The sequence below is a fragment of the Zootoca vivipara genome, chromosome 6 (assembly GCF_965207765.1).
Source record: "Zootoca vivipara chromosome 6, rZooViv2.hap1.1, whole genome shotgun sequence".
Classification (NCBI taxonomy): domain Eukaryota; kingdom Metazoa; phylum Chordata; class Lepidosauria; order Squamata; family Lacertidae; genus Zootoca; species Zootoca vivipara.
The window spans coordinates 29,208,710-29,280,798 of NC_142589.1; the positions used below are offsets into that span (position 1 = coordinate 29,208,710).

Consider the following 72,089-nt stretch of genomic DNA (forward strand, 5'->3'; position numbering starts at 1 on the left):
CCAACCCTGCTGTAGATGCCCTATTTTTACAGTGAGGGCCCATTCTAAGGTGGAAGGTGACTTTCTTTCCAGCCGTGAGGTCACAGATATATTCTCTCAGGTCAAGCCAAAGATGTGGTTGCATATTGTACCCCAAACACACTAAATCAGTGTTCAAATAGTACCATGTGAACCCAAGCATTGAAGCACCTTGTAGCTTCTCACAAAGGAAGGAGCAGCACTTGGCTTGAGCAGAGCCACCTTCAAAAGCTTCCTACAGGTACAAATGCTCTACAACAACTCCATTGATATCAAGTGGTAATGCCATAAAACAATTTGTTTTTATTGCCCACTGTAAGAAGTTGGGAAGAAATGTTTCCCTCCAATGTTTTTTTTTCCAAACTGAGAAACAACACATACTGTAATAAAAGCTAGCAAACTAAATTGGACTACAATGGTTTTCAGGAAGTGGCAAAATTCTAACATGTTCTTCCTGAGCATTCTCCAAAAGCTCCATTGGCACAGCTACCCCCATTAGCCTGTATTTGGACTGTGTGATATTGTAAAAGCTCAGCCAATAGCAAGCCAAGGGCTTGCATGCAGTAGTCAGGAAAGTATTTTGCCTTAAGATGGAGACCTCCAGCACTTGCATGACCAGGATATACGAAATGGCCATAATTTGCTCACTGAAAATTCACCTCTGCCTATTAAATCAGGCAATGAGAGAAGAAATAATGCCCATTAAGAAACCTGCAAACATTAATTCAATTTTAAGCAGAACTTAGATCTGCTGTCAGATCTACTTATTTCCCAAATAACTTGGAAGTTTTGTAAACAATTTTCAAGCCAGTCAGAAATAAAGACATTTCTTTTTTTAAAAAAATATGCATCAATACAATTTCGTAAAAGCAACATAACTTAGATGAATAAAAAAGGGGTATCAGTGAATCATCCAAATATTAACAATTTTTTTTATACAAAAGGATTAAGTTTTGACTATTCACAGATGGCGTAACACCAGCTCGTATGCATCTTTATCTTTACAATCCAAGCTGCAGAATCCAAAGCGTTGCGGTTATGTGTATCAGCCCAAATCAAGCACCATCGCAGACAAGGCATTCATGTCCCTCATGTGGGGATGCTGGGCAAGTATCTCCTCTATCTTCTCCCTCTGCTCGGATGTAGGGAAGATTTTTCTCAAGGCTTCTCTTAAGTGGATTGTTTCTGCAGTAGATCTTGGATGCGGGGGGAGGGCTGGGTTAGCATGAGGTGCAGGTGGAAACATAGTCAAGGCAGGTACGGCACCAGGTAACGGGCTCTTTGGCAACTGTCCACTACCATTAGTTTGCATCAGGAAATGCGATGTCCCAAAAGGAGGTGGGCCTCCACTTGCATGGCCATATTGGGGTGGAACTCCTCTGGAGAACAAAAATAACATTTGGTGTCAGAGCCTTCAAACTAGGAAGGCAAGAGAACAACATCTCCCATGTTTCCATGGGGTCTAAAAAGAAAGATGCTCTAAAACACTCTGCAAAGAGGGGCACCACATCCAGCCTTTAAAAATAGCTGGCTAGGCTTTATAGTCTTGCCAGCCTTTTGACATTCACTTGTATAGTTTCATATATTTACAATTTAGCACCTTTGCATTTTCTCTTTCATTTGATAAAAGTTCATAGTATCTAATAAATAGACCCTCTCGGCCCTCATGATGTGCATTCTAGCCCTGGGCTTGAGATCCCCTCCTCCTGTTCTACCGTTACGTAACAAACCTTGGAACCTACAAGCTTCTTTTTCATTGGTGAAGTCACCATAACCATATTATTCTGAGTCTCATGAGATGCATTTGGAAAGGGTTGTCTCCTCTGCGGCAGGATCATAAATAGACCCTCTCGGGTGCTGAGATCAGCAGAGGAGGCCCTTTCGGTAGTTCTTCAGAGGGTGTGCGGCCAAGGCGAGGGCATCCTTTGGGGTGGTCCCTAATCTGTGGAACTCTTTCTGCACACAAGTGCAGAAGAAAGCACAGAGGCATTTATTATATAGCTTCCAGAGAATGCTGCAGGTGCACCTCTATAACCTGGGCTTTTGAAACTTTTAATTGTTTATTTATAGGGCCCACCTTATTTTTGTGATTGTAAGTTTTTAAAAACTGTTTTGAATGTTTTAACCCATCCTGGGAGCTTTGGGGGAATAGCAGTCAATTAATTATTATTATTACCCAGCCCATCTGGCTGGGTTTCCTCAGCCACTGTGTGGCTTCCAACATATCTAAAATAAAAAATTAAAAACTCAATACAATTTTAAATTAAAAGAATTAAAACTCAATACAGGGCTTAATAATAATTTTATTAATCTTATATTAAATAAATAATACTTTGTGAAATTTCTTTATTATGACACAACAGAAATTGTTTCACCTTGTTCATATAAGGAACAGGGTCTCAAATTGGGGGTAATACACACACCCAATTACATTCTATTGATTTGGCTGACTGGGTACAGGATATGTTTGGTTGGTGGGCTGCAAGAAAAGACCTTGCATTAAAGTCCCAGCAACTCGGAGATGAAATAAAGAGCATGAATCTTTCTATCCTGCCTTTCTCCATATCTTTACATCCCAAGCTAAATCTCCTCATCTTTCTCTTCCATATGGGAAAACAGTATGAAATATGAGTATTTTAACCAATTAGTTGAATTACAACCACATGTGAAGAATCTTTGAACACTCACAGGAAAGTGAAATGCTACAGTTGTCCATTTAAGGCAGGCTTCCTCAACCTCTGCCCTCCAGATGTTTTGGTCTACAACTCCCGTGATCCCTAGCTAGCAGGACCAGTGGTCAGGGATGATGGGAATTGTAGTCTCAAAACATCTGGAGAGCCGAGGTTGAGGAAGCCTGATTTAAGGTTTAAATTTGTTAAAGAACTCTGGACGACACAGTAATTTATTTTGCTTTCAATAGAAAGTAACACTGATTTGACACTTCAAGTTGTCTCTTTCAACATTTGTCTTTTTTTTTTTAAAAAAAATGACAAATCTTGATATGGTTGGTGATAAGGCAAGATGCACACATTAATCATAATAAAATATTCCTCTGCATTTGATGGACTTTTACAAGTCACCAATACAATTACAGTGATGCCTCACTAGACGAATTTAATTCGTTCCACGGGTCTTTTCTTATAACGAAAAATTCGTCTAGCTAATCCCATAGGAATGCATTGATTTCTTTTGGATTTTTTTTGGCCCATAGGAATGCATTAATTGAATTTCAATGCATTCCTATGGGAAACCGCGATTCACTAGACGAATTTTTCGTAAAACGAATTCGTCTAGCGAGGCAACCTCCGCTAGAAAAAACCTTTCGTTAAGCGGAAATTTAGTTAAGCAGGGCATTCATTAAGCAAGGCACCACTGTACAGAACTTTCTAACCTTTGAAGTGCCATAGCATAGAAACAGCAGTTCTGATTAGACCTTGCTTTGCTGATATATTCAACATTTTATGCAAGTCATTTTTACCTGACCTTTAAGCAAACAAAGCTTTACATGATAAAGGACAAAGAACTGAGCCCCTCCCAGATGCAGACCGGACGCAGGTAACAAAGCACTTTCCATGTGCCCACCACAACCAAGCAGCAGATCTTCTAACAGCTGACACAGCAGACCAGCTATTCATGAAAGTGCTTCACAGCTCCAACTGCAGTGTGTCCAATGTCGTCATGTGACCCACCACAATCTAACATCAAAGGATGTTACCAGAACACTTGCCTTCCTTTTCTCGGTGTTACAATCCAATGCTATACAAGCGTACTTGGCGTCACCACACAGAGATAGCTGTGGTAACTGACGACAAGCAATTCCCCCTGCAAAACCACTGCTTCTTCTGATCTAAGGTCTCATGTGGTGTGATTTACATCTCATGACCTTCTCAGTCGCACGAAGGACTTTGCTTCAATGGTGGCATCTGTTTTCCCTTAAGCCCCACAAGGTACTCTACCTGAAACGGGTTTCCTCCTGAAGGAAACGTTCTATTCCTGGTCCATTTCGTCCCAGAGGATCATCGGGAACCATGAAGAAGTCTCCAACGAAAGTGTACGGCAGCAGCCTGCAACACCAAAATAGGCAGTGAGGAGTAGTAGTAGGAAGGAAAGTAACATTCAGAGTTATAGACAGAAGTAATCTCATCATTCACACACTATACAAACTTACAGCTGGTGTTCTTTGGGGGGGAGGGCTCTCTGGCAGGACACTATCAAATCATGAAACAGTCCTAAACCTGATAAGACCATAGGTTTACCTAGTCCTCCATTCTTTACCCTTCCCTAATCTGATGCTCTCCAGACAACTGGAATCCAAGCACATAAGCCCTAGCCACCATGGCTGATAGGGATGATGGAAGTTGTAGCCTAACAACATCTGGAGGGCACCAAGTTGGGGAAGGCTGCTATACTCTAACTGGCAGCAATTCTCCAGGATCTTGAGCAGAGGTCTTCCCCTCACAGAAATCCACTGCAGTTCTAATCCTAGGAGAGCTTTAGTTCAAACCCTGCTTTATTGAATTGGGTCCTTTCCCAATCACCTGTTCCACATTGTATTGCAAAGATATATGGTAATAGTGCAATTCACAGTCTCAGAGTGATTTCAGGAGTTTGCCTGTGAGACGCTGGCCAAGCTTCCCTCTGCTCTATCTGGAAGTGGCTCACTAAGTATGAGCTCTCTCAGGTTATAAAGATGGTTAATGTGTGCTGATAGTACTTTTGCCACCAGGGAATTTATGTTCCAGCCATGGTAGAGAGATGATTGGAAATTCAATTGCCCTGTGCCCCAAAACCAAAACCAAAGCTGAGAAAGAAAGATGCAGAATTGGATAGGGAACACCAACCACCTCAACATAAAACAGGAGCAGGGCTTCTCAGGGTGTTGCCACACTACAACTCCCATCGTGCTTGCTGGGGATAATGGGTGTTGGAAGTCTAGAGCCCAATAACAACTATAGGGCTACAAGGTTCCCCATCTCTGGCAAAATCAAAAGACTATCTAAATTAAGTGATTAAGCCAAAGCAACCTTATCAGTCCCCCCCCCAAAAAAATATTGTAACCTGTCAGGGTTGTTGTGACTACTCTTGAGTAACAACCTTCCACATGCTTGTCTTTCATAAGCTTTTATTAGTGCACATTATTTACAGTGTAACGAACTGCTGGTTTCATGTCTACTCGCTCGAGTCAGATTCCTGCACTGCCCCCCTCCGCGTTCTAGACCAACATAAAAGCCTCGGAACTGAGAAGCGCCTCCCTTTCCTCCTCCTCAATTCCGGCGTCGGGGGGAAGGGTCTCCGGTCTGACTGATTCCTGTCCTCTCTTTCCCCCTCCCTCTCTCCCTGCCTATGGAGCAGGGGCTCTTGGATGTTGCCAGAGCCCTGGCACTCCCTTTCCATTTCCTGACTCCCTCCATCAGACCCTTCGCTCTCATGACTGCTGGGAGACGAGCTACTTCGGATGAGGGGGGGGCTGTTCTCTGTAAGCCCTCCCCCTTACATAACCGATCACTTGTCCACCTGCCCGCTGCACATTTTTGTAACTAAACAAAATTAACACATTACCTCTTTTGAATAATCTCCCTCCAGGATGTGGACTCATCCACAAATTCTCTGAGATTATCATTGGTGACAATAACTCCTCCAGTCTTTTCAGCGAGATGTAGCAAAAACCTACAACAAGATTTGTTGGGAGAATCAGCATCCTAGCACTGAATAAGTTTCTGGGCAACAAAGCAGCCATGTGCTACTGTGGATTGAGTAATCCTGGTTTTGTGACTGGCTGGAAGTCGCACAGGAAAGCAGCTGCTGTGCTTCCTATGCGGCTGATTTGGCCACCTTACTAAAGCTAAACAGGTCTGGGTATTGCCAGGGCCTGGATGGGAAATGAGGATGATGGTATTACTACTACTACTACTACTACTACTACTACTACTACTATTAGAGTGCTGCAGACCATATATTGTTCTGGGGTTGCCTAAACCTAATCTGGCCAGCATACAAAATAACCACGCGTCTGTTGTTTCACAGAAGTCTTGGGACTAAATGATATGCAAAGTAGGTCTTTGGATCCTGCTCCAGGCGTTATATCCATTAGGAAACTTGGGCTATAGGTTTATAATTAAATTCATTATTAATTCTTGAATTAAGGCAAGATAACAATGAATGTGTTCCAGAAAAGGTTTCTAAATAATGCAAATGCATCATGTATGAAATAACTCAAACATTTAAAAAAATAATAAAGAGGGTGATCAGCAACATTTTGCACCAACTTAGAACTGGACACACACAGGGACAATGCTTAGTCTGCAGAACAACAGGGCAAGTCTACACTACACAGTTTTCCTTGACGGTGAGCTGAATCGGATGTACATGAATGACGTGTGGCTGTTCAACACTTCAGCTTGATCTGCATATGAAGGAAAAAGAGGTAACAAAACTGAGATGGTCAAGTGGATTGGTGAAGGCCCGCAGCTCAGTGGCAGAACCCACTCTTAGTATGAAGAAGTCCCTAGAATAGCTTCTTCATACATTCACATTCAGAACCTGGAGACTTGTATTAAGTGGAACACATCTCACAAAGGTATGCTATCTTAAAAGCAACACAGAATAATATGTTAACAGGACAAAACAGATGTGTATCCCATTTCCCAACTCAATAAATGGCTCCTCTTGAGAAGAACTAGGAGCCGCATAACTGTCCATCAGGTACACAAACTCTTTTTACCTGTCATCATGAGATGCAATCCTGGCTCCAAATACAACCCTTGCAGGGGTGAGTGCCAAAATACCAACATCCTGGAGCTGGGTTAAGAAATGCTGTTCTATTAAAACAAAAACAAAAAAGAACACATTGAAAAAAACTTTAGAAAGAACAGATGTTTTGTGCAGGATTTCATTTTGGCAGAAAAGTAACTATTGCAATGTACTATTATATCAAGTGAATCAGAGCATTCAAAGAGTGCCCATTATATTAACTTTTACAAAGGTCTGTTTTGTTATCCCTGAGCTGGGGATGGGGGGGAGGGGAGGGATAAATAAATAAATGATAAATAAATAAATGAGGGGGGGGGGCCTGAAAGAACAGCAAGCCCTTGGGGCTCCTCACTAAAATGGTACAGCCCCATTCATTCATTTGTACAACCTACCCAGAATCCAGTTTCTTAGTCATGCTCATATAGGACAGAATGTTAGGAAGATGTGCCATCTTATATATAAAATTAAACAAATCCAAATTTGTTTACTAGGTACCAGCTTACTCCCAGTAGTGTCATTTTGTACAGTACATAAAAATCCAACACAGGAGATGGGAATTTCGAAACTCCAAAGCAAGCACAATCCCATTAGATCTTTTACCTGTGATGTTAGAATCTCTCCTTGTTCGCCACTGTGGGACAAACACAGTGATCTTTCTGTGGCCACGTTTCCAAAAGTGATCAACAGCAATTGCAATTCCTCGACATGAGAAGATCTTCTGTAGACCATGGCTGCAGAAAGGAAAGGAAAGAGCAGAGTAATGTTTGATAATCATCAGAGTCTGCTTTACAAGAAATCAACAGCTAAACATACAAGATGAAAAAGCATGTAAAGATAAGAAGTGAACTGTTTGTACAAATCAAATGATGCAATCCACCAACGGTACTCCTCACATATTTTTTTTTTTTTTGGGGGGTAGCCAATCTAAAGGTTTATAGAATTTGGATGCTGGAAGGACGATATAGCAAAGTCATTTATATCAAAGTTGGGAAACATAAGTAGAAAAATCCTGTGGGCCTGCCCCTCCACCGATCACCACGTCTTGCTTCTGCATTTTCATGAAGGCTTCCCATGCGATTAAGGAGAACCATCTTCCAAGGTCCTTGATCACGCAAGAAACCTCCATGAGTAGAAAAGGCTCCCTGCTGCAGAAGCTACATGGGAAAGCTCAAAAGAGCCATAGAAAACTGCCCCCTTTTCTACTTGTCTTGTCCCTTAATATTTTTTCTCCTCCCCTTGTTTGTCCTGCTGCCACTAACCTGTGACAGAGAAACATTTAGGCTTATGTAACCAGTCATGTTTGTGCTCCCTAGGCAAAGCTAATACTCCCTAGGCAAAGCTAATACTATGTTATGCTGCTCTGTGCTACATAAAAACAGAGTTGTTTTCTCCTGTATTATCTTACTTCAAGGTTTTTAAAGCAGGGTTCCCACAGGCCCGTTGGTGTCTCATTCCCACCATCTTATTTACTTCCTTGTGGACAAAACTGAACAACTTACTTGCAACAGCAACCCCCTTCCCTCCTGCACTGCTCCTTCTGGCCCCATAGAGAAAAGATTTCCCCTCCCATGGGGCCAAACAGCAGCCAGAGAAATTGCTCTGGAGGTGGAAAACTGTCCAAAACCACCCCCTACACACACCAACCTTGCATTAGAGATTGCAGCCTGAGCAGCAGTTTTTTTTTAAAAAAAGGAAGTTTTACAAGAAAAAAAAAACCCCACGTGACTATTATCTTGTAGTTTTAGCCTTATAAGTCAATCACAACATTTCAAGATCTCTAAGAGGGTTGTCATAACTCTTCGTTAAAATGTTTATTGCACACTCATGTCCTTGCAACAGAAGAGGGACTGCAAGCTTAGGAACTGGGAGGAACAAAATAAACCAGCTGTACGTGCTTCACTCTTGGTAGTTCTGTTTATTTAGACTTCCTTCCTGGTATGCTTCAAGGCTAGTTACAATCTCGAGGCTCAGTCAGCACACAACAAGGGGGCAGATTAGGTGAGAGAAAGAGAAGCTTGCCCAAGGCCAGGTCAAGATATAGAGAAAGAAACGGCAAAACAGGCCCCATGTTGTACTTTGGGATTAAATGTGGGCTTTGGAACTGGGAAGGCTGAAGGTCATTATGCCAAACTAAGGTTGCATACACTCCATCCATTGAAAGCACATGCCCACTTCCTAGGTCTCATTGGGCGAAGTCATGTGCTGGAAATGTCCAGTGTGGATGCAGTCTAAGAAAAGAGTGCACTGAAACTTCAAAGTCGCTGTCATGTGCACTTTGCAGCAATATATGAAGCGTCTTGCTAGACAGCCCAAAGAAGAGCACCTGCCACCACCTACGTATTTCTTTTATTTCCTCTTTCCCCCTTGGGAAAAAACCCTGGAAGATTCACTCAGGTATAATTTCCAAACCATGCACCAGGGCACACTCATGCAATGGGAGAAATTATGTGAGCCCAAATGATCAATCCACAGAGGAGGCTGCCTTCAGAAATTCTGTAAGAGACAGTACTTCAGGCCTGACCCCTTACAAATCAACATGCCACTGCAAAGGAGCACTTAACTATATCTCTGTCCTGGATGTAGCAAAATGAGCCCAATCAATGCAGAGTTGCAACAGAAAATATCTGTCTTCAGACAGGGCTGCCTGTTGCTTCTCAGCAGGAGTTGCAACTCATGCTAGGTGGGTTGGAGGATTGGTAAGGTATGACGGGAAAGGAGGACTGGATGAAGGGTCATGACTGACATACCAACACCCAACATTTTAATCATAACTTTTTGGAACAGAATTTTCTACACTTTACCAGCCTCAAGCCTACCCCTCCACATTCAAAGACCATAAGGGCAAGCAAGTCCAATCTAGTTCAGCTTTCCGGGACATGCAGTGGCCAATCAGATGCCCCATGAAGTCCACAGGAGAATGAGGCAATGTTGCTCCCCAGCAAGTGATAATCAGTGGCCCTTTTAACCTGGAAGTAACTTCTAGCCATAATTATCTCAAGGATTAATACCAAGCTCATTCACCAAGCGTGGGTCCATATGTAGCCAAAATAGCATGACTCCCTGCAAAGAGATTCAGCAGACGTGGGGGAGCACCAAGGTCTGCAGAAATACAGCCAAATAAAGTTTTTATTATTATATTTCTAAAGCAGGAATCTGAAGAACAGTCCACCAAGAACCAAGCATGATCGGGGACATGGAATGTGGACTCGGTGTTGAGAGGTGAAAAGGAAAAATAAGGGAGATAGCATGGCATGCTGACACCCTGACACTACACTGCAACATTTTGTTGCAGATCCTAATTGTCTGGCTACCAGCCACTGACTTCTCTATATCCTGAATTACAGGAGGGGTCCACTAGATGGGTGTTTATTCTATTTATGTGCATATGGGAGAAGGATAAATAAACAGAAATTTAGGGTGCAAATAATCACCTCACTATATATAGATAGATATATAATTCTGGAAAAAATAAATCATGAGCTAATGGCAGAGGCAAAACCACACCATAACTTTGCTTGGTTTACACTTTGCATGATATCCACCTTTCAGTGATCATTGCAAAAGTCTCAAAATACCCAATGAAGGCCACACACTTCCTTTAATAAGTTCACAGTTAAAACATGATGCAAAGAATTATTACACAGTGTCAACTATTTGCATACCCTTCCCCATTAGTCCCAGTCTGGTCAAAAACTGGAATTTAAGATGAATCATAGTTGTGACTTTCATTTCACGTCACTATTTTCTGAGCTTTCTGAAGAACTGATAAATTGTTCACATCAGCGGATTTTTAATACACCCCTCCCCCCCCCAAGTAATAACAGTTTATTCTGGAGTCCAGTGATTTCACAATGGTGCATTTTCCACACCTCCATATTATAGACTGCCCCCTCCCTGCAGTATCACAACTGAAAATTGCTTCCCATGTTCAGCTTAAAAAGCAGTATGGTGAGGCACTACAGCCTTGGCAACATGTGCAGGCAGCACACAGGCTACCTAATTTAGTCCAAGAGTGGCCAGCCGACTCTAACTCCCATCAGCCCTAGCCAGCATGCCCAAGGATTGTGGGAGCTGGAATCCAACAACACTGGGAGACCCCCATATTGACTACCCTAACTTGGCCCTTTAGTTTTTTGGATAGTGAACTTGGTGGTGTTAATATCTCATCAACTATTCCACACCACCCTGACAAATTTACACTTATCAGTATGCTCCTGTGCACAATTCAGGGAGATGGTCTTGATCTTTGTAGGGAATGAAGGAGAGCACCATGGATGTAACCCCTGAGAAACCTGGCCCTTCAGGGTTAACCCAGGCCCTGCCTGAATACTTGTCTTTCAACTATGGGTGTACTATTTCCATTGATCTCAATGAATCTACTCAATCACGATGAACTTAGGTCAACTAATTTCATTTGAGTCTTGTCCCTGCAATACAAACCATGGCCACTACTACCCAGCAGGGTTTTGTGGAGGGGCAGGGCCATGGCCCCATTTGCAGCCCTGCACAGCAGCAAGCGGGGCGGGGGGGGGGGGTGCGGGAGGAGGCGAGGTAGAGGGGGAGAAGAAAAGGATGTCTGCCACTTTGGTGGGCTGAAAGGGAAGCTCCACATCATTGGCAGTGGACAGTTTGATTGACTGGACAGAAGGACATGTCCATCCAAGCCACTGGCCTTGCCCCCAGATATAGCCCTATGGCTCCAACCTCTTTTCTAGTCCAGAAAACATGGAGGCAAAAGTCTACCCAATTACACACTAACAAGTAAATTTGTTCTAGCCGATTACTACAGGGACCTTGGAATAACAGACAAGTATTGATTCCTTCCTTTTCGTTTCCTTTTACAAACTCTAGTCCAGGCATCCCCAAACTTCAGCCCTCCAGATGTTTTGGACTACAATTCCCATCCTCCCCGACCACTAGTCCTGTTAGCTAGGGATCATGGGAGTTGTAGGCCAAAACATCTGGAGGGCCGCAGTTTGGGGATGCCTGCTCTAGTCTATATTGGTATTTATTATAGATTTAAACATATTGGGCTACCTGTATTTAGGTTTCGTCTGTTCTACAATACCTCCACTATCCGGCTTCCTCAGCACGTTTCTAACTACAGACCTGAGGAATACTATGGTCCTCTTCCTAAGGTGGAGATCATCCAGAGAGGCCCTGATCTAAAGGCCTAACAACAGATGATACGTGTAACAAAATCCGAACCATTGCTTCTCCTATACAGCAGGATAAATCCACAGCATCATCTTCATTACAAAAGCAGAGCAGCAGAGACAAGTGTGCAAGCTTTGCTCTCCCCATTGCGGTTCCAGGTGCTTTCCATGAGGTGGAGGGTGATCCTCTGAAATGCAAAGCCTACTCTTCTCAACGAGAGGCCAGAGAACTCCCAACTTCTGAACTTCATCCTCCACCTTGTGAAGGGCAATCTGACTAGCCATGGCGAGGCCGAGCCCGCACACTAGTCCCCAATGTGTATTTATTCTACTTAGATGTGGAATGCCAGAAAAGGGCTTTTGCCACTTGAAAATTCATTTAGAAGAATATGATTTATATTTCTTCTCAGAGAGGAAGAAAACTCCCAGAAAATGTTTTTCTTTCAATGGGAGAGGGATTTGTAAAAGGGGAAAAAAATAACTGGGGGAGGAATAGGGTACTTAATTTCTCCTCTCTCTCATGTTCCAAGTATTTGCTTGGTTCTTTCCAAATGAATCCCTGGAATGAAGAAACAAGCCTCTGGAAGTTCTCTGGAATGAGGAAAGGCAGCTTGGGTTGGGAAAACAATTTGGAGTTGAAGGTATAGACAGGATTAAGCATGTACACCCAGAATTTCTCTACTCAAAACTTCCTTCCCCCAAGGAAATTCAACAATCAGAGGGGTTATTTTTTTTGGGGGGGTTTACACATATATTCATGCAATGGGTAGCTTTGTCAGTGCTTCAGCGGGGCCCGCAGTGCGCGCCGCATGGAGCCCCGAGCCAGCGGGACCCAGCAGCGCGCCCCGCTGAAGCGCCGAGAAAGCACCCAGTAGCGCCACGCGGAGCGCCCCGAGCCAGCGGGACCCAGCAATGCTCTGTAGCACTTTGAATCCTCCTCCTTCTGCTGCGGCTCGGGGCGCTCTGCGTGGCGCTGCTGGGTGCTTTGTTGGCGCTTCAGCTGGGTCCCGCTGGCTCGGGGCTCCACGCGGTGCACGCTGCTGGGTGTTTTGGCGGGGCAGCAGCAGTTCCGGGCCCCAACCCAACAGGCCTCTTCCTCTTCCTTGGCGCCCTCCAGAACTGCGCCTAGCACTGCGGCTTATTTTCGGGGTACGTCTTATATTTTTCCAACGCATGAAAATCCTGCCATGGCTTATTTTATAGGTACGTCTTATTTTATGAGAAAAACGGTACCTGCCTGTTAGTCTGGATGTAAAAGGTCTGGTGAGGTTTTCTGGAGAAGGAGTCAATACCTCTCTTTCTTTCAGGAAGCTTTTGGGCTGCAAGTTAGCAGCTAGATCTGATCTCTGTTAAGCTGCTCATAGGTTCTTAATTTTGGAGTTACTGCATGGCTTAGTTTTAATTTTAACTCTGTAATTAAACTGAAAGGGATCCTATTGTTAAAAAGGAGCCCCTTGGGGGAGGTAGGGCGGGATATAAATACAACACAGTAAATGATAATAATTCTGCAGTATCGTTTCCTTGTGCCAGCACAATCAAAAGAAATAGGTTTGCCCAACAGTGTAAGTGTGGTGTTGTGTAACTTCTATTTGTTTCAATAGCCAATGATTTGGGTCCAAATTTGGAGCAACTGTTATAGTGAACCTAAAAGAGGCTCTCTCCAGTGTTAACTAAAGATTATTTACATTCTGTGTTTTGGTAGGCAAGCAAATCCCCACTGCTATGATTTACAAACAAAACAAAACTGTCCTGCAATAACCTGTTCTAAAGTCAGTTATAGAAAGAGGGATACAGTAGAAGAGGAAATTAGATCTTACGAGTGTTTTAAGTCAGTGCTGCAATATTTTGATTAAATTAGACCAGGAATGTGTCCTAATTTGTTAAGCAGCAGCTTCTGCATGTATCTATATAACTCAGGATAATATGGAAGCTTATGCCACCATCAATTTGCTAGTCTTTAGGGCGCTACAAGACTCTTTAAAAAAATGACAACATATATTATTGAATGCAAGTACTTATAAAAACTGCCAACCATAAACAAAAGAAGTATTCCCAAATTTCCATTGAACAAAATGGAATGCCTCTAAGGCGGTGTCCATGACACATGCATGCATCATCTATACATGCATTGTTTTTAGAATTATTATTATTTTTACTAGCCGAACGGAAATTGAATCCACCTATCAACTAAAACCCATCTAATTAATATGTCTTTAACTGGGTAACAACCCTAGTTTTAAGAGCATGGGGCAAGTGTGTACATGATCTTGATTTTATTATTATAGACTATTGTTGGCATTTCTTGGAGTGCTTAGTTTTAGTTCATGCCTTTAGTTCATTACTACTCTAGCACCTGTGTAGGCTCTATACTACGGGTAAGAGGAAGAAGGCTCCATACTACAAAAGAAGCTGCTATAGGATGGCATGCGTTGAGGTGGAGACAGTATATTCTTCCTCTCCTGTAAGACTAGAACTCAAGGTCATGAAAGGCAAGCGAATGACAGTAGACTCAGCAATTCAAGGTCGAAGATCCCTAAGAGCAGCAGAGGGTATCTGTCAAGCCCCAAGACCAATAGTGCCCACTCTTTCATTCACACAGCAATCCTCACTTTGCACAGGACAGCTAGAAAGGTGAGAACACTGAGGGGGAATTTTCTGCCTCGTCTTGTTTAACAGTTGGCAACTGAAGGTGTCTTGCTCAAAATCCCCCCAAAATCTTGAAGCAAGCAATGTGGAGAAGGGCTCTCAATTGTAAGACAGCCCTTATCATATGGGGCCTTAAATAAATGTAACATGTAAAAAAAAAAACCCAAAAGAAATCCAGCTCTAAAACGCTGGCCACAAACATTTCAGGTTTTCCCAGCCTTGTCTAAAATGCCACCGATAACCCTTCCTCTTCACACTTTTTACAAAAGACAAATAGTCTGACAATTTATATTTACCCTGCTACTGGATTCCACCCCTCCTACAAGGAAGTCTTTATGTAGGTAAGGCTGAGAGATGGTGACTTTTCAGAGGTTAATCAGAAAGCTTCAGAAATACGAACACGTATCACAAATATGACAGAGCCCATGAAGCATAGCAACAATGAATGTAAGCTGTTTGCTTGGAAGTCCCCAGTGCAAATCTTGTTTCAAAGGTGAACTTACTGGGTGGCCTCAGCAACCTACTCACACCCTCACCTGAGCTGTGACTAATAAAATTATGACCTTCCTCATAGTGCTGTTGTAAGGATGACTAAGCTAACATATATGAAGCACAAGGAACAATCTCAATCATTATGTAGCTTTCATTCACACAAGTGGGATGATTTGAACCTGCAGTATGTTCCCCAGTGAAGCTTAAGCATGCCTGATGGTTGTGAAAAGAGGCAACTCCAAAACAGGGTACCATAAAGAAACCATAAAGAAAGCACGAGTGACAGCTGAAGTGCTACAGCTGGCTTGCTCAGAAATCAAACAGGATAATCCAGACTGGCACACGCTGAGGGAACTTTTGGTTATATTGCCAATGCTTTTCTAGTTAATAAATTAATGTCTGGCCATCTCATTGGCCAAGCTTCATGTAACTATTGGCATACAAAACAAGAGGTTTTCTTTAGATATCTGGATATTATTCATTGGTACAGAACATTTAAATGGTCCAACATGTCAAAAGGAGAGAATAGAGACTGATCTAAATTGCACACACCTCTCACCAGGAAAAGCTATGCTATTCCTGGTGAAATCTCCTTTCCCACCCCACCCTCGCTCTAAACCAGGCATCCCCAAACTGCAGCCCTCCAGATGTTTTGACCTACAACCCCCATGATCCCTAGCTAACAGGACCAGTTTGGTCGGAGAAGATGGGAATTGTAGCCCAAAACATCTGGAGGGCCGAAGTTTGGGGATGCATGCTCTAAACACACACACCTTTTGTAATTCCGCCCCCCTCCCACATCTGGTTTCACTCTGAAATGCTACTGAAACCCAACAGTCATCAATACTCACGCAATTGCAACATTGCTGCCATCTATTACTATGTACTTTAAGTGGTCTCTCCCTGGCTCATTTTTCAATTCCAGCTTGTATGGTGTTTTCAAAGATTCTTTAAACCTCTGAACCCCAGTGACTGGAGGGTCAGCATGATGACTGTATGACCCTCCTTTTCTCCTTTCTGAGGAAGGGGCAGTCATTGGCAGAGGCTCTAGGAGATGATTTGGTTTTGGGGGTGGGAACTGCCTGGCTCCAAGCTGCAAAGGATTACACCGTCCATGCTGATCATGCTTCGCAGATGAGGGGTCTGGACATGCCTGAAGAACCATAGTTTCTTTCTCAACTGGTGGGTGTGGAGTCTCCAAGCCACCCCTTGCTACCAAGCTGGGCTCTTTCGGTTTCCTGCCTTTCACTACCCTTTGCATACTATCACAAGCATTCACATGACCGTCACTTTCTATATCATTTGTTTGGGAAATACGAGACTGTTCATAATAATAGTTTGAGACTGCTTTACTGCAGCCTTTGTATTGTGGATTTTGGCTTCCAGAAAGAGGAGTCTGGTTTTCACTGTTTGATATATGCGGTTTGCCTTCAACCTTGCACTGTGCTCGTGGAGCAGAGGTCATGTTTTGTTCTGCATTCTTTGGCAGCTGTAATTTCAGACCTCGGTCCCGCTGGCCTTTGCTGCTAGAGCTACCTTTATCTTTCTCTGCCCAAGTCCCAGCAGTCCAATGTAGGTGATCAACCTGGTCTTTCTCTTCAGGGACCTTTCTGCTCTCTCTTTCAATTTCTTCCAAAAGCAGTAGAGGCTCAGCCAACTGTCCGAGGTCTCCAATCACCTTCTCCACAATCTGTTGTGAGTAGCCCATGCTTTTGAAGAAGTTCACCAAAATGTTGTATTCCATTTCCTCACTTATCTCATCGCCTTCTTTAGTGTTCAAACCCGGACCATCCATCTCGCTGCTTTCATCAGTGACCAGATCAACCACTACTACATTGTTTTCTAAAGAAAACTGTTTCTTTGGTAGCCTTTCCTCAGCATCTGATGACCTCCTTTTACATGACTGCCTCTCTTTGCATGCAGATGTCTCTAAGGAATTCAGTCCATTTATAGGTAAGAAATGTCTTTCTGGAGCATCAGGGAAGAGAGTGTCCATTTGCTTTGCTAACTCAGTGACTGGGGTACCTGCATTGTTTCTTGCTTCCTCGTGACCTGTTCTGCAGTCGCTGTTCACTGCGGACAGTTTCTGTATTTCATTGGGAAGAAGTTCTGGAGTCCCATCAAAATTGGCAGGGTCTACACTTTTACCTTCTGCTTTCTGGCTTTCGCTCTGTGCAAGGCTAAGTAGTTCTCTCTTCAGTGAGCTTGGTAAGATCAACAAGTCCATTGTATATTTATCCGCATGGGCTTCAACAAGTTGTTTGAACTGTTTTTTCACTTCTGGCTCTCTGCTGTTCAGCAGACTTGTGTTGTTTCTGAAGAGACTCACAAACTGTTGAACGTGGCTTCTGGCCATGACCACAGGTTCAGCAGCACCCTTAATGTTCAGGGTCCCTATTTCCACAACAGTAATATCAGCACAGGTCCCCTGAATAAGGCAGTTCAAGAAGAGGCTCTGGGCTCCTACAAAAATACAGTGCATGTCTTTGGGATAATGCTCCCTCTCTTCTAGTTCAGGTTCACAAATTCCTTTAATATATTCCTACAACAAAAAGGAAAGAAAAATTAGAGAAACTGGCATCTTTTAATTCAGATATCCAGTTGCAACACAATTCACTTCCCTCACTCCATGAAACGAACACCACTCAAAAGCAAATCTGTCAATCAAGGATCTGAAGGGTCACCTAATATACTGGAATCACTGGCAGCCACCTCCTGGTTATATACGCGTATGCAGCATCACCATTTTATTTTATTTGTTATTTAAAGATCAGAAAGGGAGAAAAAGAAAGTAGGCAAGCAGATATTCAGAAACTGAATCTGCGTCCTGGATCTAAAAGGTTAACAGCTCCTGTTCTAAGATTAACTTCACCACATTGGTTAGAACAAGCCTGTCAGAGATGAGGATTGAACTCAAAGGATGGACTTCCTCCAAACCTAATTATAACCACCCACCAACAGGTGATTTTCAGGGTCCCAATGTGTACACATGTAATTCCTGACTGTGACATGCAACAGCAGCCTTGCAAGGGCCTTCCCCTTTGCTTATTATTATGCACCAGCTTCCTGGCCCTGAAGATGGATGGGTTTACACATTTTTACAAAATGATGCAGGAATGCCTCAGGCCACACTGGAACCCTTAAAAGGGCCTTTATGTTGGGTCAACCCTGATTTGCCACCAGCAAATAGAAAAGGGCTAGAAAAGCAGAAACTACTCAACAGCAGCAATGACGCTGCCAAGTTCTGCCACCAATGTAAGAACAGCAACATTACACAATGAGCCAGGTGGGGTCTTGTGAATAAGAATTTGTTACTGGCACACTGAGTGTTCAGCTATTTCCCCATCTTTTTGCTCTGCACAGGAGCTACTGCTGGGCCTGAGGAACATGAACTATCTTCCAAGACACTCCCTGGAGGGTATAGTGAACTACAGCACCACAGCAACTTGGTGCCCTGACGCTGTGGAAGTCTTCTCACACTGAAGCACCTGCAGAGACACCAATACACCCTGCAGAGGAATCTTGCTCACACTGTTCACACTGGGAACTTGCGAGGCCTTGAACACTCTGAGAACTGTACAAGGCTGCACACTGCATGGAAAGACTGATAATGCGAGACAAGTTGTATTTATGAAGCTTGTATATCATTACAGATCTCTGTTAATAACGTTTTCTCATGGTCCACTCCTGCACTTTGTTCTAATCCCCCCCCCCCAAAAAAACCCCAAAGCAAAGGGTAAGCTGAGAGAAAAAGTGACTAACCAATGAGCTTCCTGGGTGAGCTGAGATTTGAAACCATGTCCCCCCTTAGCATTTGTTAAGAACGTATTTATCATCTGAATAAACCATACTTTTATATGTTAACAAACAAGTTAATTTTATGGCAAACCAAGTTATGCATTTTAAGTTCTGAAAGTAACGAAGTGACTTTCCATTTGTAAAGTGTGCTGAAAAAGGAAAGTTTTGCATATTTTCCCATTTCCCCCAAAAGTTTCATGCCCCCTGAAAAAAAAGCCAATTCCCATCAAAATTCTGGGAAATTTTACATTGCCACTGATAGCCTTATCCTCCAAGACTCTATCTCATCCCCCCAATTTACAGCTGTTCAGCTCTGAAATCACTTACTCTTTTAGAACATTACACAACCTGCAAAATATGAACTACTAATTGAGAAATCCCCATGACCTTTTTGGCCTTCCTAAAGCAGGTGGAAAACAGGTATTCCATGGAAGATCTGAGTAGATGTCCGCATTTCAAGAGAGCTTTTCCTCTTTCTTTAAAAAGCAGCCCTGTCGTGACCACTTTATTGAGGAAGGTGCAAGAGACTTATTAAAACAAACAAACAAACCAAAAAACCCAAGGGCATTTCCATTCAGGAACCGAACTTTCTCTGCACATGCAATCTCCAAGAGCACATACCCTACCCAACAGAAACATAGGAAGCTGCCTTATATCAAGTCAAACCATAGGCCTGTTTATTTTAGTACTTAAAACTCACTAGTAGTGGCTCTCCATAAATTTCCAACAGGAGTCTTTTCCAGTCCTATCAAGAGATGCCAGGAACTGAACCTGGCAAAAGATGTTCTCTGCCACGGAGCTAAGGCCCTCAGCCTCTACAGAATTCCTAAATATAAAATATGAACATGTTTGGAAGAAGCCTATGTAAGAATCATTCTCCCTCCCTCTCCCAAAGAAGTCCAATGACACATTACCAAATATGCCATTTCCTCCTTGTCACACTTATCCCTAGTTTGCAACTATCGGTCCTAGAAAAGAGAGAGTAGAAGACAAGAATGGCCTAGTACCATTTCAGATTATGAGAACAAAAAGTTTTGATATAAACTCCAGAAATAAATAAGGTCCAACAGCATATATCCAAATCACGAGAGTATTGTAATGTATTGTATTGTATTGCATTGTATTGTATTGCATTCAGACAAGAGTTGTACGTACTTCTCATACTAATATCCGCAACACAAATTTTCACAGCTTTAAAGAGGTTACTTATAAACAACGGAAACAATACCAATTGCAACATTCTGGTTTTACCCCTTAAAAAAAAATAGCATGGCATATTTCTTAGTAATAAACCCACAATTGGGAAACTGCTTGAGGCAAAAATAAAAGATCCCGTGCACTTTTGCATTAGTTGATCTTGTGCCTACATCCAAGAGAGTACTGAGAAGGGAAAACTGTCTATTCAGAAATTTTGTTTGGTTCAGAATGCTGTGGTGTCATAAATGAGGTCCTGCCACGATGATCATGATTTGCTGGCATTTCAAGATCTTTCACAAGCCCCCAATTCATTACTGGATGCAATTCTGAAAGCTGTTTTTTTAACGTAGTCGTACCTTGTATGGTATGTCGAACAGCCTAGTTCTCTAACGTTTTGGCTCCCAAACAATCAAAACCCAGAAGTGACTGTTCCGGTTTTTTAATGTTCTTTCGGAAGCCAAACGTCCAATGGGGTTTCTGCGGCTTCCGATTTGCTGCAGCCACACTTTGGTTTTCAAACATTTTGGAAATTGAACGGACTTCCGGAACAGATTCCGTTCGACTTCCAAGGTATGACTGTATAAAGTTTTCAGTGGCTGAGGTATCTGAAGGACAGTATTCTTGCATGAATCTGCTAGAGCTTAAAACTTAATTTGTCTGAGTGCTCTAGTGCCTCTGCCTTTGGGTACTAGGTTGGTGCATATGGATACCGTGTTTCTCATATTATAAGACATGTCTTATATTTATTTTTCCTCAAAAAAACACACTATGGCTTACTTTCAAGGGATGTCTTATTTTTTTCCTCCTCCTCCTGCTGCGGCCGGCATTGCTGCTGTGCCTATCACTATGTCTTATTTTTGGGGTATGGCTTATATTCCTTGAATGCTTAAAAATCCTGCTATGGCTTATTTTATGGGAATGTCTTAAAATATGAGAAACAGGGTAGAAATAGGACCCTTTTATTGCAACAATACCTCATTTTCAGAATACCCTGTAAATAACCTCCCTAACTATATTCAACTGTGCCAACTAAACCTAATCACCCTGTGAGCAAAATATGTCAGGGAGACTGTCAGGGCCATCTTCACAGCTGCTGCTTCACCATCTACAACTAATCCAGAATGCAACAGCTAGACTGGTGACTGGGAGCTGCGGCTGAGACCATATAACACTGGTCCTGAAAGACCTACATTGGCTCCTAGTATGTTTCCGAGCACAATTCAAAGTGTTGGTGCTGATCTTTCAAGCCCTAAACGGCCTCGTCTGCACCCCCATCTTCTGCCCGGACACTGAGGTCCAGTGCTGAGGGCCTTCTGGCGGTTCCCTCACTGCGAGAAGCAAAGCTACAGGGAACCAGGCAGAGGGCCTTCTCGGTAGTGGCACCCGCCCTGTGGAACGCCCTCCCTGTCAAAGAGATAAACAACTACCTGACATTTAGAAGACACCCGAAGGCAGCCTTGTTTAGAGAAGCTTTTAATGTGTGACATTTTAATGTATTTTTAATTTTTGTTGGAAGTCGCCCAAAGTGGCTGGGGAAACCCAGCCAGATGGGTTGGGTCGGGTATGTATGTATGTATGTATGTATGTATGTATGTATGTATAAATAAATATTGTTATTATTATTATCTCCCTTCTGTCACAGACACCATTACAACCAACTTCCCTGTGAACATGAGGAGGAGCCAGCAAGGCAACTGTCAGCATCCGCACCTCTCCAGATGGGCTATTTAAATACCACACACGTTTTACTGCTCTTAAAGGTATGCCACTGCTCTTAATTCACCTTAGGTTGGGATTGCAAAATGGTGCCTGCGGGCACCATGCATCCTTGAGTACTTTCCTGGTGCCCACAAAACCTCAGTGCCTCCTGCATTCACCAGCCTCTTTATGATGAGGTGGCAAGGGTGGTTACTTTTTCCTTTCAAAGCACAAAAAGGTGCCAGAGGAAGTAGGGTAAGCAATACTATTTGCCACTTCCTCTTTTAGCTCTGTGTGCTTCTCAAGGCTCAGATAGGCCTCATAATTTTACAAAGAATTCTCTCAAACCACAGGTCACCTCTGTATTTATATATGCATTTTTAGTTTGCCATTGGTTTATTGTCATCTTATCTAAAAACCACAATTATCCATGTTTTAGTGGTGCTAGCAAGCAGTGAATCTGTGGGGTTTTTTTTACAGTGTAGTCTACTAATGTGAGCTTTAATTTGATGGTGATGAGGGCCCTGTGTAAAATCATGTATATTCAAGTGAACCTGTTTTAATTCTATTGGATCCATCTTTTACCCAACCTCCATGGAAACACAAATAATTTATATATTCATTCAAGTGGGGGGTGGGAGAAGCTATCACGGCAGTTGCTCAAAATGCCAAACGTACCCATGGGTCTCAAAAGATTAGTGATCCAAAACATTATGTATGCTGTTCTGCGTGCCTTATTAGATTGAGTGTGGGGTTAACATAATTAAAACCAACTTATTTTCCATTGCATTTGATTTTATTGTTACCTCTTCTAATGGTGCTATTTAGTTATCATTTTATGTTTTAATATTGCTAATGAGGATTTTATTGTCTAAATGATTTGTATTGTAAGCTACCTTGGTGGCAGAAATCAGAAAGACAGGGTAGAGATATTTTGAAACAAACCATCCAATAACCTAACTCAGGCATCCCCAAACTGCGACCCTCCAGATGTTTTGGCCTACAACTCCCATCATCCCTAGCTAACAGGACCAGTGGTTGGGGATGATGGGAATTCTAGTCCAAAACATCTGGAGGGCCGAAGTTTGGGGGTGCCTGACCTTACTCTTTAGAATTTTCCATATTACCACAGAACAACCTACACCTGAGCAAAAATTCCTTTGAACATGCAGGGAATCTCTCCCCAATCCAGTCTTAAGGCCATTTCCCGCAACACATTTATGTTGATTTACAAACTAACATGTAAAGCGTAAGCATGGAAAGTGTAAGCATGCTTGTAAATTTGTACTACACAGCTATGCTTATCAGCACATTAAGGTATATTTCTGTGGCATTCCTGTGTTTGCCTCTCCTTAATGTGTGAAAGGGCCCTTCCTGAAGATCTGAGCAGCTCTGCTGCTGATCTAGAATGAGTCTGGGTTTGAACTCAAACTTACATACAGTCGTACCTTGGTTTTCCGACAGCTTACTAGTTCTTGAATGTTTTGGCTCCCGAACACCACAAACCCGGTTTGCAAACTATTTTTGGAAGCCAAACGCTCGATGGGGCTTCTGATTGGCTGCAGGAGCTTCCTGCAGCCAATCAGAAGCTGCGCTTTGGTTTCCAAATGTTTTGGAAGTCAAACGGACTTCTGGAACGGATTCCGTTCGACTTCCAAGGAGGTACGGCTAGAATTGACAAAAAATGCACAAGCCTCAGACACACTGAATATTTTTAAGGAGTAAAACAAGTGTCATTCTGTGGATTTTGAAAGAAGTTGCATGTGACTATAAATATATCCTCTGTAAAACTTTTTTGTGCTTTAGGCATATCATTACTTTGTGGGCTGATCACCTTTCCTATTTCCCACAATCCAGAGACATTACAACAGCTCACACTGAAAGAGAATTGCTTAACCCTGTGGAAGCAAAGCAATTCTCATACTTTGGTCCAGGGCTGGAAAAGTATTTCCAAACTAAGAATGGACATTTATGTGGCCAGGCCTGAGGATTATAAATTCAAACTTATGGAGTCTGCCTGCCTCCCTCCCTCCCTGTCCTTCCATCTGAACAATAAAGCACACAATTCTATGTCAAAAAGAATTTTTTAATCCTCGCTTGACACAAGGAAGGGGAGAAATATTCATCTCACCTTATTTTTGGTAGGTAGAAGGATTGTAGTTCAGTGATTTTGCATGCAGAAAGCCCAGGTTCAATCACCTGCCTGAAACCCCAGAAAGCCACTGGAGTCAGTGCAGAACAACCTTCAGCAACCTAGAGCCCTCCAGATGATTTAGACACCTGCTGCCCTTGACTACTGACTATGCTTTGTGCCTATGCTGAGTGGTAGAGGGGTGTGTATGGAGAAAACTGCTGTCTAGGGAAACAGATTCCCATTTCAGGGTACATGCAACTATTTCTATAATGCTTTGGATGCCAAATGCTTAGGCTCTTAGGCAAACCAGGGGTCTAACAATTCTCAAAACCTGATCACAAAGGCAAACACTAAAGGGTTTTTTTGGGGGGGGGGAAGGAAAGAGTGGAATGTATACTTCCTACCCACAAAATGTACACTTCCCCCACTGCTAAAAGTCCTAAGGCAACTCCCCCCATTATGTTATTTCCAAACACTTGAATAAGTTGTATGAAGGGAAAGGAATTTACTTGCCTGATAGGAAAGCAAGACACACTCATAAGGATGTATGACCAAGTTTGTCCCCTATATAAAGCACTAAGTGGCTTCTCTATAATTCTTTTATTTTTTTTAAAGGGACATATAAACATATTTCTTTCCATACATTCAAAAACAGTACCATTTAAGGAAAATCTTTTTATTTGGTTGAAGCAAAAAAAAAAAAATCTTATTCCATGCATAAAAGGTAAAGAGACCCCTGACCATTAGGTCCAGTTGTGACTGACTCTGGGGTTGCGGCGCTCAACTTGCATTATTGGACGAGGGAGCCAGCGTACAGCTTCCAGGTCATGTGGCCAGCATGACAAAGCCGCTTCTGGCGAACCAGAGCAGCACACGGAAACGCTGTTTACCTTCCCACTGGAGCGGTACCTATTTATCTACTTGCACTTTGACGTGCTTTCTAACTGCTAGGTTGGCAGAAGCTGGGACTGAGCAATGGGAGCTCACCCCGTTGCGGAGATTCGAACCACCGACCTTCTGATCGGCAAGCCCTAGGCTCTGTGGTTTACCCCACAGCACCACCCGCACCCCCATTTTTATGCATTCCATGCATAAAAACATATAAATAACCATTTTGCAAACTGAAGTGATGGGTGGCCCAAATTTCAAGCCCCTCCAACCTAACAATTGGCAATCACTCCAAAGCTTTTCCTGTCTCCCTCGGCTCCTTCATTTTGGGCACTGTGTGTTGGCAGTTCTCTCTTTTCTTATTGGGTTGGCACCATTTCCACAACCCACAAATTGCTACTAACAAGGTTCTACAACTAATTGGAAGGTGCTGGCCTCATGTCTTTGGAAATTCATAATGGGCCAGGATTTGCCAGTTAATTGTGGAACTAGAAATGACTATGCAATACTGCTGAAGGGCAGCACCATCAAGGCCACATGTTTCTCTCCTTCCATCTGTCACCCACATGCTTATTTCTTGTGACAGTGGCACCCTAAGTACATGCTGGCCAGTCACCAACTCAGGCTCCTGTTCCACTGCATTTAAAAAAAATAAATCTCTTCCTCCTCCCTCTATACAGTATACTCAAATATTTGTGTAACTGAGAAGTACAAAGAAGGTATCAAGCAACGTACACTGAGTCCCCAGATTGATGGTCAGCGTCTTGCTAGTATCAGCACATCATATGCCCAGGGGGATACAGTCCTGACTGAGGGCAACATTATACATCTCAAAAAGTCTAGCAGAAGAAAACAGTCTTTTGATGATTTTGAAGATTGCAATAGAGAAGGCTTGGCAGTTCCCCTGAAAGCAACTCCCTTTACAGCAAGCTAAAGTTCAGGTGGCAGCAGCACCTGAATTTGCAGATCATGCTGTTGAGGTCCCCAGAAAAAGATATAAGTTAACATGGTGCCAACTGAGTGTTAACATTTTAAAATTGTTAAAATTGATGGGATGACCTTTGTCCATTACAAAATTTTACATAGCAACAGCTCATCCTGAAACAGCAGGCTTCTCACACTTGTTGAGTGGCTCTAACTCACCCTGAGCCCTCAGAATACAGCATGCTAAAGCAAATATATCCCTCTTGTGCTTATTTTCTACACACCCAAATACATATAGTTCGCCTTAACTAAAGAGCCTCGTTTTGCGTGAGGATCATGCTCCTGACCCCCTTGCGTGTCAGCAGAGAATGCATCAGTCCGCCCGTTGACACACATACTGGATAAGCATAAAACAGTTGTTGCCTGCATTTTTAGATACACACAATAAGATGCACAAGCATTTTGTTAACACACATTGTACACAAGAGAAATACTCTATCTCAAGGCCTTAAGGCCACTGAGTTATAATCATGTTCTATTGTACCTGAAGCTATTAACCTCCTTGAGCCCTTATGATAAGGATGGGCAAATACCTTGTCAGGTGTAAAATATATACAGCTCACCCGAGTACTTAGGATAGGGTGTTCTATAAATCCCTTTACTGCATGTCTATATGTGCAAGAACATATGCACACACATACTTGAATGAGGAAGAAGGAAACTAATTTACACCCCACCCTATCTCATGAACTCAAAATGAGTAATATTCTATTATTTGTGTGTGCACAGACAGACAAATCTGAATGTGTATGTGGGTGCTATATGAAAGGAAATTAATGTCCCAATGAAGATTGGCTTGTTAACCTTACTTTCATATACAGTACTGTAAACCAGTATAAGATAGTATCCCACTAGGACAGGCATAGGCAAACTTGGCCCTCCATGTTTTGGGACTACAACTCCCATCATCCCTAGCTAACTGGACCAGTGGTCAGGGATGATGGAAATTGTAGTCCCAAAACATATGGAGGGCTGAGTTTGACTATACCTGCACTAGGATCATAACCTACTTGTTAGCAGAGCTGTTTGGTTGCTTTAATGCTATGATATAATAACAGGTGTTACATCACACACACACACACACACACACACACACACACAGTAAGGCTATCAACAACAACTAGTCAAAATGGCTATGTATAGCCTCCAGGTTCAGATACCATAATGCCTCTATTTTTTCCCCAGGAATCCTTTGGATCATCCCCCTAAACTATACCTTAATGCACGGGTGTCAAACACAAGGCCCGGGGGCCAAATCCGGCCCGCCAGACCTCGTCATGTGGCCCGCCGAGCGCCCCAGCCAGCGGGACCCAGCAGTGGGACCTTGCTGCTGAAGCGCCGTGCCAACAAAGCGCCGACAAACAGCTGGGGGCGGGGAAATGCTTTATGCCCCTGGGTCCCTTCGCGCTCTTTTCTGGTGCTGAATCAAGGCGGCGACCCCCCTTCCCTTTCTTTCTTCCTCTCTCTCGTTCTTATTCTTTCTTTCCCTCTCCTTCCTTCCTTCTTTATCTCTGTCTTCTCTCCCTCTTTCTTTTTCTTTCCTTCTTTATTCCTTCTTTCCTACTCTTCTTTCTCTCACCTCTTTCCTTCCTCTCTCCCTCCTGCTCCCTCTTTTCTTTCTTTCTTCCTTCCTTCCTTCCTTCCTTCCCAACTTTCTTCCTCTCCCTCATTCTTATTCTTTCTTTCCCTCTACTTCCTTCCTTCTTTCTCCCTTTCCGTCTTCTCTCCCTCTTTCTTTTTCTTTCCTTCTTTTTTCTCTTCCTCATTTCCAACTCTTCTTTCTCTCCCCTCTTTCCTTCCTTCCTTCCTTCCTATCTCCCTCCCACTCCCTCTTTTCTTTCTTTCTTTCTTTCTTTCTTTCTTTCTTTCTTTCTTTCTTTCTTTCTTTCTTTCTTTCTTTCTTTCTTTCTTTCTTTCTTTCTTTCTTTCTTCCTTCCTTCCTTCCTTCCTTCCTTCCTTCCTTCCTTCCTTCCTTCCTTCCTTCCTTCCTTCCTTCCTTCCTTCCTTCCTCCCTCCCTCCCTCCCTCCCTCCCTCCCTCCCTCCCTCCCTCCCTCCCTCCCTCCCTCCCTTACTCCCTCTCCCTCTCCCTCTCCTCAGAAACATAGGATGCTGCTTTATACTTCTGGCCCTTAAACCCTGGAACCAGGAGAGCAGCTCCAGTGAGTCAACCTCAGCCAGTCCCTTTGGTAAAGGGTGGTGGCTCACTGGCAGAACATCTGTCCTGCATGCAGAAGGACCCCAGCATCTCCAGGTACTAGTAGCTCTGCAAAGGTCCTGCATGAAACCCTAGCGAGCCTCCACCACCCAGTGCAGTTACCAAAAATCATTTTTCAATAAATTGTACAATAATTGTACATTTGAATATCTACTTGCCATTATTCTGACTATGTTTCCGCTTTCAGAGCTAGTTATTACTTACATTATTACAAAAAACAGTAATAATTGAATGCAGTGACAATAATTTATGATAATAAAGAGTGGACACATAGTCCTACAGATACAACCGGCCCTTTGAGGGTGACCAAACTGCTGATGCGGCCCCCGATGAATTTGAGTTTGACACCCCTGCCTTAATGTAACATGCTGTTGAAATATCACAATCTTCCCCGGCCTTCATTCCTCCCTATCCTCCGTTCCCTGTGTAGTTTAGATTTTAAGCCCCCAGGAGAGGAAGCTGTCATATCTATTTTTAAAAAAGAGAACCATTTACACACAAGGTGCCATAACAATATCAATTGCTGGGGAGCAACAACAGGAAAGGGTTCCTGCCTTCATGAATAAGGAGAAGGGATGTAGCCCAGTGGTAGACCATCTGCTTTGGACGCAGAAGGTCCCAAGTTCTGCCTGTAGGCTTCTCAGAGACAAGGCGGGGAATACTGGACTAGAGAGACATTTGGTCTTACCCAGCATGGCTTGCGCTTTCTCTCATGTTTCACACACAATATACCAAGGACGGGGGAGCCTGTGACTGTCCATACATTGTTGGACTCCAACTCCCATCAGCCTACTCAACACGGACAACAGCCAGGGGTTGTGGGAGCTGTAGTGCAACAACATCTTCAAGGCTACAGCCTCCCTACCTCAGCTATATACAAATACAGGAAGCTGCCTTATACTGAGTCAGATCATTCATCCATCTGGTTCTGTATTGTCAACACTGACTGTTAGTACCACGGTTTCAGTTGGAGGTCTTTCTCACCCCTGCTTTGTGATGCAAGGGTTTGAAGATGGGAGCTTTTACATGAAGGCAAATGTTCTGCAACTGAATCAAAGTCATTTTCCTATATACACAAAAATATATCACAGCCCTATTAAAACAGAAGCCATCCAGAGTTGTTGTGGTGCAGTGTTGGACTAAGAGCTGGGAGGCCAATTTCCCCACTCAGCCATGAAGCTCTCACTAAGTGACCTGGGGCGAGTCACTCACTCTCAGCCCAACCTAACTCACAGGGTTATTGGGCAGGAAGTCATGTAAAATTTAAATATATAAGCACATACACCCTCCCTTGCCTGCCTACTACTATGCGCTGCATGGTGAAGAAGCCCTTTATTTCATCTGCCCTGAACCCTCCGACATTCAGCTGCACTGGATGTCCTCTGCTTCTACAACCTCACCTGGTTGTTGCGAGGACAAAGGGCAGGAGGAGTGCAGTGGTGTGTCAGGCAGAAGCCTGGAAGAGACTAGGGTTCAAATCCCCCGACTTGGTCATGAAACTTACTGGGTGACTTGGGGACACAGTCACTCCCTCTCAGCCTAACCTACCTCCCGGGGTTGTTGCTACGGGGATTAAAGGAGGAGGGGAGAAGGACAACTCCTTGGGAGTAGAAAAAGGTGGTCTGTAAAGGAAATAAACAAACCAACGAACAATGGATAAGCTGCCTTGAACTGCTTTGGAGGGATGATGGGAGTTGGGACATGAATGCATTAAAACAAATAAGCGATTAACTCCCCCCCCCACTTCCCTCTGCCTGCTCCTTACCTTGGCGGCCCGAACGTCCTCCCGCTGGCCTTGGAGGCTCAGCCAGATCCTGCGCCCGGCGGCGGCGTTTTGCTGCTGCCCGAGATCTAGAGCGGCCCAACCGCCGCTGCTCAGCGACCCCAGGATGGCCAGGCGGACCCGGAACAGGCGCTCGATGCTGGCGCGGCTGCGCTCCAGGCAGCCGCTCTTCTCCGCCGGCGCCGTGAACTCGTCCAGCACCGGCTCGGCTCCGGGACCCACCGGCGGCAGGGGCGGCGGTGCGCCTGCGGCAGCGGCGGCTTCGTTGCTGGTCGTAGTGAAGGCCGCCATTACAGCGGCGAGGAGCGGTCGGAGGAGCGGTGGCGGCGGGAGCGTTGCTGGCGGCAGCCGCCCCTGCCGCTTCCCATCGCTTCGGGCCTTGCGAGGGAGTCAGGACAACAACCCCGTCGGGGAAACTCCCCCCGCCGCCCTGCCCCACACCCCGGAAGCGCTAATGCCTCATCGCTATGCAACGGCGACGTCACCATGAGGCGCCGGCGCGACACACAGAGCTGTGGCGGGCGGAGGCGGCGGTGCGCGTTTCTCAGTTACTGCTCTGTGATGGGTAAGGGCTGGCTGGGTGCAGCGGGGCTCCGTTGCTCTGCCCATAAGCGCAGCCTCCGGCCGCCATTTTAAGTGAGGGCGAAGTGACTCTTGGGAGAGCCGCAAACTGGCGCCCTGTTTGAAGCAGGCAATATTATTTGGGTGGATGAGAATGGTGGCGATGATTAATCTTAATTAATCTAATATGTTACAGCTATTCCACAGCTTCCACACCCCTGTCAGCCATTTCCCATATATTTACTTTGTTATTTTTATCTATTTATTTATTTCTATTCCTACTTCGTTGTTGTTTAGTCGTGTCCGACTCTTCGTGACCCCATGGACCAGAGCACGCCGGGCACTCCTGTCTTCCTACTACTATTTATTAAATTTGAATACCAACCTCTACCCGCGGTCTCGGGCGGTTACAACATAAAACCACAAAATACATAATAAAAACAAAAACAAGAACCCCTTTTCCCCAACACATTTTAAAAGGGCACTGGATGTCAATCAGCCAAAGGGGTGGTTAAAGAGGAACGTTTTTGTCTGGCACCTAAAGGTGTATAATGAAAGCGCCCGCCGAACCTCTCTGGGGAGAACGTTCTACAAACAGCCACTGCAGAAAAGGCCCATTTTCTATTACTACTACTACTACAATTCATTATCACCCCCCCCCAAGGTATTTGTTTGATATTATTATTATCATTATCATCATCATCTGATACGGAACCATCGTTGTAAACGTTAGTTTTGTACAGTAGGCTAGTTTCGACACACCCCTCTCTATCTTCCATCCAGGCAAGCAAGAAACATTATAAAAATTCCAATGCACCTTGCATCCAGGCAAAAACATTCAAGGCGGGGGCAAACCAGAGTTGGTGGCCTGCAAAGAAAAAGTGTGGCATCTTGGGGAGAGGGCTAGGTAGAGAGACCTGAAGGCCGGGCTGTGTTTGGGCCCAATGCTGCAGTTCCCCAGCCACTAATTTCTGGTTGTAAAGATAAGCACCAGCACTTTGGACTGAGCCGGGAAATGAATAGACAGTCAATGTATTTAGTCTGGAATGGATGCAATATGGGTGCTACCTAGCTCTGTGTTACTCACAGTGGTGGTTTGTGAGTCAGGGCTTGCCCCCAGTAACTCCACCACAGCCCAGGTTAGGTGGGAGTCGGACAATTTGGGGACTGAATATGGAACCATGCCCTGACACATTTGTGGGGCTGGGATTGCTGGTCCATGACATCAGATAGCTTGAGAAGCACTGGACTAGATAAATTATCAATTCTCTAGGGCAAAATAGTTAGTTGTGTTCTGTATTGCCATACACCATTGGTTCCCAAAGTGGATGGTACTGCTGCTCCTGGCAGGGGGATGACCTGGGGGGGGGGGGTGTCGCTAAGAGGCAAGGGGACGGTGGGAGGGGGGAATGGAGATGCAAAAAATACCAAAGCTGGTTTCACTGGATCAAGTTCATCAGCTTTGTTGACTTAATTAAGTTGACCAGTTTTAATTCGATTTTGAATCCGATAATTAATGAATTGTTACTGTTTTCAATTATATTGTGCTATTATCTTCCTTAGTGAGTTGTGCAAACTGCTATTCCGAGTAGTGCTTTTTATAGGGTGGGGTAAGGTGCACTGGGGATGAGCTTATGCAACCATGGTGGTCCAAACTTTTTTTGGGGGGGGACCACTAGTACACACAATCTCTTGCTTCCTCAGCAATGCACAATTGTTTGTAAATAAGCAGGTAAATGGCACGACTCGTATTTCTTGATTGTTTTACAGTCCATGTGCATCTGCCTTTAAAAACAAAACCCTACACACTTTTCCTTGTTGGGTATCTTGAGGTTATTGGTGCCATCAGCTGGTTGAATGAAGCCAGTGCAACTTTTAGAAATAAAACAGATCCACGCTATACTGTACAGTACATTTAAAACATACTCAATTCACATTTAAAGCACATGGCTCCCCTCCCTTCCCCAAAAAGAATCACGGGGATGGTACAGTAGTCTGTTAAGGGTATTGGAAATGGTAGCTCTGTGAGTGGGAAACCACAGGCCCCAGGGTTCTTGGGGGAGGGGGGAGTCATGTGCTTTAAATGTGCTTTGGGCATGCTTTAAGTGCGAGGGTGATTCCTGACGGGAGCTTAAGATGGTGAATGGGCCATTCAGATTTCACCAATGAGTCGTTAGTAACAGGTTTTTGTTAAATTATTGTATTTTTCCTAGAAAGGAGAAATTCAGATTAAGTGGGCAGGAAATGAGCTGGCATCAGAAACCATACATTTAGGGGTTTAGACACACTGTTTGTGATCTGGAGAATAATACTTGCTCAAATTAGGAACATTATAAGTGCATGTATTCTTCTATGGTATATTAATTCCAAGCATCACAATGTTATAAACTTTTAAATCCTGTTATAAATGCACCCCCCTTCAAATAGGAACTACTCCCTCAGAAAATTGCACTTCATTTTAGCACATGGAACAATCCAAAAAGCCACATTGGCTCTCCTAATGATTAAACATTTCCTCTGCAGAAGGAAATACCTTGGAGAAACTTTTCCCAGTAGTACTTTTCACTTACAAATCCTGTCTTAAGGACATATTTTGTGTATGAATAGGGTAGCCCTGTGACCTGTGTTCAAAAACTAAGGTATTTACCATCTCAAAAGACTGGCCTAGATTAACCAGGTAATGCAATCAGTGACCATTGTCAGGTACAGTATCTTGTCAAACAGGAGACAATCCACGCTCTCAAATTTCTGTTGTAGACTGCCTCATTCTGTGTCATTCTATGTTGTTTTTGGGTGGTCTTTGGCTAAGCGGCTGGGCAATTTTTTAAAGTTCTTGCACACCTTTGTTCTGGGTCCTCACCTCCTTGCAGAGGTGGGAGGTGAACTCTGTTGCAACAGGAAATTAAATATCTTACTTGCTTCTACAGTGGTACCTCGGGTTACAAACGCTTCGGGTTACAAACGCTTCAGGTTACAAAGTCTGGTAACCCAGAAATAGTACCTCAGGTTAAGAACTTTGCTTCAGAATGAGAACAGAAATCGTGCTCTGGCAGCGCGGCGGCAGCAGGAGGCCTCATTGCTTCAGGTTAAGAACAGTTTCAGGTTAAGAACAGACCTCCGGAACGAATTAAGTTCTTAACCAGAGGTACCACTGTACAGTACTGGTCCCTGGCTCCATCCATTCTCCTCTGACCAGTCATGGACTTAAACGACTCAGAGTCCCTTGGGGAGTTGGGCTGCAAAAGCAAACTTTTTTTTCATCAACAACATCCACTGACATCTAAAAACATACAAGATTGGGATGCCAGCCCTCCCTGCTGCCTCTGGACTCCTCCCACTCTATATTGGGTTGCCAACTGGTTTTTTTTCCTGGCAAGCACCCTGTGCCTTTAACAGCTGCCAATCAAACCGAAATTCAGCAGGGGAAGTTTTTTTCTGGCAGGCAGATATGCTGATGGGAAATGCTTGACTGCCATTTTTTTGCCCATTGTGAATTGGTTAAAGGCAGAGGAGCCCCACCAGCAAAAGGATTAGTTGGCAACCCTCACACAGAAAGCCCCTAAACCTTTAGTCTCACTGCTTGACTCATGCTGTACAGTAAAGCCGATACTTAGATATTTCAGAAAACTGAACTCTTTTGGAGCATCACATATGTGTAACATTTGTGTGTACAATTTAAAAGCGATATGGAACTAAAAAACCTTGCAGGGTTGTAGTTTCTCATCCTGCGGTTTGAATCTTTGCTCAGCTTGTGCTCTGATTCACTTAGTACAGCATGAGCCCTCTTCAGGCTATACCACGTGCAGAAAGTATAAAAAGGGTGGTGGCTGAGTCACACTGCCTAATAGTAGGGTTGATGCTGATCTAAGTGAAAAAATGGGGTGTGTGGGGGGGTGATGAGATACTTTTATGCTCTGATTTTCCAATATTATACTTCCAATTTATCACACTGCATTTATCCGATTTTATTGTGCTTTATTGCCCTAAGACTATTTTATAGCAATTGGCTGGTGTAGAATTTTTTTTATAAAAGGAACAACTTTTTCTTGGGGCTGGGTGGGTTAATTTTGGATTGGAGAAGCAGGGAAGGACAACGTGCTTTAACCTTTTGATGCCTGCATTCCTCTGCACTCACCTATCCACAAGATCTCAAAAGCATGATTGGCTTATGGCTGACAGATGCACCTAACTTTGCTGGACTAAAATAGGCGAGATGGAGTGCAGCCTAACAGTAGAACCCACACCCCGATAAATTTAGTGGCAGTGCTTCATTTATTATTAGATTTATAGACCATATTTTCCTCATAAGGAGGAGCTCAAGGCGGCTTAAGACCACCGAACCCGACAACAAAAGGACTTGGACTCCTTGGCAGGTTTTGAATAAACATTCACAAATTTATTGGTAGAACACATGACTGATAAAATATGTACAAATATGTACAAATTTATAACATGCAGAAAATATGTATTAACAAATCAGAAAGGGGAGTTGAGGGAAGTCCCAAGGGGGTGGGAGAGGGAGGGAGGGAGGGAGGGGAGGGAATAAAAAAAGGGGGGAAATGTAATTGATTATATTGATTGATAACTTGTTTCACTAAATTTGTTTAATAATATATGTAATATATGCCTGCTTCTTGGGAGAAAAGCAATGACAAACCTAGACAGCATCTTAAAAAGCAGAGACATGACCTTGCCGACAAAGGTCCGTATAGTTAAAGCTATGGTTTTCCCAGTAGTGATGTATGGAAGTGAGAGCTGGACGATAAAGAAGGCTGATCGTCGAAGAATTGATGCTTTTGAATTATGGTGCTGGAGGAGACTCTTGAGAGTCCCATGGACTACAAGAAGATCAAACCTATCCATTCAGAAGGAAATCAGCCCTGAGTGCTCACTGGAAGGACAGATCGTGAAGTTGAGGCTCCAATACTTTGGCCACCACATGAGAAGAGAAGACTCCCTGGAAAAGACCCTGATGTTGGGAAAGATTGAGGGCACTAGGAGAAGGGGACGACAGAGGACGAGATGGTTGGACAGTGTTCTCGAAGGTACCAACGTGAGTCTGACCAAACTGCGGGAGGCAGTGCAAGACAGGAGTGCCTGGCGTGCTCTGGTCCATGGGGTCACAAAGAGCCGGACGCGACTAAACGACTAAACAACAACAACAAATATATATACAGTATATATAAAAGACCACCGAACCCAGTGGGACATGCACCTTTTTCATGTGCTCAGAAGAGCAGCCCTGAGCATAAAGTATTAAAATTGTTGGTTGGTAAAATAAAAAACATATTGGGAGATACTTTGGGAGAGATTTTGCCTGCCAAGGGGCCTCCACAGGGTTTAATCTGGCACTGGGGCTAGTTTCTGCGCACACACAGACACCCTTCTCTATGCTCTATCCAAACAACCGAGAGTAGAGAACGGTATTCTCCAGCCACCAAATGCTTAGGTAACCAGGAATGTTTTCAGATTCCTCCTTTGCAGGTGCATCTCACCAGGGAGGGCATTCCACAACCGGGGAACCTACCACTGAAAAGCCATGTGCCAACCAGTGGAGACACCACCAAGCCCTCATCAAGATGGTTGGCAATGAGGAAGGTGCTCTTTTAAGTACTTGGCCTTTATATGCTAGTACTAACACTTGGAATGTGGGCCGGTAGCTGACTGGTAGCCAAAGCAGTGCTTTCAGGAGCAGTGTCACATGGTCCCATTGGGTTGCCCCACTTATCAACCTAGCAGCCATGTTCTGCACTAACTGCACCTTCCAGAGCATCTTCAAGGGCAGCCCCACATAGAGAATAGTCCAAGCAGAAGGTCACTAGATTGTGGATAACTGAGGCTAGGCTAACTTGGTCCAGGAATGGTCGTAACTGGTGAACCTGCCTAAGCTAGGCATAAGCACTCCTAGCCACAGATGCAACCTGGGACTCCAGTTGGACAAGTTGGAGTCCAGAAATCCTCCCAAGGTATGAACTTGATCCTTGGCAGAATCTTTCACCCCCATCCCGTCTGGCAGGACTCCCTTTGCTGCTACCCCATTGCTAATAAAGCCTTCTTTTTTTTAAAAAAAAAAAAAAGTACAAAACAAGACAGAAGCCAGACATTTCTCAATTACAGTCTCAGTGGCCACAGAAGCTGGGTGTTTGGAATTTTAATTAATGGGTTTTGCATTTGTTTTTGAAGCCCCCGTTTTGAGTGTTTGCTAGAATTCCTTAATTAGTTCCAAAAAACCCGCAGGTGTACTGGCATGGGTTTGTTTGGCTGTGAGAGAGTCAAGCAGCGATTTTTTTTATCAATATTTTGTTGTATGATAATGAGTCGTATTCAATTTCCCGGCGATCGTATTTGCTTCCAAATGGAACGAAGACACAGAAAGGGGATTGCTTCCATTAGGAGAGAGAGTGTGTGTTAAACACTGTTAGAGTACTAGCATAGAGTACTAGCATGAATGACAACTGGTGGTGCCATTGTAAAGCAGATGTCATTTAGAAACCATTGCCCCAAATACAGCTGAAACATTGCATGCAAAATGTGCCGGGATCTTAATTGCTGCACTCCAAACAGAGATGAAAAGAGAGTTGCATGGTTCAGAAACTCTGCCAGGAAAGGAAATAGCCTTGGATGTGTGGATGGTGGAGGAAATGTTGGCTGGGATCCAAAGAGATGTTTAGACTTCTCCAAGGGACTTGAGGGAGAATTTTTTTGACTTTTGTCCTTTTGAACAGCTAAGCTCCCTCTCCTATTCATTGCAAATGGCTTTCCAAACTTCATGATGATAATAATAATAATAATAATAATAATAATAATAATAATAATAAACTTGTCACATTACTTTTTTTTAAAAAAAGGAGATTATATAGGGAGAGGTTCAGTGCATACATCAGTGATGGGCAACCTTTTGAGCTTGGTGTGTCAAAATTTGCCAAAAAACTGAGCATAACTCGGGTGGTGTATCACATCGAGAAAAAACTCATAATTTCGTGATATTTATAGTTTAAATAACAAAAATGTATAATTGTAATATATAACTGTATTTAATAAACCAAAAACTAATTATTTAACCAAACCAAACCAAAAACCCTTTATTTATCACAAAGTGCCCAGAGTTGTTGAGCTTTCGGGGGGAGCTGTTGACCAAAGTTTTGGAGGTTTTTTAGGGGGTGCAAAAGTTGCTTTGCTTTTTTGGGGGGGGATGCCCCAAAGCTGCTGCACTTTTTTGGAGGGGAAAAAAAAGAGAACAGAAATAAATGATGAATAATACCTTCGCAAGAACTAACATGCAGCACTGACATAGTCTGCCAATGTGCCAAAAAACCTAGCACAGAATGGGTTAAAAAATGAACACTGTTACACCCAATCATAGTCAGCCAAAGTGCCAGAAAAAACAGCACAGAAAGGGTTAAAAAAACCAATCTCTGGCTACCAGCAGCAGCAGCAACAACAACAACAACAAAAGGATCCGGGTTTTAACAGCGGAGACAAGCTGTAGTAGGAGCGGGAGAACAAATGGGGGGGAGGGACAACAACAACAGCACGAATGGGCCGATGGGGCACGTGCCAGCAGTGAGGGCTCTGCATGTCACGTCTGACATGCATGTCATAGGTTCGCCATCACTGGCATACATCATTACCCAAATGGAGCCACTGGCAGCAGCGGAGCAAGCCAATCAGGTGCCTGGGGCGGCACGCGTGCCTTGCTCCCAGGGGCGGGGCCAGCTGGGATAGGATGCTACGCAGGGCCTCCGAGGAATCTGCTTGCCTCCTCCCACTCAGCCACCCTACAGCTGAGGGGAAGGTGGCGGACAGACCGTTTGGGGTAGTGCAGAGCCTGCGGGCACCTAAGCCACCGCGTCACTCCCAGGAGAGATGCATGGCTCGGGCGCGCTGCAGGCCCCGCAGTGAGTGCTGCCCGGCATTTTGTTACCCCCCTCAGTGGTGACACCCGGGGCGGGCTGCCCCCACCGCCCCCCCTTCCTCTGTCCCTGGCCACTGGCCAAATGGAGAGGCCTAGAATGTATCCTTGTTGATAATACCTCTCGCTTGCGTGGCTGGAGGGTGTTAGGGATACAGTTGTACCTTGGTCCTCGAATGGAATCTGTTCAGGAAGTCCGTTCGACTTCTGAAAATGTTTGACAACCAAGGTGCGGCTTCTGATTGGCTGTAGGAGCTTCCTGCACTCAATCGGAAGTTGCGTCGGACATTCGGCTTCCAAAGAATGTTTGCACACTGGAACACTCACTTCCAGGTTTGCGGCATTTGGGAGCCAAAACGGACAAGTACTTGCAAGGCGTTCGACAACCAAGGTACGTCTGTATGTGTGTAGAAACCTCTGGCTTTTTTGGTGTGGCTTTTTTGTAGAGTGGCGTTATTGCTATGTTTTATTCTTTTCTTTGTCGACAACATGCACAGCACTTGGAGAACTGTACCAATGGGATGTAATTCAATGGTAGAACATCTGCTTTGAATGAAGAAGGTCCTAGCTTCAATCCCTGACATCTCAAAGTAGGGCTGGGAGAGAACCCTGTTTGAAACCCAGGTGGCGCTGTGGTTAAACCACTGAGCCTAGGGCTTGCTGATCAGAAGGTCGGCGGTTCAAATCCCTGCGACGGGGTGAACTCCTGTTGCTTGGTCCTAGCTCCTGCCAACCTAGCAGTTCGAAAGCACGTCAAAATGCAAGTAGATAAATAGGAACCGCTACAGCGGGAAGGTAAACGGCGTTTCCATGTGCTGCTCTGGTTCGCCAAAAGCGGCTTTGTCATGCTGGCCACATGACCTGGAAGCTATACGCCGGCTCCCTCGGCCAATAATGCGAGATGAGCGCGCAACCCCAGAGTCGGTCACAACTGGACCTAATGGTCAGGGGTCCCTTTACCTTTACCTTTTAGAGCCACTGCCGGTCAGTGCAGACAGTACTGAGCTAGGTGTGCCAACAGTCTGACTCAGTATAAGGCAGATTCCTGTGTGAATTTATGAGGAACATCAAAAACAGGATAAAATTAAGTAAATAAAAACCTAGAATAAGGCACTTGTCTTCTTCTGGCCTATGCTAAGTTCTAAGACTCAGCAAGCATAGCACACAGGAAGCTGTCTTATTGGTCCATCTAGCTCAGACATAGGCAAACTCGGCCCTCCAGATGTTTTGGGACTACAATTCCCATCATCCCTGACCACTGGTCCTGTTAGCTAGGGATCATGGGAGTTGTAGTCCCAAAACATCTGGAGGGCCGAGTTTGCCTATGCCTGAATCTAGCTCAGTATTGCATACACTGACTGGCAGCGATTTCTAGGGTTTGAGGCAGAGAACATTCCCAGCCCTACCTGGAAATGCCGGGGAACCTGAGACCTGCCTCATGCAAAACTGATGCTCTGCCAGCCACTGAGCTGCAGCCTTTCCTTACATTTAAGACGACATCACCCAGAGTGCTGATCAGAATGGAGGAAGTTCCGGTATCTAGCTCAGTATTGTCTGCACAGACTGGCAGCAGCTCTCCAGTGTTTCAGACAGAGACTTTCCCCCTTCCCAGCCCTGTCCTGACTGGAGATGCCAGGGATTGAACCTGGGACCTTCTGCATGCAAAGCAGATTCTTTACCACTGAGCGGCTGTCCTCCCCCCTAATTGGGATTCGCAGCGGTTGACATAATCTCTTTGTTCACACTATGATTAGCGACGTTCCTGTAATTAAGGCAGGAGTTCACAACATCTATGGTTTAGAAAAGGCGAGCGTTGCTTTCAAAATGACAAGTCCTCTTAATCCCACATTAGCGAGCGTGCAGAACCTTTCAAAGCATTGAAGGAGGGAAAGCGTGCTCTGCTTCACATATTCCTGCTTCAGATAACTTTGCAAAATCACATTTTGTTTAGAAAAAGGGATGGAGAAATAGACCGTCTTTGGGACAAATAATAAACATGGACAAATTAGGAAATGGTTTGGGTGTTTTGATGCATGGATTTATGTTTTTTAAAAGATCAATCGGACTGATAGAGTGTAAAGAAGAAAAAATACCATTAGGGGGCATCCTTTCACTTTTGTAATCCTTTGGAGACATTTTGTATTGTGGCTGCAACCTGCATTTCTTTTTTTGTTTACGGCATTAATTCTGAGGTTAAGGTTGGCCTGCGGTGGGCAATAATAAGTTTAACCTTTGACTTAATACAATAAGACGTAATTTATCATTTCTTGGTTCTTTTGTAAGTGTGTTGCTACCCTCAACTCCACTTACGATAAATAAAGGGACAGGATCACGTGATATTTGGAGCAGTGTGTGTGTGTGTTTGTGTGTGTGCGTGCAAAACAAAATCTAGATTGAGAAGACTCTTTAAAAAATCCCTACGTATTTTAAGATATCCAAACATTCTGCTTTTGCTACAAAAATGAAACAATGCACTAGTTCAGTAAAAAAACTTAGGCCTTCCTCCTAGGATGTCAGCAATCAAATGGATATTAAAATAAGAATTCAGTTTAGAGATAAGTTTGTCAAAAACACGAGGCAACTAGATCAGCATTTTTGGCTAGGTACCAGAAAAGCAGGAAAGGGCAAGAAAACTTTAGTCTTTTTATCTTTTTTTAAAAAAAGATGGTGCACCTTAGATAAATATTTATTTATACTTGTATCCTACCTTTCCTCTAAGGAACTCTAGGAAGCATAAGTTCCCTGCCCTCAATTTGGTTTTCACAACAGCCCTGTGAGGTCGGTCCGGCCAAGAGATGAGACCAACGTGACTGTGAGGATCCTTACCTTTCCTCCTTGGGGATCCCAAGTGCCTTCAGAGATCCAGCCGATCTCTTCACTATTCACTTCGTCTATTGCATTTGCATCCCACCTTTTTCTCCAAGGAGCTCAGAGTGGTGCACATACATGGTAAATGTGAATTGGCTGCAACCCATAATAGATATTAACCCTTACTGACAGAAGATGCCACCCCCTTCAACCTCAATAATACCCTGTCCCGTCCCCCCCGCCATTTTCTTCTGTGTTAATTGTTTTTCAAATTTAAGCCTCTCTTCTTTTGAGGAAGAAAATATGTCTCCTGGAGGTGGGGTGTTGACAAGGAACGGGAGCTCAGATGAAAACGGCCAGGTCATTACATAAGATGCACATTAATGCAAGCTCCAGGAATTGTAAAGGTAAAGGGACCCCTGACCATTAGGTCCAGTCGTGACCGACTCTGGGGTTACGGCGCTCATCTCACATTACTGGCCGAGGGAGCCAGCATACAGCTTTCAGGTCATGTGGCCAGCACGACAAAGCCACTTCTGGCAAACCAGAGCAAGACACGGAAACGCCATTTACCTTCCCTCTTGGAGCGGTACCTATTTATCTACAGGTATTTGCACTTTGACGTGCTTTCAAACTGCTAGGAAGTGTACTGCCAGGAAGTGTACACCATAACAAATATCACAAAAGTTTGGATATTCCTTCATGATACCAATAGGATTTTTCAAAGGTAGGTGGTCATTGGTCATTTGCTCTTTAAGTTTTTCAAGGATACGTCAGCTAAATGAACCATCATTCCAACTTCTTATGGCAGTTCTTAAGTCCTTACAGAATCCAACCCTGCAGCCGTGCTGTCTTTCTTTTCAAAGATCCTGTATCCTTCCTTTAAGAATTTGTGGGTGTCCGAATGACAGCTGGGTGTTTTAAGCCACTCTGGCGTCATTTGAGGGTAACTCTGATGACTTCAAGAGTCGGGGAGATTCTGATCACGCTGTCCTAGTCTCTCTTTCCGTTCTTGGGGAATGGTACACTCAAACCCCACCCTTCCGATGCATTTTGCAGAGTTCAAGACGGATTGCAAGAGTAAAACAAAATGACCCCTTAAAAGTGGTAAAAGCAAGACAGAAGTAGAGGAATGATGGGGAATCCCCGTCATGTAAGGATGGGAATGTCCCATTCCTGAAACCCTGGAAAGACGTTGCTGGTCAGTGAGACAATACCAAACTAGATGGAACAACAGCCTAGCTACCTGAGATAACTATCCTAAGGCAAGGTGCCTACAGAATAGGTGTGACGGTGGAGCCACCTATAAAAGGCATAGGAAGGGTGTGTTGGAGGAGAGGAGGAGGGTCATAGCTCAGTGACAGAGTACATGGTTCAATCCCTGGTGGCATCTCCAGGTAGAATTGGGAACATCCCCTGCCTCAAACCCTGGAGAGCTTCTGTAAGTCAGTGTTAACAATATTGAGCTCGATGGACCAATGGTCTGGCTTGGGAGAAGGCAGCTTTTGATGTTCCTACTTTATTGCCTAGTAGACTCTCTCCCTCCCTCCCTCCATATATATATGGATTTAAAAAATCCCATCTTGATATTTGCCAGGAACACAGCCCATCTCTTTCTCAGCTGTCAATAGAGCTGACAGCATACGGCTGTGCCGTGAATAAATTATTCAGAGGCTCACACCTAAAACAAAAGCAGCTTTGCCTCGTGTGTGTGTTGTGTGTGTGTGTTTAAAGCTGACATTTTACATTTATATTGAGGCTAATATCACCTTGATGCACACCATGAAGAAGCAGACTGCTCAGAATAAATTATTAACTCTCAGCGATTACCCTTTCTTGAGATGTCCTGAAATTGCTGGGTAGGCTAGCGGGACGATAGCATCGGAGGGAGTGCATACTATAGCCACAAGATCTAACATAAATCTATCTGTAGTTTTGGGAAGCAGTCCAGTCTCCTTAGGAGATGCTCCAGCCCAGCTGGTCATTCAGGACCAAATGAGATTCAATAGAATGGTGAATCTAAAAATAGCCATAGCTCCCCCCCCTGCTTTTTCACAGAAGTGGATGAAATTTGCAGGTGCAGATGTGGATAAGCATACAAAAATGTGGGCCGATACACCCTGGGGTTTTCGTGCAAGGAACATTTAAAATTTGATTTTTGATTTTTTAAAAAGTGTATTTCATTTCGTATCAGAATTGGATGTGATTTGCCAGCATGGTCAAATCCTGACAGATTTCAGAATGATAGCTTTGCCAGTTCTCTTGCAAAGGGAGGCCATACTGCTTTAGGGTGGGTAAAAGAGGAATCATAGAGGGGTTGGATAATGGTGGGGAAAGCTGCAACAGATACCCAGGAAAGACTGGCGTGGAGAAAATGTCAAGGACCCAGCAAGGACCTGCTATCCCAAGCATCAAGGATGGACTGGACTTCTACCTCCACTATGCTGTTTTTTTAAAAAAGATAATAGCTTTTTCTCCCAGAGGGCTATCTATCTATCTATCTATCTATCTATCTATCTATCTATCTATCTATCTATCTATGTATCTATCTATCATCTATCTATCTATCTATCTATCTATCTATCTAATCTATCATTGGTAGTACTGGAAGATTGGAGTAACCTAGGAAAATAATGAACTGCAATTAAAACCTGGACTTGTCGTCAAATTGAAAGTTTCTCTGCACCTCTTTAGCCCCTCTGCACTTGAGTTCAGGGCGTTTCCCAAGTCAGCCTGTGTGTTTTTATATTTAAAAATAAATAGCTATTGCAGCAGTTCCCTAAAAAATGCAGGATTGAGAGGCAGTGAGTTGACAGAGTGGCTCAGAACTTCATGAAGTCCCTTGGCCAACTGAGATACTTAGTTAAAGGTGTGCTCTGACTCCAGCATGTGAACACCTAGATCTGTATGTAATTTGGGAAGAGTGCAAAGGCGATGTACAGCCTTAGGGTTTACTGAGGCCTGTTTAGTCATCTCAAATAAAGGGTTGTATCTGACTAGCAATGGTCCTATTCAGATCAGGCTTACAGCTTCATTAATTTCATTGATCTACTGTGATACCATGATCCCACTTTAAACCATCACAGCTTCCCCAAAATTATTCTGGGAACTGTAGTTTGTTAAGAGTGCTGAGAGTTGTTAGGCATAGCTGCCAAGTTCTCCCTTTTTTAAAGGGAAATTCCCTTATGCTGAATAGGCTTCCTCGCGAGAAAAGGGAAAACTTGGCAGCTATGTTGTTAGGAGACCCCCTATTCCCTCACAGGGCTAGAGTTCACGGAGCGGTTTAACAGTCAATCCCTCTTTCTGGGGAACTCTGGGAATCGTAGCTCTGTGAGGGGAATAGGTGCCCCCTAACAACTCTCTCAGCACCCTTAACAAACTACAGCTCCCAGAACACTTTGAGTGGAGCCATTGCTGTTTAAAACGGCATCAGAGTGTTTCAAATGTATACTGTGAATGTGGCCTTAGATACAACTATGAGAGCCATTATTGATAAAAAGTAGTAAATACATGCTGTAAATAATAACCACCATCCTAATCATCAATAAATTTATCTGGAGTGCTCCTTTAATTAAGGGCCATTTTTTCTTTCATCTCCATGTCTGTGATGCCCCTCAGGCTGCAGAAAGTGTCTTGATACCCCCTCCCACTGGCTTCCAGTTTTTACGTAACAGATTGGTTCATCTCTATACAGTACTTGCCATCCATAACCTGTTATTTCAATAAAAAACAGCCCTTCCCCAAACAGCTGGCTTGAGAGGCTTGCTTGCTATGACATCCCACCACCAAATATGCAAAATTATTTTTAGAATACACCCCCCCCCCAAATAAATGCAGGGGTGTTCTAACCTTTTGGGCGTTTGAAGTACCCATCAATCACAGTGCTCCATTTCCAACAGTCAAGTGCATATCATTTGAAAGGGGTGGGTGTGGTTAGAGCGATGAAAATATCCCACTCCACAAGATTCCAAGGACAGGAACATTCGGAAGAACAATGCAAAACCACAGCTGCTGCAGGAAGCTTTTAGGGATGAAATATGGCCAGCTCCTCCTCCTCCTCCTTTTTTTTTTTTTTTAGATTCTTCTGTAAATGAATCCTGAGCCGGTCAGGATGGCAGTGTGGCACACTGCATGTGATCCTGAAAGCCTGCCAGAGGTGTGATTTGCTCCTCGCAATGTTGGTGGTGGGAAAACTGGCTGCTGCTTTCCCCAGTTCTATAAATGTACGAGAAGCGACTGACACAGAACAGCCTCTCCAAGATTTCTCCATCTGCATTTCTTTTTCTTTTGGCTTTCAAGGAAATGCAACCTGTATCATGCACAATATTCCCATGTGCGTTAAGTGATGCACCAATATGCTTTCTGTTTGTGTTCTCATGGAGGTATTGGGGGCTTCGCGGCGCTCTGTTTGTTATCTGTGGTCATAATTCCACATGTAATTGTGGCCAGGTGAGAAATGGGTTATTAAAGACAGGGGGAGCTGTAGTCGTTTTCTTTTGCTGTCCAGCCATATATAAATTATATTTGTGGCCACCTATATTTCTGATCAGTTTGCCGGTTCTATACACAACTACCAACAACTAACAACTTGTGTGTGTGTACTATATATTGTGTGCGTTTGTATGCATGTGTGTGTGCTCAATGCCACCCACTTAACCAATGAAAAGCCATAGCTAACACAAAAAAGGCCTACATTTCCCAGAGTGGTTTAGCAATCAATCCTTCTTCCCAGGGAACCCTGGGAATTGTAGCTCTGTGAGGGGGGAAAGGGGTCTCCTAACAACTCTCAGCATTCTTAATGAACTACAGCTCCCAGGATTCTTTGGGGGAAGCCATGACTATTAAAGTGGTACAGTATAAGAGTGTTTTAAATGTCAGGTGCAGATGTGACCTAAATAATCTTTAGCTAAGGGCCAGCTTGTTCTCACATCCTGTTTGCTGGCTATGAAGTGGTACAATAACACTTTTAAAATGTACAGCACAAATGGGGCCTAGATTTCTCAAGCCCAAACGATGTTGATGCTTGGAGTAGACTTTGGACCACATTGGTTCAAATCCCACGTTTATTTCTTTTATGTTCAAGGCATATAAGCTGATTATTTGCTTATGTTACAAAAAACAATTTCAAAATAGGGATCAGGCTTTGAAACAACAGATTTCAACACTATAAAGTGTTCACACACACACACACACACACACACACGAACAGTATACCATGTCACCTCTCCATCTTCATATTATTGCCAGTTCCACATTTTCAAGTACTTATTATGGCACATCTTTGTTTATTTTCCCTGGCTCAATTAGGTTCTCCCTGGATTGCGAAACTGGCAAATGCTAAGTGTGTGTGTGTGTGTATATATATTCACTCTCTCACACACTTTTTTGTCTGCCAAGCTGGTTTCCTCTAAGTTTGCTTAGATCTGTCTTTATTTACTTTCGAAAGGACAAAGGCCATGGGTGTGTGGTAGCCTCAGGAGCGATCAAAAGGCAGGATCTGACACCTCTAGCTAATTAAGGGAAGGGATGGAGGAGATTCACCAGGGATATTGGGGAGGGAGGGGTGCCAAGACGCCGCTGTCAGATATTGATTGGATGCTGAACAGATGCTTCTTCTTGGCATCCCACGAAGCCTCTCGTCGGTGTGACTTTTCAAAAGGATGGTTTGCTAAATATTACTTGTGTTTTCATAAATAGCTGAAGAGCGCGGCTTGTTCTGCGGCGTGTGGGCAGAAAGCCTTGCTGTAAATCTTACTGGAGAGAGGGAAAGCGCAGGTTTGCTGTTTCAACTGGGGATTCCTTGAAGTCGCCCCCCCCCCCATGATAGGAATAGAAGAGAAAAATCGTCAACAGTGTGAGATTGGGGATTCACAGGAAATTTCAGCTGCTTGCTTTTGGATATGGTCTGTATTAAATGGAGGGAAACACAGAATGTCATACATGCAAAACATGCTTAAAAGTCCCCTTTGGCAGAACCCATATCCAGTCCCGCCTTGGTGGTGGTGGTGATGTTCATGGTGGTGTGGGGTGTGTTTGTTGCTATCCTGCCCTTCCCAGCTGTCTCTGAGGAGGCAGTAATGCCTCCTCTGTAACCTGGTTTACAGAGATGTTAATGCAGGTGTGAGCAAATGGGAAAGGTTTAGCTTTCTCGGAGAAGTGTCAAGTTGCTTGCCCAGTCTAAGGATTGGACCTGTGGCCTGTGCTAAGTTGTTGTTAAGGATAATGGTTTAATTTCCTGAAATGGGAATGTTTACTTACAAACGCTGACTCCCTCGGCCTGTAAAGCGAGATGAGTGCTGCAACCCCAGAGTCGTTCGCGACTGGACTTAACTTTCAGGGGTCTCTTTACCTTTTTACTTATGTTAAATTACTGTGTATTTTTTAACACGGGGTTTTTTCCTTTGGCAGAAGCTCTCATGTGATTGGCTGACTTTGAATCACATAAGAGAAGCATTTCATTCTGTTGTGATTGTTATTCCAGTAACTGTTGTTTTTAACTGCTTTCTGTTCTCTCTCTCTCTCTCTCTCTCTCTCTCTCTCTCTCTCTCTCTCTGTGTGTGTGTGTGTGTGTGTGTGTGGTGTGTGTGAGAGAGAGAGAGAGAGAAAATGGCTGCTGAAAGAGGCTTCTCAGGATACAGCTGTGGACAGTATGTGTCAGTGTGATCTGTCTGAAGTGAAACAGACAGAGGAAGATCCCTAAACGTTAATAGGGAGAAACCTGTGTAGAAGCTCTCTATAAAGAACAGAGAGAACACTGCTGAAGTGAAAGTAAAAACCTTTTAAAGACCTGAGTGAGATCTACTATTTCAAGTGAGAATGCATCCATGCTTGAATAAGCATGAGATTCTAAATACATTCTTCTTGGTTATATGTTTATGACATCACCTTGCCTTCTGCTGAAACAGACCATTGGTCCATGTCCCCAAGAACTGCCTGACTGGCTGTGGCTCTTCCCCAGTTCCGCTGATCCTTTTAACTGGAGGTGCTTGGGCTGAACCAGAAACTTTATGCTTGCAAACCATGCGCTCTGTTGCAGGGTTTTTGCATCCATTAAGGGCAGTTAACCCCCCCCCCGCCAAACACCGAGCTTATGGCTCGTTAAAAATATATATATTAAATAAGAATCACCACAGAGAGGAAGGGGGAATAAGCTCATCTCTCCTCTTTTTGCTTCTGTTGCTTTATATTTAGATTACAGTAGCTAGGAGTTAATTATCCTAACTTGCCTTTTCCTTTCAGGCTAATTAGGAAGAAAAGTGAATATAAAGAAATCTGCAGCTATTTCAAGATGGGGAGGGTGAAGGGGGGGGAGCGAAGGTCTGTAATATTTTCCTGCATTAACAGCCCCTTTGGAGGATATTATCTCTGTAATGACCATAAGGCCCTTTTTCCCCGTTTGGAGAGAATGCAGTTCTGCTGTCTCGGGCCTCAATTAAGCCCCATTGAAGGCAACAACACACTCAGGACTAGCAACTCTTGCGGCGGCCAGATGAAGCCACCTGATGCACTGTTTAATTATGCAGCGATCGGCAGCCTTTTATGTTTTAATTAGGGCGCCGTGTAAAATGGCGCTCACCCACTCCTCGTGTGCTGGAGGGGGGAAAGGGCTGAAAGGTTGTCCGTATTAATTGGTTGTTTGGAAATGCTGAGCAAGACGCAGCTATGAAGGCGGTTAGCTTCCTCCACAACACATTTGCTGGTCGTCTTGTTGTTGTTGTTGATCTGGCTAATTAGCGCAAATGATTTAAAAGCTGCACATCAATCCCTAGCTCCTGCTGCTTGCTATACATATTCCCGTTTCATTAATGGATCTAAAGTGCCCCTGTATTGGGGTAATGTACTGTTCACAACTAGCCACCTTCGTCATCCCCAGGAGCACCACCACTGCCACCAAATCGGGAGAGGGCCATATCGATTATTCCTGCTTTCCTCCCTCAACTGTTCTCACATCAAGCCACATGAACAAAGGTGGAGTAAAACATCATCAAAGCAGAGAGACAACATGGATGAAATGTTCATGGGTTGGGGCTCAGGGAGTTTGTTGTGCCCAGTCTGCTTTTGAGGCAACAGAGGGGTGTTTGTGGGTGTCCTTCCTTTCATTAACAAAATTATCACAATGGTTGCTGGAACTCTGCAGCCTCCCTGGGTGCCTGTGCTCCAGTTAAAGCTCAAGGGAAGATAACTTTTGGTAACCTCTCCTATGGGACTTTATCAGGTTAGGGCATGGGGGATATTGAGTTCTTTTTCCTTATTACAGTGCTAGCACCTCTGTCCCATTTTCTAATCTTTCACACAGCAGGACCTGTTGCTCAAGGCAAGTGTGGTTCGTTGACCAATATACTGGCATATCACGCTACATTTCATTCACACCGGTGGGCATGGTGTGACACAACAGCATCAATGTCATTGGACAGCATTACTACTTCCTCTCTTTCTGCACATGGATGCTACTGTTCCCGCATGAAAACAGCAGGGAAGAACCGTATGCCAGCATACTGCCCCAAAGTTCATTACCTTACTCCCACGATTTCCCAGGTTAAGGGAACTGCAAACGGATTTCTTCCTGAGATCCAATGACATGGAAACGGATGCTAAACATGCACCATATTTCATTAGTTTTCTGGAAGTGGATTTTATGTCATGTGAAAGCTCAAAGAAAATGTGGAAACTAACACTTAGGGAAATGGGGGAATTGAATACAATGTTGTGTGAATGCAGCCCTGGAGGCACCTAGCTGCAGTCGTTCTGGTGCTTCCTGGAGGGTTGCACCCAGAGGTGGAGCTGGGGGGGGACGACGACGTTTGCTCTCCTCCATGGTCTTCTGCTGTGCAGTTCCACAGGGATCTGTGTTCTTCCTCATGATGTTCAGCGTTTACATGAAACCCATGGAATAATTCATCTGAAAGCTTGGGAGACAATGTCATCAATATGTAGATGGCGCTCCATCTTTGCCATTCAACTCCATCCTCAGATGCCAGGGTATTAATAACAATGGGCCACCCACCTTGTTGAACTAGGGGTTGGGCACACCAGGCAAGCATCCAAAGGAAATCTTAAGGGTTGGGCGCAGATAGTCCAACAAAGGGCTTCTTACCTGTATATCTATCACATAGGTCAGCAGTGCATTTTGGATACAGTTCAAAGGGCCGATTTTGACCTTTAAAGCCCTGCATTTTATTTACCGGTATTTACTCGACAGGATCTATATACCACTTTATTGACCAAACCACTAAGAAGTTTTACCCTCCTTTCCTGGGCGCAAACCCCATTGAACTCAATGGGATTTGCTTCTGAGGAGACACGTGTAGGACATGTTTTTAGGCTGAGCTGCTTGACCAGTTTAATTTGCCGTATTGTTTTCTTGATATTTAGCTGTTTCTCGTTTCCCTCAGCTTTAATACGCAATAGTGCACTTTAGGTAATTTTAGACTGTAGACTTAATGCTCTCCGTACAACCGTCCTCTTTAGATAGTAATGTGCATTACTTCACTTACTCCAAAGGTTTTTTTTGTGTGGTCCCCTCTCTTCAGCCAATGGCATATGACCTCACTTATTCCACAATGTGCTAAGTCAGCTCTGCTTGCTTTGTTGAGTGGCGCCCTGGACTTCTGCCCTAAAGTCCTGCGGTTACGGTGCAAGGGTGTTACATCTGCGCACGCAGTGTCTACATTTATATATAAATATAAATATAAATATAAAAATATATATATATAAATGCTGGTGATGTTGAAAACCCGATATTGCTCAATGTGTGAGGAGGGCAGAGGAACAGGATTGCCTGCACTGCTTGTGCGATTGAGCTCCAGGGGTTCATTTCCATATCTGCACTGTACCCTATGCACAGACTCCGATGCAAGATGAATGATAAGGCTGTCAGCATAGGGAATAGGGCTAGTGGTGCCTACCAGCCATGAGGGCTATGTTCTACCTCCACTGACAGAGGCAGTATAACCCTAAAAAACAGTGGGTGGGAATTGCAAGCAGTAAGAGGGCTATTGCATTCAGGTTCCACTTGCAGGCTTCCCATGGACTAGATGGGCCACTGACCTGATCCAACAGGGATCTTCTCATATTCTTTCTGCAGGTGACCAAAAGGCAGCCCTACCTAGGGATGTCGGAGAATTCTGATGGAACTGGGAAAGGAAGCGGAAATTGCCGCAGTTTGCATGTTTGTCTGTGGATGTCAGCAATGGGAATCAGTCAAAGGAAAACAATTGGCATTATTGTTGGGTTTTTATTGTAAGTTTGCAACTTTTGTGTGATTATTCCTTTTTTGCATTGCTTTGATGTTTCATTTTCGTTGACATGAATGTAAGTTACATAAATAGTTCGACAACTTACACATTAATTGCAGACGGCGAGACAAATAGCATAGTATTTGGTGGAAACCGAACTGCAGAAGAGCGGAAGCAGCGCCGATTGTGAGGAATGCAGGCCAGAATAGATATTGCTACTTTATCCTATCCCTTGTCCAGCATGCATGTAATTATGCAGTCATCTATGTAGATCGTAAATGGACCTATCAGGAGAGGGGAAAGTACATGTAATCCTGCTCCCTCTCCATTCAATCCCATTTCCTTCTAATTCTAATGTTCAGGCTGTGAGTCCCATCACTTATATTGTCAAAAAGCACCACACATGCAAAAAAGGGAGGTTCTCAACAGGTTCAAGGGAACTCCAAGTTTTGCAGAAGTACAAAAAAAAGAAACCCAAGTTTTTTTGGGGGAGGGGGACCCACCCACTAATGAGGACTGCTGATGCTCAATAGTCGCAAGACTGGGTGTGAACAGGATGGTGGTGGAAAAACTAGGAGGGAGGAGAATGGAACAATGCCATGGAAGATGGGAATGGCTGTAGCTCAGCAGTAGAGCATCTGCTTCACATGCAGACGGTCCCAGGTTCAATTGTCAGTGGCATAAGAACATAAAGATCAATAGCCTTCTCCTCCATGGCATCTACAGGAACGGCTGGGAGAGACCCCTGGTTGAAATCCTGAAGAGCCTCTGCTTGTCAGTGTGGACAATGCTGAGCTAGATGGATTAATCATCAGTTTAAGTACAGTGGTACCTCAGGTTACAGACGCTTCAGGTTACAGATGCTTCAGGTTACAGACTCCGCTAACCCAGAAATAGTACCTCGGGTTAAGAACTTTGCTTCAGGATGAGAACAGAAATTGTGCGGCGGCGATGCAGTAGCAGCGGGAGGCCCCATTAGCTAAAGTAGTACCTCAGGTTAATAAGAAAGAAAGAAAGAAAGAAAGAAAGAAAGAAAGAAAGAAAGAAAGAACAGTTTCAGGTTAAGAACGGACCTCCAAAACGAAATAAGTTCTTAACCCGAGGTACCACCGTACAAGGCATCTTCCTATGTTCCTAAGATAGCATGATTGGCTGACTGGAACTCTGAACAGGAGCACTTCACACTGCAAGATTCTGTGCATTCAGAAACCACATCTTTGCACTCCTCTTCAGTCATTGGATAAAGGACTCTTTAGTCCAAGGGAACCTCATACCACAGCGAGCCATTTAGTCCTCAGTGCCATGAAACATCTCAGCTTTCTGATCCACATGCAAGACCTTTCAGAATGCTGACTATTAATAACCATTTGTGACCCTCTTTTTGTCATGTCAGCACCGAAAAGAGCTCTGTTTATTTTTGCACTTAAGGTTTCTCCATGATTAATTCATGAACTGAACCACAAAGTATACCAAGGTCCCCCCATTTAATGAAAACCTATCCTTTGGTGCTCGCTGTCTGTTTTTTAACATTTTGCATCAAAGCTATCTGTCTTGTTTAAAGTGGGGAGGGGGGGAAGAATTAGACTGTTCCTTCCTCTAGAATCTTGATAGCATTTTGACAAGTAAACAAGTTAATTTGCATCTAGCCAGCCAGCTAGAGAAGGATTCCATTTTTCTTCTCTGCTCTGCGATGATTTCAAAGGCAACCAACCGGTCTTATTTGAACCTCGTCCACATGTTATGTGGGCATCAAATTCTCTCTCTTTTTCATAAATTCAATCCCTTCTGCTCCATTTCTTCTATACTGTCATTGGAAACTGAACAGACTATTTATTAGGGGCGTTTAGGGGTATAATACAGATACAATGCTGGGCTTGGAGATGAGAGGTTCAGATCCCCATGTAAAGATCTTGGCTTGCCTTTGAGCGTGTGCCTCCCTCTGTAAGTCATAAGAACTTAAGAAGAGTCTGCTGGATCAGGCCAGTGGCCCATCTAGTCCAGTATCCTGTTCTCACAGTGGCTGAATGGTTGCCTCTGAGAAACCAGCATGCAGGATTTGAGCATAGGAGCCCCTCCTGCAGTTTTCAGCAACTGGTATTCAGAGCCATTGCTGCCTCCAATTGTGGAGGTGCAGGATAGCCACCACGCCTAGTAGCCATTGATTTCCACTGCTCTTTTAAAGCAATCTAGGTTGGTGGCCATATCTGCTTCCCGTGGGAGTGAGTTTTATAGTTTAGCTTTAAAAAAATCCACCCCGAACCTTCCAGGGCTCAAATTCATCGGATGTCCAATAGTTCTCGTGTTAGGAGAGAGGGAGAATTTTGTTGTTTGTCCTTAATAGTAATTTCTCCACACCTGCTGGCTGTATTAAACACACACACACACACACACACACACACACACACACGTCTTCCATGAACTCTTCATTTAAATGAATGGAAGGGCACTTCCTTAGTTTCAAAGGGATCAAACGAGTCTTGAAGGAACCTCATGTCTTTAAGCAGCTGAGCTTGGGCATGGAAGCCGAGCCTGACAACGTCCTTGTCGAAACAAAAGCTTTGTGCAAGGAGGAAGAACATGGCGAGATGTCGTTGGTATGAGATAAGTGCTTCGCATGCTGCGGATGTTGCTTATTGATGTGCTATTGTTCATCGGTACCGCGTCAAACACCACAAGCTGTTGCCTTGGATCTCCTGCCCTCGAATCCTTGACGTTTCCAAGGTACCCCTCTCCTCTTGCTTTCCACTGGGAGCACACACCCCTGCATGGCAGCAGCTACACACTCAACTTCTCATTGTCTCCGGACCCACACCGAGCAAATCACTCCAGCATATTTCACATTTCGAACACAAAGGAGAAGTAGGTCATTTCCCGCATCCCTGTTAATATTGCCATTGGTATAGAACCAATGGCTTCCTTGTTTATCTGTAGATGTGGTCAGCAACAACATTTTAGGGCTGGAGTTTAATACCTGGAGCTAAAGAGCTAGCCTAAGAACATACTATTTAAGGGTTCCCCTCCCCCTTAAAGAAAGGAAAGAATGTTGTTTTATAATGTTAATGTGTATTTTATTTCACTGGTCTTCCTAGGAATGTTTGATATTAGATAGATAGATAGATAGATAGATAGATAGATAATAATGATGATGATAGATAGATAGATAGATATTAGGTTGGATCCAAACACTGATTTCCTCTGTAGGAAAGATTTTTTTCCAGGTCAAGGGTCACATCCCCTTCTGCACAGGACCACCCCACCCATGTGGCTCAATGAGGCAGTTGCCTCAGGTAGCAGAGCTGTGGACGCTGGGAAGGGTGGCAGACCCACACCCTGAGGAGCACGCTGCTCGCCACCTCCTGCACTTGTCCTCCTCCTCTTACTCCACTGCTCCTCCTCCACTGCCACCCGCTCCACTGGCCTCCATCAGCACCCCAGGACTTCTCAGACCAACCCCAACCTCCTTCTCGGCCACTACCTGAAGTGGCTGGAGGTGGGCACTGAAGGAGGCTGGAGAGGAGCAGGTGGTAGCGGCAGCAGGGCAACATTTTCTGTTTTGCCTCAAGCAGCAAAACATCTTGGGCCAGCCCTGATTCTGGGCAACCTTCCAGGGGCCACATGCCAGTCACGGGTGGGCAGAACAATGTGTGTAAATTTTAACTTTGTACAGTTGGCCAATTCCCTTGGGAGGTGGTGGACTCTCCTTCCTTGGAAGTTTTAAAGCATGGATGCTTTAGCTGAGATTCCTGCATTGTATGGGGGTTGGGCTAGATCAGGCCCAGCTCTAGATGTAGTCCCGGTAGCGCAGGGCGCCGGGCTGGCAGGGGGGGTGCTGCACGGCAAAGCCATGCGGAAGCCGTGCTGTGCGCTGCGAGGGCGGGGGCGCCGGAGCAATCTCTGCGCCTCAGCGCCAGGGCACCCGACCTGCTTGAGACCGCCCTGGGCTAGATGACTCTTGGGGTCTTGTCCAACTCTATGATTCTAGATGCCACACACATGCACCCCTTTCTATCCTCCATCCAGGCAAGAAAAAAGTCATCATCAAATCTGAAGGACAAATCCCAGCCGGGCAAAAACACTCAAGGAGAAGGTGAAGCAATGAGGGGTGGGGCCTGGGGGAGTGGCTCAAGGGCCAGGGAGCTGTGGGGGGCTGCATTTGGCCCCTGGGGCTGAGGTTCCACACCCCCTGCTTAAACGTGTGCTATGACCAGTGCCTGCACCCCTCCAGCATGCATCCACCGGATGTCCAAAATGGGTCTGTGTGCAGAATGTCCAACTGGAATGGAACAGCAAATCGTAATGGAAAAGCATGGGAAGATCTTTTACTGCTTGCAGTAAATGCAGGATCTGAACCCAGCCATAGGAAGGATGGCTTGAATGATTGCACCGTTTATTTATTTAAAGAACCTTTCCAGTTCTCTCTCAAAGTTGTTGTTGTTGTTTTTAAAAGCATTAACATGAGAATCTGGCATCGTTTTGTTTGCATGGAATGCTGAATGCCAGATATAAATAATAGCTGCATCTCTCAGTAAAGGAAGCTCTGTGGAGAGTGACCTTTGGAGCACGGAGTAGTCTTTGCAGAAGTGCCCTCAAGGTCTTTGGAAATGGTAGGAGACAAGTCATCTGTATTAGTGAGAGAGGGCCATTCTAATCAGAATCCTATCAGCCTCGTGCCACCTCACAGAGGAGCAGCGAATGGGGAACGCATCTCTTTCCAAAGAGGAAATGCTGAAGGAACCAATTTGTGAAAGAGAAGGCTATCCATGGCTGCATTCTACTTCCAGGGTTAGAGGTAGCATGCCTCTGAGTGCCAGTTTCTGGGATTCAAAAGTGAGGAAAGTTGGTGTTGTGCTCAGGACCTGCTTGTGGGCTTCCCCAAAGAGTCTCCTGGTCGGCCACTGTGATAGCAGGATGCTTGACTAGATGGGCATTTGCTGGATCCCCCCAGGGTTGCATGCCGAGGTACCAAGATATCCCCCCCCCCAATAACTCACACATCACACGATATTTAAGTTTGAGGCTTTTGGCATTAATTTTGGCCACAACTTTATTTAAATACAACTGAATGTGCGTGGTTGCTTAGGCATTGGTTCTTGCCATCTGTCCCCCACCTGGGACAGATCTGACTCCCACTAGCCTAGTATGGGAGCCAGTAGGTGAGCACCCTCTGGGAGAGATCGGGGCAGGGGCCCAAGCCGATGCTCCCCGGGGCTCATGCACGGTCCTGGCCCCTAACGGGGATAAATGGACAAACATGTAGAGCCCCAGGATTCCTTTAACGGAATACCCCTAAAGGCAGCAGCAACCATGAGGGGCAGGCCCAGCCAACACCCGTACCCCTCCACCAATTAATTTGAACCAAAGCCTAACCGCCAACCTTACAAGTTGTGACTTGTTGCAGCGTGGTAGGCAAAAACCACCTGGCACAAGACAATCAGCCAAGTGGCAAAATTCCTACCAGGCTCCTGATGCAAAACAGGCACAGCAAGGTCAAGCGAGAACACCTAAAATAAGAGGAAGGCGGGCAGGAGATTCGATGCAAGCAGCAAAAGTGGGGGGAAGCTGCTTGCTCAACCTATTTAAATGCAGAAGCTGTCCATCAATCATTTGCTACATGCTAAATGCCCCAGCAACAGCTCAACCCACCAATCAACCATGTGGCCATCCAAACTGACCCACCTCTCCAACCCTGGGATATCTTGGTAACCCTTCCGCAACCCATATTCTACTTTAAGGGTAGAACCTGCTTTATTCTTGTGCTCTTATGGGTATGTATAGCCTGAGAAGGGAAGACTGAGAGGGGACACCATAGCACTCCTAAGATTCTTAAGTTAAGAACATAAGAATTGCCATGTGTGAGGCACATGGTGTGGAGGCCTGGGAAACGGCCTTCTCAGTGGTGGCTCCTCATATGCAGAATTCAGTGCTGGCCAGGTGCCTCCACATTTTGCACCAGCTATCAGCCACTTGCAACCAAGTGAAGATGCCTGGGTGCCAGGATGGCACCTGCCGCCTCCACCATCTGGAGGTGCATGCCTGGAGATCCTAGGATCTGGACTGTTTTCGCACATTAGCAACACATCCTGTAGAATTTCATCCATTCATTATATTTTATCTGCACAATCAGAATGGATTTCAAGAACCAAAAAGTCGCATTGAAAAATCTGACTTTCGAGCCGGTGGGTCCCCCAAATGGCAAGTAGGCATTCCATTTTGATGACTGCAACCCTGGTTTAAGGAGCTATTTGGGGCCTAGCTTATATATCTGAGTTTCTAACACCGGTAGAACTTTCTACAAGTCTGGACTCTGGACCCATCTCTCTGTAGTTGTTAGTTAAGGAGATGATTCTTTTTCAGTCAGTTGTTGCTGCAATCATCTAAACAAACATCCCCAATGTTACTTTCAGGGACTGCCATTGCCAGTTTGCTGCATGGTACACTTGTTATGACTTGGGATATCAATGAGATCAGGATATCCCATCTTTTTCTACTCACACAGGCCTCCCAACATTCATTTCAGAGTAGCAAAAGCTTCTGACACTTCCTAAAATAGCAGTCGACATAAAGAAATTGATGTGAAGCCACTACTGTGCCAAGCTGTGTTTATGTGCGAATCTTTGAAGCAAAGATTTTGCTTGGATAGGGATTTCCACTTGTTTTTAAACACGTCTTCGTATTTTTCTGTGTCATGTTTTTAGAAACGAGCGCGCACACAGCCTCTCCTTCCCTGTCTCTAAAGACAAAAGCATCTTTGCTTGGTGGTTTGATGGCTAGAACAAATGTACATATTTTAAAATGCAATTTTGATGTCGGGCTAAAAGGTGCTGAATTCTAAACAGATTATACCCCCCCCCCGAAAAGGGCCTGAATGTGATGAAAAACAATCCTGCTTCTGCTCATATTATATTGGATTTGATTGATAAACAGGCCATCATTTATTCTATTGTTACGTTTAGATTTTAAAATCAATTTACAACCCTTGTTAATAATTCAGCCTTTCCACATCCATTTGAGGCTATCTTCTCATCAGGTGTATGAGAGCCAGTGTGGTGTAGTGGTTAGAGTGATGGACTAGGACCTGGGAGACCAGGGTTCAAATCCCCACTCAGCCATGAAGCTCAGTGGGTGACTTGGGCCAGTCACTGATTCTCAGCCTAACCTCCTTCTCAGGGTGGTTGTGAGGATAAGAATGGAGATGAGGAAAAGCTCCTTGGAGTAAAGATGGAATATAAATGAAATAATAATAATAATTTATTTTTTATACCCCGCCCATTTGGCTGGGTTTCCCCAGGCACTCTGGGTGGCTGCCAACAGAACATTAAAATACAATAATCTATTAAACATTAAAAGCTTCCCTAAACAGGGCTGCCTTCAGATGTCTCCTAAAAGTCTGGTAGTTGTTTTTTCCTTGACATCTGGTGGGAGGACGTTCCACAGGGCGGGCGCCACTACCGAGAAGGCCCTCTGCCTGGTTCCCTGTAACTTGGCTTCTCACAGCGAGGGAACCGTCAGAAGGCCCTCGGCACTGGACCTCAGTGGAGACGCTCCTTCAGGTATACTAGACCAAGGCCGTTTAGGGCTTTAAAGGTCAGCACCAACACTTGGAATTTGTGCTCGGAAATGTACTGGGAGCCAATGTAGATCTTTCAAGACCGGTGTTACATGGTCTTGGCGGCCGCTCCCAATCACCAGTCTAGCTGCTGCATTCTGGATTGGTATTGATATTGGAATTGGTAGTATTGGTAATACAGAACTTCCCCTATCATAATACAAGAACCAGGGGTCATGCAATAATACTGAATAGTGAGATGTTCAGAACAGACAAAAGGAAGTACTTCTTTGCACACCGAGGAATGTGGTGGCCACCAGTGTAGTTTGTTTCTGAGTAAACATGCCTTTGGAGTTTTCCACCAGTCCCTTCCAACGGTACAGTTTTTGCTATGGCCCAGGCGGCAGGTGAGGTAGCCACCATGCCTGCGTTGAAGGTCTACTCCGCCGCCATAATTGATTTACACCAGATGCATTTGGAATTCAAAGCAAGAACTCACTCGAAAACAGTGCACTGAAATTTTAGTGGTTGCATTAGAATTTTTATAGCCCTGAATTTTAATTATGCTACCTCAGCAGAGCTGGTGAAGGAACCACAGAAAACCGGGGGTGGGGGGAGAGGAGGAGGGCAGGTTGGAATCATTATTTCCCATGGCTAGTTTACAACGCAGCAAGTGTTTCATTCGATAGCGTGGTTATTTCGGTGCTGCTGCTGCAGCACAGGGGAACAAAATTAGTGAATCCCATGCCTAACGCTTGTACGGTTTATTAGTTTTAGAGAATGTTGAGCCTGAAATGAAAGAAGAAGGAGCTGTGAGATTTGCTGTGAAATATATGTGCTTTGTTATATATTTATTACAGGGACAGACAAAACTGAAATTTTACATTTCTATAGAAAAACGTTTAATCTTCTGCCTTCATCAGTTGCTCTGATAAAACCGATGCTGTTTCCAAGGTGGGAGATCCTAGAGGTTTGAGGCTGGGATGTTCAGAATGGCTTCATTCGCTGAAGCAGAGTGAAGCAGTTTCAGGTCAAGCGGTGTTTATGTCCAGTGTCAACATCCAGAAATTCTACCTTTTTCCTAACATGGTTGGATCTGCTAACAGATGTGGAAAAAAGTGAGACAACCTGCTAACACGGCAGGTCTTTCCACTTTTTTTGTCATACATGTTACATAGGATATGCATACATAGTGTACGTATTTAATCCAAAGCAATCAGCAGAATCACTTGGTGAAAGCTATCCTGAATTGTGCGCCCTAAGGTTGCAGGAGGGCAATAGGAAATTCCCTGGGGGCAGAAAGTTAGCATCTCAGGCAGAAGGCATCAGCTTAGCCTTCTCCCTGGCATGATGGCTTTCTTTATCTGCCAAGTAAGCCTTACGGGGGTTATCAAGAGAGGAGGGGTCCTACCAGAGGTCACCTGGAACTGACCCTGCAGGGAAGATTTCTCTTGGTTCTGATGAAGCAATGGTGGCTGGTCCATTAGGGCAAATGGGGTACTGCCTGTTGCGATCGTCTGCCTGGTGATCGTCTTCCAAAGCAAGTACTCTATTCCGAACTTAAAAATGGAAAGCGTGATGCTGGTGGTCAACAAAAGAGGTTTAAAGACTGTCTCAAGGCAAATCTTTAAAAAATGTAGTGTATAAACACTGACAACAGGGAAACACTGGCCTGCGAGCGCTCCAGTTGGAGAACAGCCTTTACCAACGGTGTCACGGGCTTTGAAGAAACTCGATCTCAGGATACAAGGGAGAAACGTGCTAAGAGGAAGGCACGCTTGGCAAATCCACAACGTGATCAGCTCCCGCCTGGAAACCAATGTCCCCACCGTGGAAGGACGTGTGGATCCAGAATTGGCCTCCACAGTCACTTACGGACCCATTGTTAAAATCGTGTTTATGGAAGACAATCTTGCTCGGCTACGAGTGATCGCCAAAGAAGAAGAAGAAGTCTGTTGGGAATTCCATTCCACCCTTTGCTGCAGACATGGGATTGTTGCATGTCATATGTCTGTTTACATTCCAGCACAGATTACTGCCCCACCAACCTCAGTCTGACCCCACCCAGTCAGCCTGCACCTACCTTCCTTCTTACTTGTAACTAGCAGGCAGGCAGCATGGACTGTCATCTTCCTCCTCCTTAGTCTTGGTGTTGCTGCCCTTGTAGAACTCAACGCAAAGGAGGACGGGGGTGGAACTAGAATGTCTTAGCTCTGTGGGTCTCCCTGCCTTCCATCCCATCCATCTCAATGGGCACCAGGCAGAGCACGGGCTGAATGTGTAACTGAGCACAATATTCCATTTAGGACTGAGCTTTAGGTGGGCAAATATTTCTGCTGGGTTTTTTTCCCTTTAGTCTCACAGTGGTCTATCAGTTGCTGAGCCATCTAGTTGTGGCTTTGTTGTTGTTTAGTCGTTTAGTCGTGTCCGACTCTTCGTGACCCCATGGACCATAGCACGCCAGGCACTCCTGTCTTGTGCTGCCTCCCGCAGTTTGGTCAAACTCATGTTCGTAGCTTCGAGAACACTGTCCAACCATCTTGTCCTCTGACGTGGCTTTAGTGTCCTTATTTTATAATGGCATGCTCTCAGACCTTGTTTGTTTATATTGATGTGATTTCGATATTCCATTAAGCTCCATTGAATGTCAAATATGGCAGAACTGGGTCCCCACCCTTTAAACAAAAGAACCCACATAAACACAAAAAAGCTATGTTATTTTATGCTCACAACAGTCCTGCAAGGCTGGTTAGGCTGAGAATTAGTGACGATTTAAGGTCTGTAGCCGAACAGGGATACAAAGTCAGGTCTTGCTGGTAAAAATCTAGCACTTGATCTGCTCCTACACACTCTCATGCAAGCTTGCTTTTTGCAGAAAGGAAGGAACAAACACTTATGGTTACTTAGAAAAATGGTGGCTAATTTGATATTGGCATTCCATGGGGAATTTTTAATTGGATAATTGAAGAAATGCTTTTTAAATGAAACCAATTTAGCCTCTAGGTCTCTTCCCGCACCCCTCCCCCCCCAGAAAGTTACAAAGAGAACAAGAGGAGAAGGATTTTTTTTCTCATTCGCTCCAAGCTTATCACTGCTATGGCAATGGAAGTATTTGGTGCATCTTGTGTTTTGTGACACTGTGCAAAACAAAGATGCTATAAAAGGAAAATGACACCTTTTCCAGAAGTGATAATGGGAGGAACAATGCAGGGTCAGAGAACTGCTACAGCAGTCTTTAGCTAAATCACCAATTAGGAATGCTTGATTTAGCAGCTGTTATACACTTGTTAGGATTTCTCTCTCTCTCATTCGCACTTGCAGCTTTAGCCTTAATAATGAAATTGTCTGTTCTTCAGTTATTTGTTTATTTCCAAAAGCGGGGTGGGGTGGGGGTGGGGATTCTATGGGAAGATGTTGTCAACATCTCTTGTTCCCAAGAAAGACAAAAATTGGGGAGGAAACAACAGCCTGATTTACGTGGAAAGAAGAAGAAGAAGAATGTACTTTGCATGTATTCTGTTTATTACATTTATATACCTCCTTTTCTTCCAAGGAGTTCAAGGTCGTGTGCATGGTGGTGTGCACAATTCTTTGTCTGTACATAGTGTGTAAATAAATACGTAGATTAGCTCTACGATGTCTCACGTTTCATTCTGCTTTTTCCTTGCCTCCGAGCCCTCTGCAGACTGTCTCGCCAGAGTGGTACATGCTCTGGTTATCTCTTGCTTGGACTACTGCAACACGCTCTACGCTTCTCTCTGTGAATATTGAATAAAAGACATTGGTAAGAGCTTTCCTTGTCTATCTATTCCTAGCAGCCTACCGTGGGGGGTGGGTGGGGTGGGAATCGGATTCCTTGACGCCTGACACCTATACCGCCACCGCTTCCCTGGCAGAGGTGGGGGCGTGGCACTCACTCCAAACTAGATAAAGACTTGGAGTGAAGCATATTGAAAATCATTCAAAGTACTCAATTTTCTGAGGTTCTGCAACCCCCTCCCCTCCCCACCCCACCCCACTCAGAAGCCCGTTCCCTGCAATGTCCTAATTATGGGGTATTTTTACCTGTGATTTCCATAGGAACGCTCAACAACTTGATTTCCTAAAAGAGGCTCAACAACTTGGGATGCCCGCCCCCTAACAAAAATCCTGGCTACGCCCATGCCTCTACCTGCAAGGGAAACTTTTTATTTTTAATAAAACAGATACCTGATGAGACTCCCGCAAACCAGAGATCTTCCATCCCTGTGAGAATTTAGATGAAATAGGAGGTTTGCACGTGGCTTCATAGTGTTACAGCCAGCATCCCTTCTATACCTGAAGTTCAGAAGTGAGTGTGGCGATTCAAACATAGTCAATTCAGCATCAATGCAATCTCACATTTTACAGAAGTACAGCCCCACCATTAGGGGGGAAAAGCAGCGGTGGGTGGGATCCCTCGAAACAGCCCCGCTTGCTCTGTTATCACAGAATACTGGTTGAGTGATGGGAGCAGTGATAGGAGAAACTGGGTAAGCAGACCTTCCTGGAATCTGAATCTCACAACTTTGAGTCTTAATATTAATGGGTAAATGGACAATCCTTGTCCAAGAGAGCTGTACGGACAGGAAATCACTAATTTTCAACCAAACTGGCATACTTTTGTGACACAGGCAACTTCAATAGAATGTGATTAAAGGCCCCTGACACATGACAACTTATGGAATGAGACCTTTGTTCAAAAACTAACACTGTTTAGAAGTTAAATGTAATTCAACATACATTTGGTGCTTCTGTGGGTCGGGTGGGATTGTTGAATACGGATTGTTGCTTCTTGAAGAGAAAGTAAAAGCCCTAAAAGAAAACTGGGTGGGTGGGTGGGTGGGTGGGGGAACAGCATGGGATGTTTTGCAGAAAAAGGCATCGCTGATGGAGAAGCGCATTGAACAGCAGCACACGACGCTGCAGCTTTTTTTTCTTTTTAAATATATTTATTGATTTTATAAAACATATAAAACACAAAAATACAAAGGATCACATAAAACACAAAAATACAAAAAGCAAAAGCAAACCATATTTATCATTCCATGTGTTCTGACATTGTTGACTTCCTCATGTCCCTCCTAACTGCGTTTCATTGTATATCATCCTTAGTAATTTCTATATCATACTTCAAATCATCTTATTTTTACTTTGACTAACATATTTCACCTCTTATTACTTCCTTAACAAACATTTCAATTCTTATTTAACACTTATCTCTAAATCTTAATATACTATAATACCTCTACAAATCCTCCTCTACAACCTCCATGTACTTCCAAATCTTATATTAAACATTTCCAATATTGCAATTATTTCTTAAATAAACTTTAAATTTCTTCCAATCTTCTTCTACCGACTCTTCCCTCTGGTCACGAAGTCTCCCGGTCAGCTCGGCCAGTTCCATATATTCAATCATCTTCATCTGCCATTCATCCACTGTAGGTAGATCTTCACTCTGCCAATTCTTAGCCAATAAAATTCTCGCTGCTGTTGTGGCATACAGAAAAAACGTGGTATCTTTTTTAGGTATTTCCTCTCTAACTATCCCAAGTAAAAAAGCTTCTGGTTTCTTAACAAAGGTGTTTTTCAACACTTTTTTCATTTCATTGTAAATCTTTTCCCATAAATTCTTTACTTGGGGGCAAGTCCACCACATATGGTTAAAGGTTCCTTCTGCTTTCTTACATTTCCAGCATTTGTTATCATGTTTATGATATATCTTAGCTAGTTTTACCGGTGTGAGATACCATCTATACATCATTTTCATCATATTTTCTCTTAAAGCATTACACGCGGTAAACTTTATATTCTTCTCGACGCTGCAGCTTTGAGTTGCTGGTCCCATCTGTTATGCTTAAATAATCCCTAGTCAGTCTTCAGATTCGTCCCGCCTCACTTTCTGATCTGCAAAATGGAAAGAATGACGGGTGAACGAGAGGCACTTTTTGCCTGCAAAGCTTAAGAAATCAGTGACGTGACAATATGATGTAGGGAAAAGCGTGAAAAGAACCCTCGGAAAAGGCATTGTGGTTGCATCTTCAGTTAGTTAATTTACACGTTTTGAAGGAGTGGAGCAGAGCTTAACGCTGCAGCCATATTGGCAATTCTTCAGCAAATGGTCTTGTCTCGCTCCCCCGCTCCCCATTTTATATTGGGGGCAGGGAGGAGGAGAGTGCCTCCTATTATATATCATTGGCCTTGAGATGCTTTTCTGCAAGCTGTTGTGGGGGCCATTTGTAGTGATAAAGCTTCGGGGTCATCAGGAGAGTGGGGAGATATCAGAGCAAAACGAAATGCTTTGTTAGAAAGTCCTTGCACAGAAAGATGTAGGTAGTCTTTTGAAAATCTAAATTCCGTGGCCGCTTATTCATCCTTATGTCAGAATTAACCATCAGCGGTTACAGGAGAGGGAGTGTGTATGTGTTTCTTTGTCTTTTTGCACAGGCTGTGACAGGTGAGGGAGAACAAAGTCCTTCCCTCTACCCCTTGCATTATCTGCTCCCTCCAACTCGAGAAAAGTACCAGCTGGTCTAAAAATTGATTTTTTTAAAAACCAACTGACTTGGGTCTGGTTAAAGGATGGGAGAGAAAACATGCTCAACTAACATGTGGCGGATAAAACTTGTTTTTATTGTCTCAAGCTGTAAGACGCACAGTTAATTATACTGTGGCCATTTAGATGGTTCACTTCATGTTAATCCAATTATAATTTTTTAAAGAGTGACTTATTAAAATACTGTTTCCCTTCCAGCACAGCTGCCCTGTGGCGCGGTGCAGTTATTGGGGAGCGTTGTTTGTATACAAAGGCAGCTCATCTGCAGCTTTAGCCTGTCCATACCTTTAGCTTATTTCTTTTTTGCACGATTGCTGGCCATCCGTATCACGTGCTACAGGGAGATTTCTTTCTATGTGGCAATACGGAGAGTTGCCTGGGAAAAGGCATGAAATATCTCGAGCTGGCTAAGGGTGTGATCCGGAAAGGAATGGATTCAAATGCTGCCATGCTATGAACTCCGTACACAGTGTTATTAGGGATGGGCGAATTTAGTCAATTTCTGTTTCCCTCCATTTCTCATTCCGCTCCCCTAATCTTGAATTAAACTCTCTGCATTCTCATTTCATGTCCTCCGCCCCCCCCATGGTGCCCCACCAAGAAAAGTGCTCATCATGGAAGTGCACCTGTGGGTTTCAGCCAATATACACCGGTTTCTATGGAATTTTGCCTGATGTACCGTACTCATTTCTGTATACAATTTTGCCTAATATGCTTATTTTTGCAAAGCCGCCTTCCCTTCCGCAATGCTATTCTGTATGTGCTGTTTCCACAAATATATGCTCCCGTATGCACATTATATGGGACACAGGTGGCGCTGTGGGTTAAACCACTGAGCCTAGGGCTTGCCGATCGGGAGGTTGGCGGTTTGAATCCCTGTGACGGGGTGAGCTCCTGTTGCTCTGTTCCAGCTCCTGCCAACCTAGCAGTTCAAAAGCACGTCAAAGTGCAAGTAGATAAATAGGTACCACTCTGGCGGGAAGGTAAACGGTATTTCCATGTGCTGCTCTGGTTTTGCCAGAAGCGGCATAGTCATGCTGGCCACATGACCTGGAAAAACTGTCTGCGGACAAACGTCGGCTCCCTTGGCCAGTAAAGCGAGATGAGCACCACAACCCCAAAGTCGTTTGTGACTGGACTTAACTGTCAGGGGTCCTTTACCTTTATGCACATTATATATCAGTATGCACATTATATCTCAGTACATGCATTGCTGTAGACATGACTTGGCTGGATGACTGTATTGAAATATGCAGAGAAATGCAAATTTCAACAGACGGCTGTGTTTCAGCTTTCACATTATTTATGCCATTTCCTCTCCCTGAGTGCTCACTGGAAGGACAAATCCTGAAGCTGAGGCTCCACATCATGAGAAGAGAAGACTCCCTGGAAAAGACCCTGATGTTGGGAAAGATTGAGGGCACAAGGAGAAGGGGACAACAGAGGATGAGATGGTTGGACAGTGTTCTCGAAGCCAGCAACATGAGTCTGACCAAACTGCGGGAGGCAGTGCAAGACAGGAGTGCCTGGCGTGCTATGGTCCATGGGGTCACGAAGAGTCGGACATGACTAAATGACTAAACAACAACAACTAATGTAATGCATTATTTGCATACCATTTCCACAAAGTTATCAATCATTTGTTTATTTCTTTGCTTTTTCCACCTTAGGCTGGAGAAACGCATTTCAAAATGTCGAAGTCAGCAGATTGTGAAAAATACAGCCATGGCTTTTGGTTCAGGTATGGTTTCGGGAATGGCAAATTTGGTAGGTTCACCTTTCAAGGTGGACCGAATTCATGTTCTCCTGCATCCCTCTATATCCTTGATATTTCAGCCAGGATATCACTTCCCAGGAGGAAAACACCAGTAAACCCATTGCTTTTGAAGGCTAGCATTTTAAAACGGGGTAGGGGAGGAGGGGAAAAGCATGTCTCCCCTTTCCTCTTTGGCATTATTGTCACCGAATAAGGCTCACCCGCCTCCTGCGGTCTTCAAAAGACTGTCTTCACCAGGCTGGCTGAGCACATCTTTGATCCATAAACAAGCACATTGGGCATGGTCTTTGATGAACTTTGGGCGATTTAAACACTCTCCGTTAATTACCTCTCCTTTTATCTGCTGTTGCAGTAAAGGCGGACCTGCTGCTTCCCTAAATCAAGGAAATGTGACTGAAGGCCTCCCGATCCAATTGTTCTCATTTAGACCAAGTCCTCACAAACACGCCTCTAAAATATTATCGCGGCTTCGGCTGACATGAAACACCATTGTCGTCAATCAAACACACACACACACACACACACACACACACACACGGAAAGGGAAAGGAAGGGGGGAAGAGGGAGCCATTGCAAGTGTGAGAATCGATCTATAATACACGCATGGAGCCTGCAACCACTTAATCATCAATTGCACACGTTCCGCAGTGGCACTCTCGCCAGGTTCTCCCCCACCTTCCTCTCAACACTTGTCATTCTGCTATCTGCCGAGATTTAGCAGCTGCGGAGATAGATGGATCAATATTGCCCAGCCTCAGAAAGGCACAGTTTTTCTTTCAATCTAACCAGAGGACTAAAAACAACACACTCAGGCTCCTGTGCCTGATTTAGCTAATCAGTTATTAAAAGAAGGAGCAGGGGGGGGGGAGAAAGTAATGTGATCACCATATTTGGCCTCAAACCCCCCACCCCACCCCCGGTGATCAAATTATGCACAATATATCGAGCGCGGTTACGATGCTGTCGCTTGATGGCCTTCCTTGGTCTCTGCCAAAGACCCTGGTATGTATAAAACACATTCGGAGCACTGAGGCGGGTTTAATGGGGAAGTTGGATGAAGGAGGAGGCCAGCTGGTATCAGCTGCCTCTAACTACAATAATGTGTATCAATCACTCAGCGTGGGACTTTTTGGTGTGAGGTGTGTGTGTGTGTATCATGCTTCCATCCAATAAAATCAGGTTCAGTGTGTTTTAAAGAGGCAGCCCTTTAAAAGAAAAACCTTGTGGAAGAAAAGGATGTTCCAGAACGTTTATTAAAGCAGTAATGAAGGGTGAAGAAAGCCGTTACCATAATTAGGATTTTGTTTTTACTTTTCCTCCCTTCATAACAAGGTTCCCAGGGCAGTTTACAACATTAAAATACAATATGAAAACAACTTGCCTTCACAGAAATAAGGTGGGTTTTTCTGAAAATATATACCTCTCAAGTGTCAAACACCAAGAAAAAAAGGTGTGCCATCGCAATTCGGAGAGGCTTTGGCCATGCTTGTTTTAATGGATGTATAGTCTGCTCAGCTCCGACTCCAGTGCGAACTCACCTGATTGGATCTGGGCCACGTACATTTAAAGCAGTATGATATCACTTGAATCAGTCATGGCTTCCTCCAAAGAATTCTGGGAGCTGCAGTTTGTCCTGGCTCCTGCCTGTTAGCCAACGCAAACTCAGGTGATGGTTTCTCCCAAACAATGCTCAGATCAGTGTGATACATATGCAAACCACTGTTCAAAAGCACAGCAAGTGATGCACGCAGGTACACACAGGCACAGCTACACACAGACATGGCAGGTGATGTGGCTACTCAAGTGAAGGCGTTGATCCAGGCGTTGACATGCCCCCTGCAACACTGTCATAATGAAAAGGCAGAGCTCAGCGCTGTAAGTGGTTCTGACCCTCTAACTGGGCACACAACCTAGTTGTCAGGGACTGGGCAGAGGAGGAATGGTGGAGACCACCTCGCCAGCCTGACCCTTCCAGAGAAGAGGAAGGCAGTTCAGAATTACAACAGGGGTTTGAGGGAAGTCAAAGCTCAGAGGCAGATGAGGGGAAAAGCTGGGAAATAATGGGAGAGGAGTAGGAGGAAAAGGAAGCACCGGGGAGGGGGGTGGCAGCTAATGGACACAGTGTCTCTAGAAAGCATTCCAGACCCCTCCCCCTTTCCCAGAACCTGGTGAGCCTTGAAAGTAGGAGAGCAAAGAGCTTGGAGACAGAGAGCACTAAGCAGCACCTGTACAGGAGGTGATGATGATGAATGAGGAAATGGGAGAGAAAGGGGTGGAGATGCACTCAGGACAATGCCACTATCCAAGAGTCTTCCAAGCCTCTCTCTGTAAATATTGAATAAAAAGCGGGTGGTAAGAAACTTTTCCTTGTCTTTGAATGTTCCTGGCAACTGTCCGTGGGAGTTGCTTACAGCAGCCTGACACTAGTACTTCTCCAAGAAGGCTGAACCAACCCCGGTTGTTGAAGCCTGCATTGGTGTCTCAATGACCTAAGTGATGGAGGAGGTGCTACTGCTTCATTAGATGCAGCTAATAATTATTATCCACCCTTCATCTGCAGGTCTCTGGGTGGGATATAACAATTTAAAACTCAGTATTGAAAAGAGTAGTAAAACAATCACAGGGATTGGGTGGCTCCTTAGAGCACATTTCAGATCTCAAACCACAGGGTTAAGAGGTGCGTTTTCAAGATTTACAGGTTTTAGATGGATAGCCCACCTAGGCCAGTGGTGACCTCTCCAAGGCTATTCCAGAATCTTTATAGGATCCATGTGTGCTCAAATGACAGCCACGGTCTGACCTTCAAAAGCAGCAAATGTGAGTGAAAAATTGAAATTCCATTCTTAGTATCTCGTATGTAATGTGCTAGGTATTACTGGAGAGAGAGACTTGGATCAGCCACTCCTAGGAGACATTTGCAATTCTTAGGTGCCTCAAGAGGGAACAAGAATGGGATTTTAGCCTGCTAATTCTTAATATCACTCACAGGTTCCTACTATAGGATTTACTTTGGTGGATGTGTTTTTACTAAGCTGAAAAGTGGAAGGTTCAGTGTCTCCCCAGTGGAGATTTTAGACTTGGGAGCGAGATGAACCATCCTTGGAAAGCAGCGCAAATTGATGTGATGAGCTGCAGCCTCTTTTAATTATGCAGTCTAATGTAGAACGACAGAGTTGGAAGGGATGTTGACGATCATCTAGTCAACCCCTCTACTGATGCAGGAAATCCAAAGCATCCCTGATAGGTGGCTATCAAGGTAAAGGTAAAAAGGTGAGTCCAGTCAAAGGTGACTATGGGATACGCCGCCCATCTCACTTCAGGCCAGGGGAGCTGCCATTTGTCCGCAGCTTTCCGAGTCATGTGGCCAGCATGACTAAACCACTTCTGGCAGAATAGGACGCTGTGCAGAATACGAGAGTGCACGGGAACACCATTTACTTTCCCACAACAGCAGTACCTATTTATCTACTCATGCTGGTATGTTTTTGAACTGCTAGGTTGGCAGGAGCTGGGACAGAGCAATGGGAGCTCACCCCATTTCAACCACCAACCTTACAACTGGCAAGCCCAAGGGGCTCAGTGGTTTAGACCACAGCGCCATTTGCGTCCTTGGGTGACCTGGTACTTCGTTCTGGCTCATCCTGTGTTTCTATGGTTTTTATTAATGTAAAAATTAATGTAAAATCAAAAGCACAGACAAAATAAACAAAAACATCCACAATCAAAGTTACAAAACATAGGAGCAGTATAGAAGTTGTATTTTCCAAGCGGATAGAAAACAGATAAGGTAGATGAATAAAACCAGCAAATCACATCATGGAAGCCAAATTTCATGATTTGCTGGAGAAAAAGGTTTTTGTTTATCTGAATTTAACACATGAGAAATGAAATCCTACCAAATGACATTGAAATGCTCTGGGTTTTCCTTACCCTTAGAAGTGTGTAATTTATGAGTTATTTTCCTTGCAGTAGACAGAGTCCACACATTCTTGTAGCACAATGAGAGGTTTTAAGCCCTGTAGTGTCCATTTCCATTTCTGGGCCAAAGAAGTTCTCATTGGATCCAGCACTCACAAAAGAAGTTCATAAAATTGCTGTTTAATCATCCCATGCCACGAATTCAAAAGTGCCAGTTGTGGGGATGTTTGGATGGGGGCATTTACCACTTTTTGCTATTTATTCAAAAACATCAGTTCAATATTTGGGTGCCAAAGGGCATTCCTGCCATGAGTAGGAAAATGTCCCCCTTCTACTGAAACCAAACCAACAACCCTGTGGAGTATTTGATGTGTTTCTACCATCCTAAGAATTTTCCTACACTCATACCAACCAGATGTGAGCATAAGCCGAGAATACAGCTAGCCTTCTGACTTTGACTTGTATACTCAATAAAATAAAAAAAATTCCTTCAGTAGCACCTTAAAGACCAACTAAGTTTTTATTTTGGTATGAGCTTTCGTGTGCATGCACACGAAAGCTCATACCAAAATAAAAACTTAGTTGGTCTTTAAGGTGCTACTGAAGGAATTTTTTTATTTTACTTCGATCCAGACCAACACGGCTACCTACCTATACTCAATAAAAGTAATATTATTACTGTATGTATTAAATTTGTATACTGCCCCTTCACCTGCAGGTCTCAGCGTGTGTCACAACCTGAAAATACAAGATAGAAACACAAAATACACAATCAGAACAAGAACAAACCAAACCAATAACAGGACCAAATGCGTCTTTCCCCACTTGTTAGCCTTCTCTTTCCAGTCATTTTCCCGCCTAAAAGAGTCCCCTGCCACACTTGGGAACACCTGAACCCCCTTTCCTCACAATTTGACCTTGTTGACTCTGGTCCTATCATCTAGAGCAGGCATGCCCAACCTTCGGCCCTCCAGATGTTTTGGACTACAATTCTC

The 72,089-nt window shown here is 44.3% G+C and overlaps 1 protein-coding gene across 1 annotated transcript; it reads right to left on the reverse strand.

Annotated features, from left to right (window-relative positions):
• Positions 1–301: 301 nt before the first annotated feature.
• Positions 302–30,363, reverse strand: N4BP1 (NEDD4 binding protein 1). The gene is made up of 7 exons (XM_035118789.3): positions 29,743–30,363; positions 15,914–17,604; positions 7,369–7,499; positions 6,740–6,836; positions 5,578–5,685; positions 3,975–4,082; positions 302–1,397 (listed from the first exon to the last, which is right to left on the reverse strand). Exons 1-7 carry the CDS (start codon positions 30,049–30,051, stop codon positions 1,064–1,066), a joined length of 2,778 nt encoding a protein of 925 aa, XP_034974680.1. The 5' UTR covers positions 30,052–30,363; the 3' UTR covers positions 302–1,063.
• Between the last annotated feature and the right edge of the window lie 41,726 nt (positions 30,364–72,089).

Excerpts from the sequence above, each read along its gene's own strand:
- N4BP1 (XM_035118789.3), bottom strand. The coding sequence starts at position 30,051 with ATGGCGGCCTTCACTACGACCAGCAACGAAGCCGCCGCTGCCGCAGGC. Across the intron at positions 17,605-29,742 it reads AGGACGTTCGGGCCGCCAAG|GAATATATTAAAGGAATTTG; the intron begins GTAAGGAGCAGG and ends TTTTTGTTGTAG. Across the intron at positions 7,500-15,913 it reads GGCAGCAATGTTGCAATTGC|CCATGGTCTACAGAAGATCT; the intron begins GTGAGTATTGAT and ends TCCTTTCTGCAG.